We start from the raw sequence: 60,948 nt of genomic DNA on the forward strand, positions 1-60,948 counted from the left end.
AGAAGCAATAGAGTTTATTCAGTTCCCCAGGGCGCAGTAGTTGTAGTTGATTTTGTAGTTGTATTGCCAGGCAATAGGAGGTTCACAGAGTGCCTCCTGACCTATGAAGGTCACTGCACTCCAGGCTCAAAGGAAGTTGTTCATGACCACAATATATAGGCACTGAAGTCTTTGTGTCTGTGATACTCAGAAGGGGAAATTTGGGAATGAGAGGCTGACACAGAACGCTGGTTATAGTGATAATAAGAGATCATACTGTGGTTTTGTGGTCTGGGTGCAGGCAGAGTGCTTTCTATGAACTTCACAACCTCCCTCCTTCATTTTCCTTGTATGTAAAATGGGAATAATGTCTCTCTGGTTCAAAAGAGAATGGAAGAATTAGCAGGGTGTTTGTAAAGCACGGTAGAAGTGACAGTCAATAGAAACACAGATAGTCAATAGAAAGCCAAGTTAAAAATTGTACAGAAAACGAAACAGAAATCTTTAGGAGGAAGTCCAAGAAAAAACATCTGGCAAAAGAGAGAGGCATAGGAGGCCTGACAGAAGGAACAGAAAAGCAGCATTATTGGTTTGTTTTTCCCTTTGTAGATCAAACCGACATGTCAGATGCAATGCAATCTTTTGTTTGTACAGAAAAATTGGGAGAAGAAAGAATGGGAAAATCTGAACTAAAAAGTCTTTTAAAAACTAGCTGTGCTGTGCTAAGTAGATGGAGGGTGTGGATGGACACACAGAGGTACATGGGAGGATCTGGCTTTGAGCACCAGCAGTCTCCCAGGACAGGGATACTGTCAGCTCTGACATCCAGGCTGATCTGATATGAGCAATGCTCATAGGTGGGTGGAAATAGCTTTTTGAATCTCTACACGGAAGTGAAAAGACATGGCAAGAGGTCTAACTTATCCATCAGCTCAACTTCATAATATAGTGGTTGTCATTCAGGTACATCAGTGAAATGAGCTTTCAGGGATCATAGAGACTGGAGTTTTTCCTGCTGTCTTCTCCCCAGGGTCCCTGTTGTTACTTCATTTTCAGCTCCCCTGTTTCCCTCTTATGTCCTTTATATTTCTTCATTTCTCCTGTACTCTTCCTTAGTCATCTTCTGTCCTATTCCTCCTTTTTCTCCCTCTTTCCTCCACTCCCATGCTCCTTTCTCCTTTGCATTTTACAGTAGAATCATAGAATCAAAGAATTGTTAAAGTTGGAAAAGACCCTTAAGATCATCAAGTCTAACCGTTAACATAGCACTGCCAAGTCCACCAATAAACCATGTCCCTAAGCACGTCTACCCGTCTTTTAAATACCTGGGCAGCCTGTTCCAGTGCCTGACTACCCTTTCAGTGAAGAAGTTTTTCCTAATATCCAACCTAAACCTCCCTGGAGCAGCTTGAGGCCATAATACAGTGTATCTATGTACTGATTTTTCTGAAGTCTCACCATGTGTTGTTCCTGTTGTTCCTGAAGAACAACTGTTCTGCCTTGGTGATCTTCTCCAGTTCTCTTGCCTATAGGTAATGTTCCTGTGCCTAATGTTCCTGTTTAGGGAACCAAAACCGAACTGATGATCTAAAAGCTACAGCTATATGCTATACAGACAGTAGCACAGAGAGACTTCATTATCAAAAAATCAACACTCAGCGTAAGACAAAAGAAACAGATGAATATTATCAGACAGGGAACTACAAGAGAAAAGAACCAGCCTGATGAGCTAAAGTGTTAGGAACTTAGCTCTAAGATAGATGGAAGTTTTTGTAAGTACCACAGTCAAGAAGATGGGTGATGAGGCTGATCTGAGGCAGAGCAGGGGAGCCCTTAGGAGATGTAAGGAGCAACAAAGCATAAAGCGGTGTCCTAGTTTTGGCTGGGGTAGAGTGAATTTTCTTCATAGTAGCTGGTATGGGGCTATGTTTTGGATTTGTCCTGAAAACAGTGTTGATAATACAGGGATGTTTTCGTTATTGCTGAGCAGTGCTTACACAGAGTCAAGGCCTTTTCTGCTTCTCACCCCACCCCACCAGTGAGTAGGCTACAGGTGCACAAGAAGTTGGGAGGGGACACAGCTGGGACAGTTGACCCCAACTGACCAAAGGGAAATCCCAGATCATATGATCTTGTGCTCAGCAATAAAAGCTGGGGGAAGAAGGAAGAGGGGGACATTCAGAGTTATGGTGTTTGTCTTCCCAAGTCATCAGTATGCATGATGGAGCCCTGCTTTCCCAGAGATGGCTCAACACCTGCCTGCCAATGGGAAGGAGCGAATAAATTCCTTGTTTGCTTTGCTTGCGCGTGCATCTTTTGCTTTACCTATTAAACTGTCTTTATCTCAACCTACGAATTTTCTCACTTTTACCCTTCCAATTCTCTCCCCTAACCCAGTGTGGGGGGAGTGAGAGAGCAGCTTTGCGGGGCTCAGCTGCCTGCTGGGGTTAAACCATGACAAGCAGAAAAGGGCTTGTGTGAAGATCCAGTGTGGGAGCACTGTAAGATAGCATCATGAGTGATCAGATGTTGGAGCTGATCTTGTCATACTGAATGGGAGAGAGAAAGGCTATGGATGACCTGTGAAAAGGAATATGGACAATTTCTGTCCTGTGTATTAGAGAAAGAAGAGCCAGCAGAGTAACATGACTAAAATGCTTTAGCTAGGTGGGTAGCTGTTGTCCATGCACTTACAGTTCCCATTTCAAGATTTTTTCTGCTTCTTTTAGTAAAAGCAGCTTAAAAAAAAAGAACATTGAGATTCATATAACAACATTATTTCAAAAGCTATGGCTATGGATAGCACTGAGTCTCGTGCAACTCATAATAAAAGACCCAAAGTCTGAAACAGTAGATGAAATTGTAAAAGTTTCACTGTAGAGTTGCAGCTGGATATGAGATTCTTCCTAGATACAAAGAGGACAGAGAAGACATGCAAAACAAGCACCTTCACCTGAAGCTATCCTGTAGGAGAATGCAGATGGAAAACACATTTAGGCAACTTCTCTAGAAAAGGTCCTCACATGATAGTGTATCTCTTTCTGGGCCATTTGTCTCCAAGGCTTTCTCCAAGAAAGTGGCAAGTCCTTTTCCAGTGTTGTCGGGGGCAAAGAGTCTAAAGTATCTGATTCTAAATGCCATCTCAGCTCAAGGTCCCCGTTCAGACCTCAGTCTAAGCCTCCTTACCTATTCCATCCGGCTCAAGGTCATGCCCGCATCATATTGACCAGATTTTTTTTTTTCTGATTGAAATCACTAAACTTACAGTTTAAGAGGCATCAGGTCAGCCTGAGAACACATAGAGTAGGCATGAGAAATCCTTTCATCCTTTCCTCCAAAGTATAATAGCTTTAGTGAAATTTTTATTCTACTTCTGTCAAATCCAAATAACTTTTGAAAGCAAAGATATTATTTGATCTAAACAGGATAATTTCCTTTCTCAACATCTCCATCACATAATTTAATGTCAAGTGTGCATGACTTTAGCAGCAACTTCTCATCAAATTCTCCAAACAAGAATGGTTGGGAATTAGTGAAATACGTGAAAATCAATAAGATGTTCTTGTATAAACAGCCTGCTTAGATTAAACATATAACATACTGCACTTTAGGTGGAAATCATACTGAAATGAAACATCAGAAGCAAAGCTAAAAGCCTGTAGTAGCTTTGTGGTGTGAGCTCTTAAGTCTCATTAACTTTAATTGTATGTATCATTCAAAGAGATAATACACACCAGGATATTTAAATTAATGTAACTGATTGAAATACAAACCCTACTGTAGGCAATTACAAGTGAAAATATTAAGGGTCTGATTCTGCAACCCCTTTCTCATCTAGTTAACTACCCAGTCACAGTGAATTTACCTACATGCAGGAGGGCTGACTGAGTCAGGCCCTAATTTTCTAAACCAAATCTTTCCTTCATATTAAAGGAAGATAACTAACCTTGAAATTATGGTTTTGGAAAGACATTTCTTGGCTATTTTTAGCAATATAATTTAATCCTAACATTGTAGTGTTTGGGAAACTTATTTGGCTTTCCTTCCATCCACAGTTATGATGAATAATAAGTAAGAAGAATATCAATAATGTGTCGCACTTACACAATGCCCTCCATTTCATGATCTTTAAGGTCTTCATGGACATGAATAAACTAAGCATTATGACAACAGTCTGGAAGTAGTGTTGTGCTATAACGAAGAAAATGAACTGTGAGGAGTGACATGAATTACCCAAATTGAGTCAGTGGCCTATTGGGAAGTAGAACCTGGATGTCCTGGCTCTTGCTTTTCTCTTCTAACCACTAAGCACATTTTCTGCACGCCATCATGAGAAGGGGTTTGTATTAGCAAAATCAAACCAAAAACCTCATCAAAATGCTACAGAAAAAACATAACGAATCATGAATCAGAGAACATCTGGATTGTGAGAGTGCTTGAGGAGGCTGCCTCCTGAATGTCTTTCTAGATACCATTGCCAGACAAGAAAAGAGAAAACCAGGAGCAGCTATTCTCAAGAATATGTTGCAAGATTCCCCCTGTGGTTTCCTACCTGGCTGCTCTGAAGATATTTTTAAAGCAATTTCCATGCAAAAGTCAGAGACATGTCTGTAAGGGGAGGGGAAGAAGGAAAGCCGTGCACTCACCCACCCACTCACTGTGCTCCTCATAGGCGCCACCAGCTGTTCTCTTCACCTCACTCTCAAGACAAATGAAAAATAATCCACCAGGTCTTTTTTTTTAAGCTCAGGTTTGCCTTAAAACTGAACTTCAAAAAGAGTCCATCTGCTGATGGACTGACTTTAAGACTTGGCCCAGTGCAGCACTCATTGCAATAAATACAGTCCTTCTTCGTACCTGCAAAGCTTATGGCTATGCATAAGCACTGGAAGATGATGGTAATGTTTGATAATCAAGAAAAAAAAAAAAGTGTTTCCCTTATACGTTTCCTGAGTTTCTTTTAAAAAATAATACTGAAAACGAGAAAATGGGAGAATGAAATGACAAAATGAAAGCGTAGCTGTAGCATATAAAAATGCCTTTGAGAGTAAATCAGTGACCTCTATGACTTTAGCTTGTGATACAGTGCTTTCCTCAGAGCAATAAGAAACAATGAAACTGGTTAAATAATCAGCAGCAAAATGATCAGCTTCAAATCTGGTAATTCACCATTGATATAAAATGTGCACACACATACCCAGGTACAGGTGCATATTCCCTTACGTGGCTAATTTTATAATGTTCACACTTAGATTTTTTGGTGATGGCCTCAAGCCTGTCACATTTTGTGATTACAGGAGATCTGAGCTGAAAGATGATGGGATGCTTCACTCAGCAAGCACTGATGCTTACAGACTGGAAAAGAAATTGCAGTCTTTGTGCTTGGAGGACTCTGCTTTAATATGGACCTGAAGAGGCTCAAAGGATTCATGTAAGGCCAGGCAGCACTGAAGAGAAGAGCATATAAGGAAGTAAAGAAAAGAAGAAGAAAACATAAAAAGAACATGGAAAATTTCCCCTGTCCTAGTTACAGAGCAGTAAATACAGAAAAAGTGTTGACTTAAATGGACTTACGCTGAACATGTTCCAGTTAACAGAAAGATGTGTGATTCGAGGTGCTCTCAGCGAAATAACTTGTGTTTTCTTTTTTCTAATCACTGATACTGTTTCTTTGGCAAGGAAAAAGTTGACCTGCATCTCATTTTGGTCTGAGATGGAAAGCATTCATCTTCCTCTATGCCCATTTTAGCTTGTGTCTGTATTTCTGTGCAGAGATTCATTGATGAAAGTGTTCTGTAACACCCAGGTGAGAAAGGGGAGCCTTGTGGTGGCCTGCCTGATAATAATTATGGTTAGTATAACCACTGCTGGGACCTGGGACAGGGGCAGCAGTAGCCAGACACTGCAGTAGCTTCTTATTCCCTCAGGTGAAGAGGCTGGGTTTCTGCCACCACTGCTTATCTCATGTTGTGACCTGCTGGGAGGCATGGTTGCCTTGGAGTTTCACCAACTGCCTGAGCTCCTTTCCTTCATTTTCCCAATTCTTTTCGTTGCCTTTAGGAGTCCCTCCATGGAGTTATGTTACGTTAGTCTCCAGCACTTTTACCTACCCAGGTACACGCTGGGCTCAGAGCCCATGAGTTTGACACCATCTCAGAAGCTTTACCACAAAGTCCTTAGACTCCTAAGATCTGCATTTGGCCTGTTGCCAGGCTGTACATTATAAGGAGACACAGACTAATGCATGCCAATGAAGTCTGACATTGTTTGTGAAATGTACAGGCTGGGGACAATACAACCTCTGATCTTGTTTAATGGAAAACATTACACTGAACTTGACCTTCTGACTGAATGCAATGCTGCTCTAATAACATGTCTTTCTCATTTGTATCGCTCAAGGAAATCCTGCTCTCTGTGACATTAGTTTTATCTGCACCATCAATCTCTAGCAAAAAGACATACAGAAACTCTGCTTAGGGGACTGCACAAGTCTTTTTTATTATTATTATTGCTGAACATAACCACTTCGGCTTTGTAGTCATTATTTTCTGAATTCATCTGTTCATTTTTCTGGAACTTGAGAAAAATGTAGGTTTTATGTCTTATTTAACGAACTGTGGTTCACACTGTAATGGAATTGCAAGCTACTGTCAAATCACAGATAATATGCCATCTGTGATGTTATACTAAGTTGTTGGGCCAAATATTCTTCTGGTATAAGTCAGCACAGCTTAATTTACATCAGCAGAGCCTTTCACTCAAACTTGAAATAACAAATTCATCCAACCAAATGATCTTTTCCTTCTTCTAATTCCAGAGCCAAAGTGCAGATTTAAGAAGTTGTATTACAATGTCTAGGAGTGTGAAAGCACTACAGCAGGAAAGCAAACAAACAGCCAAACCAAACCAATCCTTTTTGAAAGAAGTTCACATACATCTTAAATACATATTATTGTGTTCTGTCTACCTCTAAACATTAAACTGGTCAGTCTATAGCAGAATTTTTATCTCCAGTCGTCAAATATTAAGGCATGAACTGACCCTTTCCATTTGTTGGTGTTTAAGGTCACTGTTTTTCTTCTTGTGAAAGTGGATATTATACTGCGTCCAAAGCACAGTCATATCTTGGCTCTTTCACCAGTAAAATAACAAATTGGCTTTCTGATTTTATTATATTATTCTTGCAGAAAGACCTGAGGTAGTTCAAGTACCTGCAGTGGCCTGTCTGGAGCAATCACCTTTGCTTATCAGTGAGGCAGAATGTCACAATGAAATGGCTACTCTGCCTCCATGCTATTTCTTATGGGCCTAGCATGAGTCTCTAAAAAAGGCACGTATGAGACATAGATCTCAGGAAGGGGGCACTGACTGGGGTCAGCTGACAAAACACCTTCTCTGCTCTGCAACCTGCCCCCCACTGCCCTCTGTGCTGGGGATCCCCAGGGACAGGCAGGGAGATTGCTATGGGCAGACAAATTGTTCAGACAGCCCACAGACAGCATCACATCCCCTCCAATGATGGAGATGTTATGTGACCAGATTTGCACCAGACACGATGGGGGAACCAACATTTTGATAAATGCTAGGGGCACTTCCAGTCATTGGACAAGAGAGAACATGGCTGTGCAGTGCCACCATAGGATGTTACATGATCTGTCTTTGCTGTAGTATTTTTCACCCTGCCTTAAAATCATGTGGAGTCACAACTATTGTCATCAGGAATTGGCAAGGGTAAGCACAATGCAAATACTGTGACTGTACTGCCCGTGACATGATGAGACAAGAACCTCAGAACAGCTCAGCACTTGGGCAAAGGCACAGACAAGTAAGAGATAAGCAGCATATAAGAAGAAAGCAACACAGGTGTGTTCAAAACTTTCCGAAACTCTATAGCAAATTGCAAAAGATTAAAAACCCCAGCAATTTTACAGGAAAAAAAACCTGATCTAGGACCTTTTGGAAAGACACAGCAATAGTTGCAGGTACACCCACAGTCTGTTTAACACTCATCGGCAATAAAAGTTCTGGACTGAGAGAAGGTGAAAGCTGAAACTGCCATTTTAATCCTCTGGCATTAAAATAGCTTTGCTGTCACCTTGCAGAGCAGCAGCACAAACGGGGCTGCCCACACCCAAGCAGTCAGAACTGCGTTGCCAACACTCAATCGCTGTTTGGAAAACAAGCAGCTTTGGGGAAAAAAAGGATGAGAAGATTTTTCCACAATGTTTGGGAATGTTTGGCATGCAGAAAACCCCTGCTGGCTGCCTGCCGGCCTGCCTGGGACCTGGTGCACAAAACTGCAGATTTTGCTGATATCATTCAAATGTGTTAATTTTGCTGCTGCTTTGACTGTTTTTCATCATCCTTTTCCAAATCAAGAGATAGACAGGAAGAGCCTTTTCCTGCTCCCTTTGAAGCCCACGGCAGGTTTCCCTTCAATAGCAAAGTGCCAGTGTCGGTACCTGACCAAATAATTTTGTGTTTCTGCAGCTGACTGCATTTCCCTAGAAGTGCTTGATCTGAGCCATGTTTCCCAGCCAGAATCCCATGGCTCCATAAGGACAGATTTTGGCCCTGGAGCTGGTTCCAGTGCAGATGATGCTCCTTCACTTCGTGTCGCTCTCCGTAGAGAACCTTGGGTGCCCTATTGGTGGTGATGCCCTCCCTGTTGTCTGTGGGGCTGTGCCTTCCCCTAAAGCCATACCTTGGTCCTTCTTGGTTTTCCCTTTCTGACTTGCACTCACACTGGGGCACCAGCACTGGCCATATTAGCACTTGGTCAAGTCAGGAGAGGTCACCAGGGTGGATTATCTTCCTTGTAGTCCCTTCAGTTCTGGTCCTGCAGCAGACTGTTGCCTTGCAGGGGAAGCCACCACAAATGGTGTCCTCGATGACAGGTCCCTGCTCTGGTTCTGGTGCCACAGGCAACTGTTCCAGCAGGTGCAGTCTGAGAGATGTCACCCTTGAGTTGCACGCCCTAAGGAGGCAAAGGATTCCCACACCATGTACACCCAGGGTAAGTTTTATCTTCAGACAGAGAGGACACAGGTTATGTTAACTGGAAAAATAAACTCTAGCCTTGGACACCATTTTCACTCTGGCTGTAAGCACAAACTTGTTCACACCGATATGCAAGGTGTGTGCACGCTCCTGTGGTTCCTTCCTGCTTGTGGCAGGAGGGATCAAGGAAAAAACTGTAACGGTGAGTAAAGAAGAAAGTCTTTACAACATCTACCATCTACTTTTCAAAGTAACAGTCTGGACTTGGTTCCTGTCTGACTGCCATGGGCAAATAAGATGGGAGCAATGGAAAGTGATAGTACTCCATTTTTAAGCTCAAAAGGGTTAAGAGGATTATGGCACTGAAATTAAAAATAATATCTCATTTCTGCCTCCAGAAGATGCATGCTTTCCTACCAGGGAGATCAAATTTGAACAGGCACAAAGAAACGTTTACATGACAAGACTGTGAGAAGCAGCATACTGTAGGAGAGATCTGTAGGCCAGAGCTGAAGTGGCAGTGATTTTTCTGGTGATAGCAATACTCAAGCGAATAAACCGCAGGGCTTTGAGAGCACATCAGAGATACACATTAATGCTTAAGGCATTCAGATGAGAGCAGAAATGAGTCTGTTGGAGCTATTCCATATCTGAACAAGACACAAAGTAGTAGAGTGTGCAAGATACTTGTGTGCACAGAGCTAACACACACAATCAGGAAGCGGAGGGCCCTGTATTATGTGTTCTCACAATACGTGTCGTACACATTGCTTTACATCATGATGTGATAAATCATTTGTTTGTATCAACAGCCTGACATACTTTAAAACAGTCAGCAAAGGACTGCATTGCAAACCAGATTATCACTGCCGATTCTCTAAGCTTTCAGTGACCGCTGTTTTGTCCATATTGTTACCGTTTGTCCTTTTAAAAAAAATGTGGCAATATAGCAAGTATCAAAGCAGGAAGAAAGGAACATGGCTAAAGCAGTAGTTTAACTGTGTCCATCCTTTCTCAAAGCAGAGCTGGTGTTAGACATCTGCAGCCTGGACACTAAAGCACTGCACCTTTCCCTGTCCTCCCTTAACAGCATGCAACTTGCAGTGTTACCTAATAGCCTTGCACACTTCTGCAGCCTATGGTCCCACATTGTGCCTCTGATTGTTTAAACCAAATTAAATATATTTAGATTTTATCTCTGCCTTGTCCCATAGTTAAAAAATAGCAGGTGGCGAGCCAATTTTGTTTTGCTTTTTATCCAAAATTTCATGCAGTTTTACAGACAATTGTTAAACATCACAAACCTCAAACAAAAAAATGTGCCTGTGCATTTTTTCAAGATGGAAATGCAAGAACAGAGAGGTTAAATGACCTATTGAAAGGCGAACTAGAAAATCAGTGGTAGCATCAAGAATGAAACAAAAGTAAAAAAGTCCTATCTCACCTCTTCTTGTACCAGCCATTGTACTATAGAGTCCTCAACACTGTCCTTGTAATGCAATGTATAGTAGTGTACGACTGCTTCCACTGATGCTCTATCATTAGCAGCTTCATTGCTTAACATTTTCTTTTTCTGCAGATGGGAAAATGCTGCAATAAAATTTTTCAGTGTAGATTATTCCCTGCCTGTAACAATTATCTCTAAAATCCTCATGTGATTCTTCAGTGTTTTATACTTTCAAAACAGCATGTCTTCAACAATTTTTACTGCACAAGCAGGAACAATTTAGTGTTAATTTTTGCGGGTAGGATATTGGGATAACCAGAAAAGATAACCCTCTTCTTAAGGGAAGTCTAGGAAGGGCTTTAATTTTCTTAAATTATTGCCACCCAAGTTGAACACTAGGGGTCACATTTAGATAACCACTGACGTACTGCAGAGCGCATCCAGGAGAAAAAATAACCACACACTCACCAATGACCCGTGAATGTTTAATGATTTGCGGAGGATTATACATTACGTATACAGTACAAATGCTGGTTTGCTCTGAAGTGCTGGGTTGACTCGTGTATTTCTGTGCTTTCAGTACGGGTGTAGAAACAAAGCGGGAAGGGCTCACAACATGCTCACAGCATCAGACAAGCTTTATCTTTTCCTCTAAAGGGGAATGCCCCTGCACAGGTGTCTCAGGGTCTGTGCTCTCTCCCTTTTATATTTTCAGTGCCCCAACAATTCCAGTTCAGGAAAAGTGGGGCACAATGTTTTTGTTTTTGAGCCAAAGTGTTCTTGGGAAACCCAGAGGGTTCATTTAGGAACCAGATTCAGAGGCAGCAACACCATTTTTTTCATCAGTTTTACTAAGCTTTTGTATACTTACACATTTCTTGAAGTTAACTTTCACCACTTACAATCCCCATACAGAAGAGAGCTGACTCCAAGCAAAGTACCTTGACGTTACATAGATTCCTGGAAGCCCAGATAATGCCCTTGTGAGGAACAGCCATAGCGCAACATTAATTTTTCACCATTCTCACTGTAGTGGGAAGAGACTACAAGGAGATACATAGTTTTGTGGAAGTGCAGCTCTACTGATGCTATGTGTTCCCTTACACCGAACAAGAAATGCTGGAAGTGACCTGTCAGATGTCTTTGCATTCCCACTATCCCCAGCTGTGCCGTGGTTCCCTGGCAGCTGCAGCGGGCTCATGGGCTCACACTGTTAGGGATTGTCGTAATTCTGGGTTGATGTCAACTTGCAGCATTGTACTGCTGCAGTTCCATACGATGAAACGCAGACATATAAAATAAGCATTAGCTCATGCCTAAAGCCTTTCTGCCTGCATGGCTTGCTTTTTTCCTATTTTATAGTTTCCACTGTGTTGTCCAGTCACCTCTAAAGGTCCTAAGTACTGGAGTTTCCACCATTTCCTTTAGGAGACTATTTCACAATTTGAAATGTCTTGCTGTCAAGGAGGTTTTCCTGACATTCATCCTAAAATTTCCTTCTCTTAATTTCATCTCATTATTCCTAATTAAACACCCATGTAAAGAATTCCTTCCCACAGCTAGAGCCAGATTGTGGCTATTCTTTCATGTACAAGCAAGCTGAAGGAGGAAAGGGGAACCCGAATTTACCCCTGCCCTGTGAGGTAAATGCAGAATCAGCACCAACCGACTTTCTAAAGAATATTCTTTCAAATTTGAAGTGATGAACATATTATAGATACAGTTAGTTTGAACTCAGATGCTGTAGAAAATGCAAATCAGAACTGAAAATAAATAAGCACTTCAAGACAAATGGAAGGTGTAGTGGATTTTCACTGACTTAAAGCTTTCTTAAGAACATTTACTGCTATTTCATATTAAAGATATGGTGTCACATATATATATTTCAATCTTTCTTTGAAAATGTGCTTCTACACTTAAGTATCCCCACTGTTTTGTGGAGCTTCAAGTGAAACACCCTGACCACTACAACAGCTTTTTCTTAAGTGGTTAATGAGTTACTCCAAAGCCTTATTGCTTGTAACTTAGTAGTAGCAGGTTACCTCTCAAAGCAGGGATTCATGTTCAGGCACGGTGATAAGAAACCCTGGGTTTGTAGATTTGTCTAAAACTCGTCAGCACTTTGGACAATAGTAAGAGATTAAGTCCATGTTGTCGTGGTTAAATTCTGATTTACCTCTCCTCTGCTGACATTTGTTCTCCTGTAGTTTCAAACTGAGTGTGCTGTTTTTAATTTCCTTTCTCAAAAATGGTTGCACAACATTGCTAGTACACAGTGGCTGCTTTGGTTACATCTATCATCTCAGACAGTGAGCCTCAACGCTTCAGTGGAATAGCTGGTGGGATACTTCAACTGCTAAATACTCTGCAGGAAAAGAAAAAGCTTTATCCATATAGAAATTTAGCAGCATAGACATTTTTTGTTAAAATATGTAGCTGTTCACAAAGTTTGCTCTTCAGGAACCCGTGTTTTTACTTGCATGTATCAAGCTTATCTGGTTTGATTTCAGAAGAGTCAGAACAGTATCAACTGAGACCCAACAGGATTAAACCAACTTTTAGCAGCCGAAAACCTACAGAAATAAAAAGGAACTTTAAAAAATGGTCCAATTCAAATGAAGTAACCTACATTTAAAATATTCTTGTTTTCTTTAAGATCTCTGGGAAGAGATCAGCTTGTTTTAAGAAATGGCTTGGCTTTAAAAAGCTCACCAAAGCACACCAAATACCAACTATTGAGACTTAGGACTGTTAACCAGGATACCAAAAACTTATGTTACTTTCATGCTTTTTCCTGCTCAGGACAGAGAAGCACCACAGAACTGGGAGCCCAAGAAAACATGGCTTTTCCTACTCTGTGCATGGGTGGATTTGTGAGTTCATTTCTAGCACTTGGGCATGCCAAGAAGCGTTGGGTAGCTACCTCCCCCAGCTTGTGTCAACAGGGTGGATTTGATCTGGGGAGGACAGTAACATGACACTGACTCTGATTTCAGGGTGGGCGAGGAGAGCACAGGTCCAGCTCGTGGTCCCTGGGGATGGGCTGGGGCACTTCTGTGGATTGCGGGTGGAAAGCCTGCTCCCTGCTCTGCCTGTGTGTTGGAAAGGGCCTTGGCTGGAGAAAAGCAAAGCAGGCAGGGAAATGGAAAGAAAAAAAATCTGGTTTCTGTGGGGCCCTACACGCAGTTTGGGTGCAAAACAGGTATAGTAATAGCAATATTTTTTTCTTCCTTGGATGCAATACTGAGGCTAGTAGCTGGAACAAAGCAGCCTCTCATGCGAATCTTCACAAAGAGGTAGTATTTTCTTTTACTGATTGATAGTATTTTCATGCTGGTAGGTTTTAAACAATTTGTTACAGCCTATCATTATGACCCATTTCAAATCATAAGGAATGCCCTATTAATTCTGTAAAATATCATCCTAAAAAGGGGAAAGTTTTACGGACTGTCAGAAGTTCTATGTTTTGTTACTTTCCAGCCTCAGAACCAGACTTTTAGCAGGAAGATTTATTTCCCTCTCTCTCATACTATGTAGAAAATTATTTTGAGTGAACAATTATGTTTATTTTAGCATAATCTATTCCTAAAATCAGAGGGACTATAAGAGAAGGATAAATATTAAGCTACAGACTTTTCATCCAATAGCCATAGAGGACTATTTTTATCAAATATGTAACTTTGGGACAAAAGAAACACCTGATGTATTAAAGTAAGGCAGATGGGGCAACTCATCAAAGGCAAGTTAGAGGCTGGAAGAATTTGCACAGGAGTCTTATACAGATCACCTCTACTTAATATATTTTTGTGTTCTAATAGGTTATCAATCACATCAATTTTTGTATTCCAATAGGTAATCACATAAACATCATCTGAATGCTTAAATGTTGGATTTAGCATTTCAAATCACAAGGTGGACACCTTTTAAAAGCTGATGAGAAAGACTTAGCTTGGGAACCACAACTTATGCCAGACACTCAAGCATGGGCATTTGCTGTGGAGATGAAGACAGTGGCTTGTCTTTGGGGTACTCATTTCAGTAGTTGACTCTTCAAGTCATGGTTTCCCTGCTTGGGAGTAGCAAAGGCCCCTACCAAGCATGTGGCTGAACATCCTCACTTCTTCTTTTCAATGAGGATTGGGGAATTCAGCACCTTGCAAGAATGGGTAATGTTTAGGGAACTACAGTGTCATGTTTTGCTGTAATTTGCTGTGAAGCTGAGAAAACATTCCTTTAGTAAATCACAGTTGGAGAATTATTTAAGCATACTACAAGTCAAATTTTTGATGTTGTAACCACGAAGACTATTTTCTGCAACCTACCTATCTGGGGTTTTATCCAAAACACATTAACAAAATTTACTGATTCATTAGGGAATGCATCACAATGCACAATGCCCCACAAGTACATCTTGACAAAATGCAATTGTTTTGCTTTAGCAAACAATGATATAAAAGGCAAAGACTGCAATATGTGAATATGACAGTGTTCACTTAAGGCCATGCTTTTCAAAATGCAGTCATCATAACTATTTGTTTAATGTTGGCAGTGTGCTTGCTGCTCTGCAATAGCAAATAAAATCATATTTTAATATCTTTGAGCCAACATAACGAAGAACAGACATGACAGAAAGGAATGAAGATACTAAAATAACTAATTTGAATTATTGCTGTTAACTTCCAATTTTATGGCTATTGTAAAAGAAATGAATTGTCAAAATGGATTGAGTGGAGAGCTGGGAGGAGTCAAAGCATGGTTTCCAGACCATGCTGTTCCTGTCATAAGGCTTAGGCAATGGTCATGCCATGTAGTGGGCACTGGTTTTAGAATACTTTATGTGAAATCTACCCTCTCAGAACACCATATAACTTTTTGAAATAATACTTAGCTCTCCTAAAACTGTGAGAGAGATTTTGCAAAGGCTGAACCCCACCATCCTCAGGTTGTTTTCTTTATCATTTCCAGGTATCATGTTTAGCCTTCATCTAGACAAAACTACAGACAAAAGGTGAATATCCAATGACTTTCCCCCCCTTTTCTTAAATACAGATCATACAAAACATGGTGCAGAATTTAAATCTGTTTTGACTTGCAAGAAAGCCCATAAAGGTAGCAGGAATCCAAAATAAGGGATATATAATAGATAATATATATAAATATATACAATAGATAAGGAAGCCTTTCTGTATGTTCAGGGTCTGAAAATAAAGACCCTGAAAAAATGAGGTCTGAAAATACAAGCAGGCAGGGAGGGGAAGTCCCTACATTTCTATGGGCTGTGCCAAGACACATAATGGCAAACTAGGAAGAAAGCTCAGGACAAGAATAAATAAAGACCAGTGCACTCTAGCCTTGCCTAAGGGAAAGGGACGGTGAGGGTCTCTGGCTGTCTGGGGAGCTCTCTTTGCTGAAGGCACAGAGGAGCTGTCGATCCGGGCGCTCTGCAGGACTGCAAGGTGGCCTGTGGGTGAGGGGCTAAAACATCACGTGTGTTCTTGCTTCCTCGCTCACCTTTCAGAAGGTGGATAATTCATGAGTCTGTGGTTTCCTGACATGACGTTCTGGTGACAGAACCTGCTCAAGGTGCTGAAGCCTCCATTCCCCCACCCTATGTGCACACTGCTTGGCAATGCTGCAGTTTCTAAGTGACCTGGCAAACAAAGACTATTCCTTTACTTTGGGATGCATGAATCATTGTGCTAGGTGGGATTGTTTACTCACAGGGTCTCTACACCTCAGCACCACCTCTGGGACCCTTCTTGCCTTAAGCACTGCAGCTCTGTCCTGGCTTTTCCTCCTGCTCCTCCGCAGCCCAGCTGGAAGAAGGACTGCCAGCACCAGGGAGTCTGCTAGGAAGGTCATGTATGTGTACAGCAGGTTCTGTCATGCTCTACCTCATATTCCAGGGCATCCCAGGGCATGGAGGCACTTTAGGGCCAGATGAAGAGAAAAGTGAGACAGCCATGAGAAAAGTGGGGATCTTTGTGGGCCCTGTGGGACCCCCTGGGTCTCCGTGATCAACGCCTGGGATGCTTTGTAAGACAATTAGAGCTTATCTGAGGCAGGATTAACACCCAAGAGAAGTATTCACACCGTCTAATTTTAGACATCTAATGTATGTGCTCTGACTAGTCTTCTGAACAGCTCTGTCTCTTTCTCCATTAACTCTCTCAGGAGCTCAGGCATCCAGGCTCCCCTATTCTGCATCGTCTCCCGCTGTCACAAGGCCAAGTGGCCTAAAATATTGAGACCACACAGTTGCACAAGCCACAGCTCCACTTTCCTGAGCTCAAGTGCCAGGAGCTGCTAGCTGGCACATGAAGAACACCCTCAGCATTTCTTCTCCTAATGGACCAGTCCCTGCTGTGCATGAGGAGGGACTGGGGGGTGAGAAGGTCCCTCCATCAGTGAGCACTGCTGAGTGTTTGCACCCACATGTTCTCCGTGGTGCTCATCTGGACAGACTCCTTGAACAGACACGCTTGAGCTTCTTCTGTCTTCCAAGGGAATGGCACAGGGACCCATGAGGCTAGGACTGTTATAATGAAGGCACACAGAACACAATAAAAAGCCTAGCAAACCAACATTTTCAGTGTTTTCCAAGAATGGGTGATGTTTTTATGAAGTGCTTATGTCCCACTTTATTCTCTAATAGGATGTGAACTGTCTTGCAAATGCAAAGTGCTTCAAATCTTATGCTTTAGTGACATTGTGTTTTATGAAGCTTGTGAAAATGGTGAGACACACCAGAGACTGAGGACTGTTTGCTTAGTGAATGACAGGAGCAAATTATCAGTGCTAATACACAGAAGATTTCTGTGTGGTTGATAGCTCCATGTATCTGGTTTAGTGACAGCTGTTGGCAAAGAAGATGAAAAGGGAATCTACAGGTGGCCATGGGGTAATGAAAAAAAAAGAAATATTTCTTCATAGTCTGTGAGTTGTTTTTTTATTAGTGCATTAAAGAAATTTTAGGAGTATGTTATTTGCTGGTCACAATAAAAATGTTAAAAGTAACCAACAGGTAGTTCAAGTCCAAATTTTACTGCTTCCAAAAGCAATAAAATAAAGGTTTACAAAACCTAAAGATTAATCAAATATCTTTCAGATGACTGTGTTACCAAAAAATAATTTTTACTTTGGATTTTGTAAAAACAAATAAATGATACCAAACCTGATTGATAAGAATGGTATATCTGATTAATCTTATTTTTCTTAACAGAATGAAGGCAAACACTGAGCAAACATGAGAAACAATGAAAATATATGGACTTGAAAAAATACTACTGAAATTCAAGAATTAAATTCTAGATCTGCCAATGCAAAAATGGTTAACTGAATTTGCTATGAAAATGTCTGACTGTCCCTTGCTAGGGAGTGGGGATGCTCATTTGCACAGACACACGGTGGCATTCCCTTGATCCCTGAGCACGTGCTATTTTCCACCCCTGTCCATACACGCTAAAGGAGTCATGCAGCCATTGTATGATGTGGATACAAGGAATCAGCGTGGTGTGGGCAGCTGTCCGTCAGAGACTACGACCTTTCTTCTCCCACCCACCCTGCTCAGTCTGGCACAGAGCTCATCAGTGACTCTAGCTGCTGGAAAAAAAAGTTAACTTCTTCAAGTGTTTTTTTCGTAATCCTGTGCTGAATCATGTTCAGCGTACATTCCTGAAAATGCCATCCTGTGGAAAGAGATCCAAATTATGTGCTCTTACAAGGGCAGTCCCTCTTTCCCAAAAACTTGCCTGATCTTAGCTCCCCCCCCGCCCTTGCAGAATGATTTGATTTGTGTCTAATTTAAAGATCAAATTCTGATAGTCTTCTTTAGCTATGTTGATCCTGCAGATATTCAGATGGTATCATGGAAATTGAATTTTGATCTTGTTCTCCTTCACTCCAACTTAGGGTATATTCCCTGCTGTTCTAAGTTGCTCCGTGACAATTTTCACCCATGGCAAATCTGTTTCCTAGGTTCTGAACCAGAATAAGATGCATCCTAAACAATCTTGCCCTTTATTTCTGTTCTTAGCAGAAACCTCTCCCTCCCCGCCTGGGATCTTCCTTCTCCCACATGTGGGACATTTAAGGCTCCAGGTTTTTTCCACTGTGACTCCAGAATTGTTCTATTTACTTAGAGCAAAGAAAATCAAGACATAATGAGAATCAGGCATTCAGATTCTGGTTTGGTTTCCTCCTGAAAGCAGACTTTGCATGAAAATCAGCCATTTCAGTAAATCCAGCTAGCTTTTTCAACATGTTCTCTGCCTAGGCTAGCAGTTGGAAAAGCCAGGTGTATTGCTCTGAGTAGTTCCTAGAGCACACACGAACTAGAAGATGCTCAGAAAAGCACAGAGCTTTACAGTGAGCTCAATCACTGTGAAAAGTAGACATCCAGATTGGCCAAGCAGATATGTGTCATAAGCCTGCATATACATTCCTCTTGCACACAAAATAAAAAGTCAGGCTCTTGGTTGGGAATATACATGATTTAGGAAATGAAGTCTATATAACAACTGAAATTTTAGCACTTTATGTTTAGCAGTTTATGTTTAAACTTCTGTTCATCTTAGACTTAAAGACAAAAATAATAAATAGGAGCAATTTCATAAGTGATCTAACAATTTTCCATTAGAAAGCAATTAATTCAGGAGCCAAAGAAAACCTGGATTTATTGTTATGTTGTTGCTGCCGTATAAAATATGTTTCTAATATCTGTAATTTTATTTTCTTGAAATGTGGAGAAAAACAATGATTACAGGAAAAACAATTGATGACAGTTTTTGCAATGCTCTAGCAGCACAGTGAATCCAAAAATACTCAGTGAATCCAAAATACTTTGGTGGACTTCACAGGATTCGTGCTGATGTAAGAGATTAAGATCATCCTTGCAGTTATACAAGGAAGGCTGGAACCAATCTTGCCATGCATTATTAAAATCTTAATCCGCATTGTAACTTTACATGTGGAAAATTAACAAAAACAACATTGCAGTTGAGCATGAGAAATATGTCACTACCAGTTGCATCCCTTTGACAACTATTTACAGTATTGTCTTGAGAGTGCTGATTCACTCCCACAGCCTGAACTGTAGTGTTAACGTTATTAAGAAAAGAACAGAGAAGAAACCTGCCCCTTGTGTTATTGCGACTTGTTAACCATCTGATTTGGAGCCACTTGGGCACGTACTGTGTGGATATAACCTCTGTGGATGGGACCGCTGCCAAGCAGAGAACATACAATCTCTCCTCCCCTTTTCATGCTCGCTGCCTGCTGAATGTAGGTTGCCACATTATGCAAGCTAACAACCTTTGCCGTGTAGGTGGTTTCAGACAAATAGAAGAAAGGCAAACAGCATGTCTGAGAAGGGAACAACAGGCTTGTCTGATGGCATCGCCACACTGAGGGATGATTCAGCAGCTCATTTGGGTTTCTTTTTGCTTTCCCCAGCTTATTAACCTACTCATTGTCAGACGCCTTATGACAAACCAAAATGGACAACAGCTTATGCAGACTGACTGTTCAGCTTCTAGGTAGCTTTCCCCAAGCTGGCACCTACTGAAGCTCGCTGCAGTTTCTGTCCAGGGCATGTGCCTAGGTTCATGTTACTGCTGTATTGTTGGGCCTCGCTCCTAAACAGAAAAGCAACACAGGCAGAGTGTGCCAGGGCCTGGGGAGCAGCCTGCGCAGCTGAGGGTGGAGGATAGAGAATTTCTGCAGCCAAAGAATGTGATTTTCTCTTGATCTGAGACTTCAGTCTTACAAAAAAAACCACCAACCACAAGAAAGGGAATTATGATCAGATGTTGTTGTCTAGGTCTGATAGTGTTTTAGACTGAGAAAGTCTCTCAAATGAACAGTCCAGTGAGGAGGAAATCATACAGCACCACTAATGATGCTTTAGTGGGCTAAGCTATGCCTGTGAAAGGGGACCAGTTGTGATATACATCACTGAGAAAGGAAGAACCAGTCCAGTGAAGTTAGGAGACTTGGAACAGCGTAAAGTAATTGGACCTAACAGCAACTTTCATGAAGGATTTCTTCTTGGAAGGAGACAGCAAAGGGCTGAAAATAGTATGCAGACTGTCACTGTGAACAGTGCTCCTAGCTGCAGTCCATTTCCAATGCTCTGCCTTAAGCAGCAAGAGAAAATGTCCAGCATTTCAAGTCTGTGGTTGACAGGAGACAAAAAAACTGCAGAAAATTCAACACACAAGCATGCAAGCCTAACAGCCCAGAGATAATACCTGTTCTGTAACTGCAGTCTTCAGTTCTGCCCCACGTTGTTCTTCCATCCTTCTTTTTAATGACTGTTGCCTAGGTCCAAGTGTTGCCAGTCAAAAATTTCAACGGACTTTAAGAAATAATTAAAACTGCCCCACAAAATAGTGCTGCTGTCAGTCACTACACACACACACAGATAGCTTCTCCAGAAATATTCAGGAACCATGCAACACTGTTTACTGAGTAATAACTTCTTAGAAGGGGTATTCAGGCATTATGCATATACAGAATGACCACCAGCAGTGTTGTATCAGGCTACACTTTTGGTGTATGAACTGAAGTGGGCAGCCCTGATGAGCAAAAGGGAAATGTACAGCTGAAGAAATCCCAGTAGCAAGACTTCTAGTGTAGTCTGAGGTTTTTCCTGTGAATGGGGTTTTTTCCTGTCCTTTAAGTTATAACCAAATGCTTTTCTACAAAACAATAGCAGTCTCAGCAAAAGTGTTTTGTTAAAATAAAAAAAACAAGGACCCAAAACAAAACCTGTTTAAACTTTTTGAAGAACAGAGGAAATCTAACAGACCTAAGAGCTCTGCTTTTCTTTTCCCCTAATTATTCTTGGCTAGATGTCTTAACACTCACTTTTTATTTATTGATAACTGCTTTGAACTCCTGTGAGCTCATGTGTCAATCCATATGCTCTGTCACATGCAGTCAATTAGTTTACATTGTCTGACTACTGGCTGTAGCCTTTAACACGTGTGGAACCTAACACAATTATCTCCAGTTATGGGGAAGTCTTACAGCAGTCAGTAGGAACATCAAATGAATGAGGTCTGCAGGAGTACAGTGTTTGCTCTGGCTAGTATTTCCCAAGTGTCAAGGTCCAAAACAAACCCAAAAATAGAAGAAAATCCAAACCCAAACCCAAAATAAAGAAACAAACACCCCTAAACCCCAACCTAAACACAAGTAGAAGGATTCTTTCTTTCTTTCTCTAAAGCACAGAGAGTTTAAAAAAGCCATAGAGACACCATTTATCATCCTTCACACAGGTGTGGAGTACTGATTTCCCAAGAGTTTTCTTGGCTCTGCAGCCTAGCATCTATAAATCAGAGGTGCACTACTTGGTAGCAGCGGTGGTGGGTTTTCACTACCTTTATTTTATTCACAGAAAGGACCTTTTTTAAGTGCCCACAGCACTTCAACTGTAGCACAATGACTGAATACTTTGGAAAACTATCACAAACTAAAGGACAAAAGCATATATCAAAAATCATAACAACTACTTACTTCTTATAAGACAGAGACTACATTAGCTAAGTTAAGTGACTAAACTAACTAAAATGAAAATGACTGTCATTGCAGACTGATTTAAAAAAATAGATAAAGTCATATTCATTTCAAATGCATCTTGAAATATACTGCCAGGCTTCCAGAAGAAATGCTATCATATTATCAGAGCTAACAAGGTAAGGAACATCACTGCATGGGGAAGAATCATGCCAAATATTTTCTGAAGAGTGACACATTTTACAACATTAGATGCCCAGCCTAAGCCTGTAAACATGTTAAGTAATTTCAGGTGTTACAGTACATTTAGCGGACATTAGAGTACGTGAACACTCTTAATCAAGCAAGATCACCAATAAAGACCAGAACAAATGCTGGATTAATTTCCCAGTCTAAGTAGAGGTAAAACCGCAGCCTTTGCTGCTGTCAGATGGCCAGCTTTCAGAAATCACCAAAAAACTTGGTGGATACTTTGGCAAGTTTCCACATGTTACAGATCTTCAAACGTGACACCAATTCAAACATAGTTACCAAAGCCAAGTTCTTGTCCACCTCTGACCTGAATAGGGCTCACAGTCCTGTTCACATAACTTTATGTATGTCAAAAGATGAAAACACATCCTTTTAATCATACCATCTTATTTTAAAATAGCTTTTGATGGTATTGTTTTAATAAAGGTAGTTGTGATGATTACATAGAGGGTACAGGAAAAGCCTGTCTTTAAATGACTGCAGCCAGTGTCATTTACCAGAAATGAGTTTGGCCCAGGATGAGTTATAAAGGCCACTTTAAATTATAATAAGGTGTTTATTGCCAGGAAATCTCCTTTCTTTAATACAAATTCCCACTTTTCTCTCCCCCAAACAATTGACAAATGTGGATGGTCCAAAGGTTATAGTTTGCAAATGCTAATAGTTCATTAAAGTCATGATTAGATATTACCTGACTCAAAAGTAAAAAATATGTAGGTGACGGGGTAGTAAATCTAGCTGTACAAGTACATGGTCGTGAGAATACTCTGTTCTTACTATGAACATGAAAGACAGGTAGTAATGTAAAAGCTTTGGAATATTTTCTAATATTCTAATATTTTTTAATCTGAGAAACTAAATGAAATACTTATAGTATGGCTGCAATAATTAAAAAACCCCCAACCCTGGAGATATATTGTGTAACAATGTATGAAGGCTTAATGCACAGCAATACAACAAATAGCAATATATAACCAAATATTTGTAACTAGAGCCATGTTCTCCACGTGCTGCAGCACAGAAGGGGATTCCTTTAGACTCAGGTCCGCTTGTCTCTGGTCCCATTAGCATTCTGCCAGCTCATTCCTGAACAGTCGACAATAAACACACAATGCAGAAAAGAAACCAAGAAAGCACAGCAGAGTGACTTATGGAAAACCATTAGGTGTCCTTCAGTTTTTTTGTCTCTAAGTGAGACATATATTATTTTTACTCAGTTAAAATGCCGCAGGTGTACTGTAGACTGGAAGGAAGATATTAATCTTATTTTTTCACAGATAGTTCAGATGTATATAGTTATTACCCTAAAGCAATCAAGCAAACCAGTAAATGTCTCTGTTTTATGCCCCTGGTCTCATTTTCTCAGGATGAAGTGGAATACTATTGCTGACTATTGCTGTTGCAGTTACCTATGTTCTTGCCTATCTATGCTGGATAGAGCCTCAAATTATTTTTAGCATGATGAACTACTTTACTTCATTCTTATTTTTAACATATAGGAAAGCATCCCTGCTGCCATTGGAAAGAGCCCATGAAACACAATTTATTCCCTGCTGGAGTTAATTTAAAAAAAAAAAAAAAAAAGAAAAAGGAATCAAGGCCTTAACATCATAGATGTCAGTCTGGTTGAAGATCTAGTCTGATCATACAGACTAGTACTAGAGGAATTTTGCTGGTCCTCAGTACTTACCCTGACCATGACCACGAGAATGTTTTTTCTCCTGGCCACTCCTTACAAGAGACTATGTACTGGACCCAGGAAGCACTTACACTTGAAGGTGATCACTTATCTGCATTGAGGCTGGCACTGAACCATTCTGAATTTGTATCAGTGGCTTCATTTTGGTAACAGCACAGTGAGAAAAGGTAAGGAAAAAGAAGGCTAACACTTCCTTCAGAAATATGTTCTGAAAAACAGATGAACTTGTCCCTTAAAACCTGGGTAAATATCATAAATAGTGTCATCTGTTGAGACTTGGTTTGCATGCCTCTAGATACCAATGGTTTTGGCCATGCTTTTATTTCTCCACAGTCAGTAATTGCACAGGCAATGACCTTGCAAGGTATTTTTCTGGCACGAAAATCACAGTTTCAGTGCTGCTTCCTCCTCGGGCTGTGATTTTCTGGCAGTGGTTGGGAGAAATTGACAAAAGTAAAAGCAAGTCAAGTACTACAGTGGCTGCACGTTGGGAAGCAAGATTACTCTACCTGGCCTTGGATGGGGCAACTAAGTCAGTCCTGAGCACTTGGGTGGAAAGGCTGCTGACAATAGGACCTGAGGTAGGATTAGCAAGGACCTTACATCTCCTGCTCTCCTTGCTGAAGTAGGGGGCTCTCACAGTCTCCTTCCATAAGAATAGCAAAGTCTTATACGCTGTTGAAGATGCCACATGGATGTTTGTGGCCAGCTTCTTAGCTTTACAATCCTCAAGAACAGGAATCCTGCTATTTGAAGTACGGGACATCTGTGACAATGAAGCCCTTCATAAAGGACTACACAGACTACCACATACCCTCAGTGACTTATATAACAATGATCCTAACTTGGTCAGTATAGGTTTTCAATTAAAATTCTGCAATGTGTTCCCAATGGAGAGAAACAAAATTATATGTAATGGCAGTCTTCAGGGTCTCATTAACCTGGCACGCCTGGCAGATAAATAAATAAAACAAACCATCTTTAAGATCTTGAAAAACAATTTCAAAATTAAATCAATTTTTTTGAGCTACTAGACTGACCCCACAGGACAATACATTAATTTGGTGGCTTCCCATGCCTCTTTACTTTCCTTGTGCTTGGTATGGACTAGAGATCTGTTTGATTAGGGTCTGCATTCCCAAGGGAGTATTGAGGACTTCATTTGCAGTATATACCCTAAGTGCAGTGCATTCTTCTGCTTTTAAAATTCGCCCTCCTGTTAAGCTTTCACCGATTCCAGGAAACACTGGTGGTGTTGCAAGGCCAGACATCACTAGTAATACCTGCAATGCTCTGTCAACTGCTGATGTTCATTATCAAACCTTTCAGTTTCTGAATATTAAAATAAAAGCCTCCCCAGCCAAATCATTGTTAGACATCTTCTGGAAATAGCACCAGGAACTGCCTGAAGGAACACAGGTGTCTAAGACCTACTTCCTATGTTGGTTTGCAGCTTATCAATTCACATAATTGTGCAATAGAAGAAATAATAATATTTATGGGATAGCGTACCAACTTGTCCTCCCATTAACACTGGATTTACAGCAATAACTCGATTTACTTCAGCAGCATTCATCCAGCTATTGCTCCCAGAGCAAAGTTTGGATACATGGTTTATAGGAGAGGGCCATTTGAAATGGCTTTTTGTTTTATGTCTTTCACAGAACTCAACCCTGAATTGCTTGTCAATGAGCAGCCCTATCTTCAGTACCACATTACAAGGCTAACTGAAAATGCAGCCCCAGCAACAGTGTGAAGGTATTTACTGGCAAGAACATTAGAATGAAAAAAATTAGGGGGGAAAAAAAGGGAGCATCTAATCACTATTAGTGGACTTCAGATGATAGATAAAGTTAGGGGAAAACAAAAGCAAACAAAAACACAGTGAAGCACAATGGACTAAACTTATCCCAGGTGTAACTCCAGCCAGCTGGCTCATATCTGGCTGTCAAAATACTTTTAATGGGGAAAGACAGAAAAAAAATAAAGTATAAAATCTGTCCGAGACCATAGCACATTGGTTTTGTTTGGACAAATCAGGATGCCTTCTATAATGCAAATCTTTGAGATAAATTACTTGTTACTGCAATTCCAATATCAAGCTATGATCCTTACCATTTTTGTGACCTCTTTCATCCCCCTTTTTATTTCACAGCATTCTATGAATACCCAACATGCTATTTTCTTGTGATCACAGTAAAGAGGGGGGTTAGGAATTTTTGTACCTGTGTCACCGTGGAAACAAGATATGTGTATACATCTATGATCGCTCCTTCACTGGAGTAAAAAAAGCCTGCATTATCTGTGCAAGCTTATGGCTACTTGCTCTGCATAAGATATGGGTGTCTTATTCCTAATCACTACTTCCGAAATTCATTTCATGTAGTTGCACATAGCAAGCTGTAAAGTAGGTTTTATGAAGCCAATAATGCAGATATAATACTTGAGGAATTCCTTTTGGTTTGGATGTATTTATTTTTCCAAACATTTTGTTTGAGAGAAAACGAGATTGCTATCTGCTGTTTCCTTATTTTTTTGCAGGAAAGCAAAGGGTTGTTGACTTCCTCTCCCCTCCCTTCCTTCCTTCTTTCTGAAGGTACTGTACTCATCTGAAAAAAAGAGAACGAAATGATTGTTCCTGTTCTCTTTCTTAAGTCATTTGAAACACTGTCCCTGCTAGTTTTCTAAGTTTACTGCAATCTCTGCACGGGGGGAGGGAGAGAGGGAGAGAGAGACAGAGATTACCAACATGAGAGCAGGTAGAGAGTTTAGGGCAAGACTCCTTCCAGCTTCAACAACTGGTAAGTTAAGTAAAAACGCTTTTATGGTTAACTCTTTAGAAGTGCAATATATATGCTTTTGTATTAAGAAAAGGAATTAATCAAATACACATTTAACTGATAAAAAGATAATAACCATACGTGTTGACACACAGTGTATTTATGCTGTAGATATCTATAGTCTGGTTTTTAGATACTGGTGATAATAGCATACGGTTTAACCAACGGAGACAAGAAAGTGTTTTCCAGTGAGGCTGATAGTATTCATAACATACTCTGCTGTGAATTTTGCATATATGGCTTCTGCTACCATGATCTTGTTACAGCCTGCACTAACTTTATCCTGAATGTTTCAGCAAGATTGACTGGGCCATTGCTGAAATAAAGAGAGAAGCTGTCATATGCAAATTGATGTATTTCATATATCATCTGTCACTGATGAAGTCTGCTCCAACCCACCAACCTGTGCTATAGTGGGAGAAGAATTACTAGTTGTTTTTTTTTTTCCTTCAAACTGTGTTGTGTTTATGATTACACATGTTTATCGCTACTCATCTGTGTATATGATTAGTCTAGGAACAGTGATCTTTAAGACATGGTAAGACAGTTCCAGGGTCTCACTTGAAAAAAAAAAGAAAAAGTTCATGTTGTGTAGTATATAACAATACCAAAGCTGATCACCAGCATCAGTAATAAGATGGACTCAAATGTTTATTTGTTGTTTACATTGTTGTAGATACCAGTAATATTTTTCATGTTGGGCATAAATGTATCAGAATGATCAGAAGTGGCACGTAAAATGAGTGACTGAATGCAAGAGTATATGTTTCAAATATTGGAAGAGAAAAATCCCCCCCCATGCTTTTATAAAAGCAGAATGCAGAGGTGGGGGGAAGAATTAGGACAGGTGTCCATTTCTCTGCAGAAGGAGAGCTTGGTCATCTTCTGATCCAGTATCTCTTCAAACTGCAGCTCTCTGAAGTTCGGGGTCCTCTGCAATATGCCTGGAGCCCAGACAGAGCGGCTCCAAATGGCGGGCAGGCAGCTCGAGCTGCCCTGCTCCCGCTCCCACTGGGGCACCTGGGCTGCGCTTCCGCCCCGGGACAGCCCTCTGCTCCCACCCCTTGCTGAACCAACTAGTGGAAAGGATTTTCTTCCCCCTCTATCTTGTGTCTTTCTGCAAGTTTTTCCGTTGGAAGGAGTGATCTACCCCAATTTCAGCCCGATTTCTGGGTAAGTAAGTTGTAGATTTCCTTCACTTTAGAAGCAGCAGATGGATTCTGCCAAAGGAGGTGGAAATAACTTGTTTCTCAAACTCTGTAGCCTAATATTGCAGCTCGGTCTAGTTTGGTACCAATTATTAGGTTTATTTGGTTATACTTAACCTACAAAGAATCCTCTGCTAATAGCAAGTAAATGCCAGATGTTGCCATGAAAACCACTTGCCACTTCTTTCCCTTGGAATACCTAGGTTTATATTTTACGTGACTAAATACTGATTCAAATTAAACAGATGATTTGGACAGCTATTTTGACAGTTACTTGTCAAACACCTGGAAAACCACTTCTTGCTTCAAGTGAGAAGCAGAGGAGTCTCCCAAACATTAAAAAAATACAGAAGCTCTGTATTTATAGTAGTATTTCGCTCAAACTGCAGAGTGTTAGTCTTGATTGCAATCACCTCTAAGTTTTGATCTGGTCAGTTCAGAAGTTCAGTTTACTACATAGGTAAGAGCCAGCTGCAGCCTTTACGTACAGATTTTGTTTTTAAAGATAGTAAACATTAATGTTTTCTTGATTTGGACCATATATAAAAGAAATCATTTCTCTGAGAGATTGTCTGAAATACATAAATAAGAATATGTGTGCTCATACTCATAGTAGGTGGCCAAAAGCAGCACATGCTATTTTAAAACCCATTCCCCAATAATGAGCATACAGAAAGAGCATTTTTAAAGGAATGTTTAATAATTTGACAGTAAAAATAGACCTTGAATTTTGAACTTCATTCTTAGATTTCACCTATCAGGTTTGCTTTTCCTTTAAATAACACATCTTTGCAATCATTTGGAGTTTATTAGTTTTCACATTGTGTAATTTATTGCTGGAATAACTGTAACATGATTTAGTAGAATGGTAATTTGTAACACAACTAACATCTTTCTTGAGGTGTCAGGAAGAAGAGATTTTTGGCTAATGTGTTATCCTTATCCCATATTGCTGAGATATTTACAAGCAGAGAGCGGTACAGTCTGGGGCTGGGTTGAGTACAGATCTACTACCAGCTTCTGGCACAAATTAAATGTTTGTGAAATGAATTTTCAGTTATTAATCTCAACATTATAAAAAAATATTGAAGAAATAAACCAGGAATAAAAAGAAAGAGGCTCTGTTTATTTTGCTTGAAGTCTTGTTTCTATTGCTAAGAGCCATATTTATGTATATAGCATACATAAGTAAACAGTCATTCAGTATATATTTTCCCAGAGAACTAAAGCCATTATTTCCATTTGATTTGTTCTCAACTGTAATGAAACAAAATATAGACAGTTTTGCTTTTGTTCTGAAAAATAAGAACAAAACTACACCAATGATGGCAAAGATGTTACAGAAACAAGTTGTAGCCAATGGAAATCCCAAGTTAACAGGGCTGATTCAAAAAGCATAGAAACTGATAGAAGTCTCTCTGTAAATGTCAATTGCCTTTTTATACTTAGGACCAGCTTCTTTAATGGTGAAAACTGTTGAGAATGTGAATTTTGGATGCAGAATAGCAGCACTGACTTACATTGCTAGTAACATTTTGACATCTCTAATACAGATGTTTGACCAGGAGATAATTTGAATCTTTGAATTTCAAGGAGTTTTCTGTAGTTTTCACATTCTTTCAAACAAGCACATCAATAAGAGCCTTGCCTTAGGACTATCTGGATGTAGAGCAGATACTGGTGGACTGAGAGGCACGATGTGCATCTCACAGATGAACATATTGGCATGTCTTTTAGGTGCCGTTTCTTGTAGTGCCAGATAGATACACTGGATTTAGAATGGAAGAAGCACAGGGGGATGAATCACGGTAGCAACCCAAGACAAGCCTTGTATACAGAGGCAGAAGAGTATGGATTACCCCAGATAGCACTTACATTGTTTCCAGTCTTTGATATTGCAAAACCTCGACGATGCAGAAAGACATCTCTCTGAACAGACCACTCCACTCAGCCAGACATGTCAGCAGAATACAACCCTGAAAACCAAAAGTAGTAAACGCTGCAGAAGGTAATAGGGTTTTTCTGTGGCCATGGTTTAAGGACACAAGTCAGGCAAAGGTGTGTAAGGAAAAGTAGCTTCTTATTAGTTGATAAGAAATAATCCATAGCTTCTGAGCACTAATGTATGTTCCCCAGTAGTAATTGATCCAATGAAACAAACTGCTCCTTCAAACAGACCTTACAAGTGCTGTGTAGCCTGCTACAGATAGTTGTAAAATTATTCACTTGTTTGATGGGCTAATTTTATACCCCAACTGATTTTTAAAAAGAGGCCACCTGTTAAAACCAAATGAGCATTTTCTTCTTAAATGCAGTAGTTTTCCCCATTCTAGTTTACCATCCCAGAAGTCCACCAAAAAGGAAGGAATGTCAGCTTGGAGAAGAAAGAATTATACAGAGACAAATAATGTGCAGCCTTCAAAAAGAAAGAAACAAGTCTGCAAAAAAGATGACTTGGGATTATCCTCTTTCTGCTGAAAAGCTGATATTCTGAAACTGAGACCGCAGCTCCCCATTGCTGTTAAAATGCAGTGGAATTTTATGGATAATATTCAGATTTATTTCCAATGAAGAGGCCTAGGTTAATACTTACTGGTTATTTAAAACATGCATTGAACTGCATGCTGGATGTCTGATTTTTCTTTATATCTACCTGGCAGGGACTAGTCCTTCTTGCCTGGCTTCTAAAATACTAATGATCCAATGAAAAATATACTTAATCTTTGTTTTAGTTCCTTCCAAACTTAATACCTTTGTGACTTGCTTTTGTAAAACAAATGTTTTTATACTAGTGTTCCCCTGATCTTGATAAGCAAAACGCAGCATTTTCCTTCTAAACCAACAACATTTAATGTATTGTAAAGACTTCTAATGTCACTGGAAGTAATTAAGCTAAGTAATCATATATTAAAAGAAAATATTTTCATGCTCTTGAAGGTTACAGGAAGAAATTATGTGAATATTTGCTTTTTTTTTTTTTTACTTTCACTCCTTATTTCCTGCTTTGTATGTTAGAAAGACACATTATTAATTATTTGAATGAAGGATGAAAACCAATATTATTCTTACTTTCTCTTCCCTCCCTCTTCTACTATGAAAGCTAAAATACTGACACATTTTCCTTCTACTTTGTGGTGTGCGTGAATTCATGTGATTTAAAAGAAAAAAATTAGGATAAAAAGTGTGTTTCCTGAAAACCTATTTTCCACTTGCCAATATTCATAAAAAGTAAAGCTGGAAACATCCAACTTTCCAGCTGCTTATGCTCATTAGCAGCACTAGAACTCAGAGAACACTGAAAAATACAAATATTCATTGAATCAAAAGGTTCATTTAATTACAAAAAGCTGTAAGGTAAACTGAGTCTCATATGTTGATAACATCACTTTTTGCTAACGTATTAGAGAAAAGTACAACCGATTTGAAATTGAAAGCAAGGCTATGAGAAGGGTCATAGGCTTTTAGTTGTTATTCTTAGATGATGCTGTACAAGGAATGCTAATGCACAGCAAGCAGGCATTACCCATGCAGTCTTCTGTCTGGAGGCCTGATGAAGAATAGAAACCACCTAATTTCTCCTTGTGGAAAGAATTTTGCAGTGTGATGTTCCCAGGGTAGAGGAGCAGGTGTGGTGGCCCTGGAATGGGAGCATGTGGCTTTGCCCCTTCTTGGGGAGCAGCTTGTTCTGACACCAGGCCCTCTGATAAGCCACAAGTGTGTTGGCTGGGAGGGACATGATGACTTCCAGTCTTCCTCTTCATTGGTTTGCTGCTATTCCTGACTGTGCAAAAGCCAGTTATGCTTTAGTCTTCTCTGCTGAGCATTGCAATGTAACTGTTAGACTCTTTTTGCAATGATGAAAGACCTTTTGTTTTGTAGAGGGCTCTATGGTGGAAGAAGTATGTGCTCTTACCAACACTCAATACACTAGATTTAAACCAAACTTAATTATACCTGCTCTAAAGATACCCAGGAAGAACACACTGGAATATAGTTACTATTTCAGGTTTAGTTCTCTCTCTGAGGTGTTTTCTAAAGCAAGTAGTGTTTCAGCTTGGTGTTTCAGCTCCAGGTAAAAACTATTTGAAAGCTTTTTTGAAGTGTCCTATATTTGTCCAAAACTATTGTCCTGTGATAGGAATTCCAGAAGACTGTAGAGGACCTCCTGGAAGAGAAAGTTGACAACAGTGTGCTCGTAGGTTTACCAGAAACTAAACCCATCCATTTATTAAGGTGCAGGAAAATAATAGTTTTTTCCACAGCACCACAGCAAGGGATCCCACCAGCACGAATGTTATGTCAAACAGTTTTCCTGCATAATGCTGCACTCACAATATGAAGTCACCAAGGTTTCCAAAATAATTTTGTATGTCTGTAGGTAGTATTTTTTCAGGATGCTATGGAAGCAGCCACGTGCATCAGAGAAATGGTGCTGACCGACTTCTCCTCTGTATCTCCTTTTCCCTCTGCCAGAAAAATAAAAATACTTATTAAAGCTTTTTGATCCCAAATACATTAGTTTCTTTTTTCATGTTCCACAAAAAGGGAACCTGCCCCTAAGCTTAAGCCACAGGTAAAGGAATGCAATTGAACAGATGTCATTGGATTCCATAGGCAAATGATCAGGACTTGGGATTCCCTCTAATGACTGCACTGAGGATCTTCACTAGCTTGTTCACTACTAGACACAGAAAAAAATGCATGAACAGGCACCCAGTGGAAGGCACTGAGAGTGGTTAGGACAGTAAGTCGGAACAGAATTCACGTAACTATTTATCCTCTGGGTGATGTCCCCCTGTCCATAAAACAGCCTTGCTATTCTTCCTCCCAAAACACAGCAATAATTTCAAATATTCCAGGTTTTTGTACATGTTACTTAGCACTTTTCTGGGGAAAAAGCCCTGAATAGAATGACTGGGGGGACGGAAGGGGAGGGAAGGAAGGGAAGGGCGGGCATTGAGAGAAAGAGTTATATTAATATATAAGGTGTTTTTTTACAAAACTTCATTCTCTATTGCTGGTTGACCATTCTTAGTCATGGGGTAGAGTCAGAGTGGTTTGATGTTTTTTTTGGTTTCCTTTTTCTTGTGATGAAAATCTGAACTGAGTTAGCATCCAGAACAAGCCTTTGGCATCACTAACGGTGAAGGATTAGTACTAGAGTGGTTTGGGAAGTGTTCAGAATTTCAGATTTCAAACTATGTTGAGTTTCTTCTCACTCTCTGTTTTTTTTTTTCTTCCTTTGGCAAAAAGTAATTTCTTGTTTGTTTGTAGCACTAGTCTCTGTTCCAGTATCTGCTGATGACATTTGGCTAAGTCTGAGCTGCCATTCCCACTCCATATGCTGGTTTATTGAATTTAGTAAAACTGGCATTTTAAATCTGTTTCAGTTTAAAATAATTAACCTCAAGAATTTTTCCCTGTTAGTTGATTTACATTGAGATTTGTTTTCCAATTGATCAAAATCACAAAAGCAATATAAACTGTTTAAAATGTCAGATTTTATTTAGTTGTGGCAACAAACTAATGCTTATTTTTAAAACTTTCTAGAAGTTAAGCAAATAATTAAGAGCAATACGCAGGATGCATTTTGAGGATCAGAGAGGGAAAACATTTGCTTTTTGCTGTTCAGTCCAGGAGAAGATTCAAGTTTGGCATCACAGGTGAAGGGCAAAGCCAGAGAGGAAGTTATCCTAAATTACTTCCTTGGAGGCACTTCATATGATCAGTCAAAAATACCGTTTTATGCTGGAACTGAAGAACTAAGCACATTTTTCTTTAAACAAAATAAACTGATTTTAAAAAATGAACCCTCACTGAACTCAGTTGCGAGATGTCCGCGAAGGTGATAGTTTTTCTGAACAATAAATACATATCCAGCATGGTTTCAATGCTTTAACACAGATATTATGCTCTGGCAGTCTGGAAAGCAGAGCTCCCTAATCACAGTGCAGATATATCACAAGGAGTTTCCTCCAATGCCCCAGTAATTTGCCTTAAGAGCCATTTTTAACGCTGTCTCGTTGCTCATGATTCTTAGCTTTTTCTGTTTGGGTATCAACGGAATAAACACAGTGGTGTCCTAGGAATGGCACTGACATCTCTAATTCCTTTGCTGTGTTTCCTATTGAACTTATGTTCAGAGAGAAATGTCTAGGTCACTACTGAGCCAGCTTAATTGCAAGTGAGTAATAGACCTCTGTTACTAAGAGGGATTAATCAGTCTTTTCAGCTTTTCCAGCAAGAAGTCTGCTCAAACTTCAGCTGAAATAAAATTTATTCATCTTTTCTAAATGATGAGGAAAGCATCATCTGGTAATTACTTTTAATGAACGGGACACCAAAAGAAGTGTTCAGTGGCAGATATATTTTTCCTAATTCTGTCAGTTTCTGGATGAAATCCTCTTCTTTCAGTTTTTGTAGGATATAGCATGTCTTACTGGAACACACGTTACCTACCACTTTAGTAACCTTCAGTTTCTCTATGAGTTTTGAATTGTGTGAAACAAAAAATTGAACACAAAATAAATACAAAAAGCAATGATCTTGCTAAAGACTAATAAAACTCCCCCATGTTTAAGTAACACTAGACTTTCATTGAAAAACTAATCTATTTTGGAGACTTTATATGAAAACTCTCCCATACAATCCTCTTCTCCCTTGGCCCTTCTCCAAGCATACACGTACACATACGCAATGTCCAAAAGGTGCAATTAACTGCTAATGGTGCAGGAGGGTGCCAGCAGGCTGGCTTGAGGAACTAAGGCTGAAAGTGGCCCTTAGCTACCCTTTAAGAAAACAAAGAGGTGGGACCAGACCAGACCATCTCTCTGGCCTCCATAGAGGTGATAATAACACTGACTACAGTAGAAAGGAAAGCTCAATCTATTTCCTTTTTAAAGGTCATGAATGCCAGTGAAAGGTTTACTTTCAAAACAACAGCCCAAGCAAGACAACAGGCACGTTGTGGAAGGGCATGCTTTTTTGATCATTCTAATTTTGAGTGTTCTGCATAGCTCCGTTATTTGTTTTAAAATAATTCCACTGTACAGCTCAAAACCCCTCTGTCTCCACTTCACTCTATAGTGTTTAATGATTGTGCTTTGTAGCTGGAAAGATTATGTCCAAAGTGTTCTTTCAAGACTCCACACTCTATTCAATACTACTATTTTACTACCAAATCCTTCCTTATATTTATATTACTTATTTGTTCTTCTGTTCACCCTGTCTCTTATAATATCTGTATGGTGAGAAAAAAAATCCTAAAACTGCATTAGTGTTATTTGATAATTTTCCAGAGGAAAAACTATTTAAGACATACGATTCCTACAGTGCCAAAAATTTACTATTTTAATTTGCCGTGGCAGATATGGAAGTAGACAGGAAACAGGGATGGAGTGATAGGACTTCTGTAAACAGTGATTAAAGTGACTCCACATATTTTATACAGGCAGGGGCAGATCCATGGTTCTAGCCTTTGACATGAGAACTCCTTATTCACTTAAGAGAAGGAAGAAATTTGTCTTATTGACATCACCTCATAACAGTCAAATCCCAAATCTTGTTCTCAGCTACACCCCATATTTTCCATGATTTCAATACAACGTGGATGATGCCAGGGAGATTATTAGGACAGTTTTTTAGGATTAATTACTGCCATTGTTAAACTGAGTAATTAACTGAGCTGGCCAACCCATCGTTAATTCCAAGAACTAGTGAGGTAAGGATCAAATTGCATTTCCACCCTGTCTGCTGGCACCAGTTAAGCTTTGCACATTTGAAGCTCTGCTACTGTATGTGCTCCTGATGCCACCATCATGGACAATCTGGTCTTGTCAGCCCTGAACTCTGGGCAGGGTCTGGAAACTCAGTCTACCTATGCCCAAATGCTCTTGGGGACCCAGCCCTGTGAGAATATTTATATGAAGCTGAATATACACCAACAACATCAAATTCAGTGCAAAATATAACAGGTGGGAGACTTTGATTCATTTCCCTCCTCCCTCCTGAGGAGTTTGGACCCATCTCTAGCTTCTTAAGGGAGTGCCCTAACTAGAGCCGGTGAGGGAAACCCTGCTCTCCTTTGGCTGGAGCTGGGCCATTACACAGACAAAAACGCAAGTGCCAAGGGGCAGCGAGCAGGGAGAAGTCAGGCAGGGTAGTCAGGGGCTGCAGACTAGTGACAGGTCTGGGCTCCCCTCCAGGTGTCACTTCTCCACATTTATCGAAAGTTAAAGACACTTCACCCTCCTGAGTGATTGCATGTATGGCTTGGCTAGGTGTCGGGCTCCTTTCAGTTCATTCTGCTTCATAACCCCTTCTCTGCAGTGCCAAAGTTCCAGAAGAAGGGATTTAGGGTCCAGTACAAGTAATTGCAATTTGTTAAGGTGCATCCTCAGCCTAAACTCAGACCTGTACTCATTTCCTGGACAGCAGCTCTCAGCACTCAGCCTTGCATTTCTGTTTTCTTTTCAAAACAGGTGAAACTAGTCTAGGGTACCTAAGACAAGTTCTTCTTAACACGAACACAGTAGCGCCTTCAAAAGCAGCCCAGTGCCACATGCTGGTTAGCCTGCTTGAGGCAATAGCTCACCCCCATGTATCTTCCAAAGTTTTATTGAGAATATGAATGTATTTTGCTTTCCTGTTCCGGTGAAAAAAAAAAGAAAAAAAGAGAGGCATTGTACATTTAAAAACCCCTAATCAATAAAGACTATGCAGTTAAAGTGTTATCAGCAAAAATGATCTAGCTTTACAGTAGCAAAATAATGGTTTCTAAAGATGGGAGAAATTGAAGCAGGACAGGGTCAGCTGTTCAGGGAGTTGGTGGGAAGATGGAAAGCGGGGCATGAGTGAAATAACCTACAGTACATATGGGTTTCAGGGGACTTCAAGGGGAAGAAACAGTAGTGTTTCAGGCAGAGGTAAACTGAGAAGAGCATAGGTGGGCATCTCTCCTCCTGCACAGTGCAGCTTTCACTGCCCTGGCTCCTCTCTGAATTTGGAGGTGCAAGACCTTCCATCAAAGCATTCAGAGATATCTCACTTCTCCACAATACCTATCACAGTACCTATCTCTGTGTGCCCCTCAGCCCACAAGAAATAGCTGTGTTTGGATTTTTATATTAAATAACTTTTATCCATATCCATCCTACATGCAATAAGAAAAAAATGAGAATGCAACAACTTTGGATCAGGAAAACTCTGAGTCACAGACAGCTGGAGGCCTGAAGACAATGCTGAAAAGTTGTCATGGTACTGTCTCCTGTTTCTTATATTCTTCACAAGACCAGTATCTTGGGTTAGCTACACTACTAGCCTGAGCTGATATGGCTGGGTTTACATCTTCCTGTACCTCACCAGCAGCTGTGTTTCAGGCTACACTTAGCAGGTTCCTTGGAGGGAAAGAGAAAGGCAAGACGGGTGCTGTGGGTGGAGATGGGCCAGGGCTGCGCTGTGGACCCAGAGGTAGAGATCTGCCAGCAAACAGCTGTTCCCTCTCCCCTTCCTCCCCACCCCAAAGAAGCCTTGAATTCCCTGTTGGTGCCAGAGAATCAGGCATGTGGAGGTGGTCAGCTGAGGACATATAATCTTTGTCCCCTTACACACTTTTAGACCGGATAATTTGCTGTGCTTTGCAGGCTCCCACCATGGGTAGCTGTGGTTTGGGGTGACTTTGTCTAACAGCTAACACTTCAGAGCCTGTGGACTTAACATTCACTTCATTATCCAGGTTATCTATGTGTTGCTGACTATTTTAGCAGATATAGAATAGAGAAGCAGAGAGGGAGTGAACCACAGATGGAATAGAGAAGTGAAGAGGGAAGGAAACATAAGAGAAGAACTAAGAAAACTCACAAAGAGGAAGAAAAAAGAAAAAAAAAGGAGAAAGGAGGATAAGAAAAAGAGAAATAAAGAGCCAAAGCAGCAGCAAGCCTAAACTGTCCTCAGAGGGCACTTTGTATGTACATTGACATGACTAGAGATGGTCCATGAGGCTTAACTACTGCTAGGGGCGTTACCATTAAGGCCCTATTGCAGATGTTCAGTAGTTAACCTGGCCACACTGCTCTGTGACCTCCACCAATTGTCTTGTTAGGCAACAGAAAAGTAGTGAGAATGATAGCAAAGGTTTTGCTAAACTAAGGACAGGGCACACATAAAAGCAATGAGAGGGAGAGCAAACCAGTTTGCTAAACTGAGAACACAGCACTTACTGGGGAGCAGAAAAATATCAACAGCTACCTCACTATAGCCCCAGGCATTTTTTTTTTTTAATCTAATCAATGCCATCCTTGAAAAGCAAAATTATGGCATAAACCACTCTAAAAGCACATCTGATGCCACAAACAGTGCCCCAGCTTTGGCAGGGTGGTTGGTGGGATTGCTCCAGACTTTCAGCAGAGGATATCTCAGAACCTAGTTTAACACTTTCAATAATTATCAAAACAAAAATGATCTGTAAGTTATGGATCATTTGGATACTATTTTAAGCATTTTCTCTATTACAAGAAGCACAAAGTAACTATACTCCTGTAAAAGTGCTCATAGTGTCTTGCTCCCTGAAAATTGAGTACAAAACCAAGTTACACATATATTCAAGATCATTCCAAAAGTCACTCTATAGGCAGTACAGGCAAATGGGTATGTTTCCTAAACTTCTATATTTTCCAGCTAAAATAAAACAAAATAATATATAAGTTAAAATGTTAAAATTTGGGAATAACAAAGACAATGCAGGGAGGGTATTTCTATTGCACAGATTTCTGAGAGAAGACCCATTTCTTTGTATTAGTGTCATCTCCCAGAAAATATTAATGCAGCTACACTGCATAGGAAGCACTTAGAGCAGAAGGAATATCTAAAATGATCAAACTTCAAACATGAAGAAAGGAAGACATGCGAAAACTGAGTCAATGAAGGAAAGAGATTATATAATATATGATATCTTTGAAAGTTCATTGGTTGTTGCATCTGTTTACTGTGTCATGTTAAACTGTTTAAACATGTGATATTTTTTAATCAATCAAGTTTCTGATGTGTGTGATTGTATGAGTTCCATTAAGTTTGTCTGCAAAGGTTAACTGTTAACATATTGTCTCAGGGTATAAAAGTTATTTTTTGCTGTATATATACAATACATTTGCCAAAAGTATCAAATTTTGGTCATGGCATAGATGGGTTCATATCTCATGGACAACAGAACCTGTAACAAATAACAAGGAAAACTGTGAAGCATTAATTTCAGAGTTCATTGGAGGTGTTTCCATAAGCCTTTGTGTGCTCTGATTATGCCCTAGGAAAAGTTACCAAGGTTATCAGTGTTCCTTTGATAAGCATTTGCTGAGAAAAAACCCACATTTGTTGATGGAAAGAAGAAGTTTTATCCTGAAGCCTGATACCAGCAGATGAAGGTAATTTCCCAGGGAGAAGTGAAAAGACACCGAGATCCTCAGTACTATCATACTAATGTAGGAAGAAAAAACCTGCTCTGGTCCACTTCTCATTTTCAGTCATTCCAGATCATTTTCATGAACAATTGTTGACTTGTTTCCAATTGTAATTCTATTAATGATGGTAATCCAAAAGGGGAAGAGAAATATTTATGGCAGTATCTTTATCTTGATAGTGTTCTCCATTTAAGCAGACATATCTGTCTTATAAAAGGCATGGGACAAGAAGCCATACCTCAGAAGACAGTTAAGCTGATGGTTAAATCATGGACTTCATTTGACACCGGGTCTACATGCATGTGAGAGAGAGAAAAAAAGCGTTTGTAGAAGTGGTATTAGAAAAGATTTGACTAAACTCCACAACGGCTATTATTCCCAGCTCAGGCCTGTTTTTTTTAAGGCTTCGCCAACATTTGTGTCTCCCTAAACAGTATCTGCACCCATTGATTTTGGATACTTTCCCTAAATCCATGTTTATTTTTACAAGGTAGTCCAAATTTCTGTCTTCTCCCGGCTCCACACTGTGGCAGAAAAAGTGCTCTCTTCATTTAAAATGTAAATCATCTTTTAAGTTAGCTTCAAATAATGTAGCATAAAGACGTCAAGGCTGATTTGGATCTATTAACATATACTCAGCTTATATATAACATGTACTCAGTTTATATACTCAGCTTGAGTATGTTAACACACGCTCAGTATATGTTAATGGAGTTCATTTTTCAAATTTGTGTGCTTGAAATGTGGATATTTATGCCTGGAAACCATGGGTGGAAAACACACCTTGAATGGACTTCTCTAAATAAAAGAGTAGGGTTGACACTGATTTTAGAGAAGGTCTGGTATGGGTTTGATCATGGTCTTTTACCTTTGTCCTCCTCTAATGACTATAGTCACTCAAGCCTAGAGTAAATAAAGTACCTTAATTTGAAAAAAACTATACAAATAATCCATTATTGAATAACAATGGCAGTTTGAGCCAATATCTAGTGAATCTAGTATTGAAATAACTCTAAATCTTTTGAGCATATTTAGAACTTTTGCATCATTCATCAAGGCAGCTCCTACTAACAAAAATCTCACTACAAATGACAAGCAGGTGCATCCATTTTACAGATATGGAACATTATTATCATCTAGTCCAACTTGTTACTCAAGACAGGCCATAAAACCAGCAAAACAGACAAAATACACTTGAAAATTACAAGTTTAAAACATCCACATGATTGTTTTCCAACTCTCTGAAATTATGAAATTCCCAATAGAAAAGGAAATTATGAAGGGTAACATTATCGCACGACTTCACTCACACACTGGAGGCAGCAGAAAACAAGTGGAAGAGAAAGAAAAAAGGGGCTTATGGAGGGTTCATGCTGCCATTGAAGGAAAATAGCAGGAAAAATTGTAAGGAGGAATCAGATGTGTACTAACTGAAAATACTTGGTTACCAGTAATGGATACATTCATGCTTGTACAGGTATTCCTGGCATTTGCAAAGTCTGACAAATAACTCAAAGCAGTGTAGATTCATTAGGGAACCCTGCTTAGCTGCTGAAATGAAATGAATTCATCATAGTAAAGCCCCTTTGATCAGATCCTGAGAGTGATGTGAGTTTTGCACAAGCAGCAAATCAATGAAAATTAAGTAAAGAATTTGGTGCTTAGTTCAACAGCTGTATTTAAAACCAAAACCTATTTGAAAGTATGAACTGAACAAAGGAGATCCCATTAAACCTATTAAGATAACCATAACCATCTCTATAATAACAGTTTACAAAAGTCAGTGATTGAAAAAAAACCCAGCTGGTTGTTCAATAAGGCTGAAGCTCTCCAATTGCTCAACTTTAGCTCAAGAAATGTAATCGTGTGTCATTTGTCACTGATCCTCCCCACATCTAGCACAGAAACAGCTGTTAGATTTCATTCTTTCCTTACAGATGCCAATATTTCAGGCCCCAAAAGGAGAGCAGAAATGCAGTCTTGCAGGGCACAGTTTCTACAGTCATATGTATTCAATTAAACATGGAATTTCTCTTCCAGCTAAGAGAGGCTATTCAGCCTATTTTGCCACCTTTAGACTTCCTACACTTTCCTCTCATCTTCTTCTGAAATAGCAAAACAAGCGCAAACCTCCTAATAAAGTAACCTGTTTCCCTTTGTTAGAGGGTACATACCACTCTCACTCATCTTGGTCTCATTTCTGGTTTTACCATTGTGTTGCCCAAGAGCAAAATCAGAACAGTAGTAGTCAGTGTTTAAGCTTGAGAAACTTCATAACCTCACATTTTTATGGCTGGGCTTATTATGAGTCTATAGACAGAAGGCACTTTCATACAGGAAGCAGAATCTTGGTTCTACTGAAGCCTAAAGAAAATTTGCTGTTGACTTCAGTGCAGAATATTAACTGGAGACTGTAAAAATGCATACGCTTGTAGAGTGAATAGCATGATTTACATACTTTTTTCATCCTTTGTCTGTAGAAATATGCTGAGTGGAAATGAGAAAGTAAATGGTGATTCATATTCTGTATTAAACTCTCTTCCTCTTTCATGGAAGTTAACATTATTAGCTGCTGCATAGATATTCTATTTTGGAAATACCTCAACAACTGTCTGAACTCCCTGTAGCCTTTCTTTTCTTTTTTTGAAAGGGCAAGGAGAGAGCTTGTTTGTGGTTCTATTTTTCAAAACAGTGTATTTCCAAATATACTTATTTACATAAAAAAAGAAACTGTGAGGATGCTTGTCTGTTCTAAAGAAATTAACTTTTTAGTAAGCTTGGGAGTGTTGGTTTAGGGGGGGTTTTTATGTTTAAGTGCCAATATAGCATGGAAACTTCTGTCTCTGTGAGCTTTCCAGACAAAGTTTTCAAAACTGAGGAGCTGAAATACTACTGATAAAAGCTAGAATTTTTAATGTCTACCCAGGTTTAAACTAACTTCAGTGTTTAGAATCACACACCTCTGTGCTACATAGCATTACATTTTAAATACTAAGTGCTGAAGAAAGAGCAGTTTTAAAATGCTTATATAGGAAACACAAAAGGTCCCTAGGAGATATTTAAAACAAAAATTTTTCAATTCACCCCCCCCCCCTATTTATTGTTGAGTATTAAAATGACTTCAGCTACTCCAGAGTCAGATAGAAAAAAGTTATTGAGGAATTGTGCTATTAAAAGCTTTAAAGTTCTCTGCTGAAGTTATTTAAAGAAGAAGGGACTGCTCCTTAACTATTTCTTGTGTGGTGGTCAAATTGGTAGTCACTTCTATGGTTTCCTCAGGACTCACATTTTTATGGAATTAAGTTCTGGTCAAGGTGAAGATCATGCTTCCATTCAAATTAGGAAGGTTTTGTTACCAACATGAAAAGAGATGAGAAGAGATGCTACAATTAATCTTTGCTCAACTACTTTCTACGTCATGGGGTTTGGCAGATGGAAGGGAAAAAAAAAGCAGGAAGGTGATCCATATTTAGACTGCAAATCTGTACGTTCCCTCCCCGTTTAGGTGCTCCTTTGTTGGATTATATAGCACCTTTTGATTGTGCTGGTCACTGACTGGTTAAACACTTTCCCTCGTAGGCTTGGTCCTGTGATGTGTATTGCTGTGGACAGTGGAATAAACCCAAACGCTCAGTGAAAGCAGCCAAAGGTTAGTAGTGCAAGGAAATTATTTCTTTCTAGTAATTTCAAGCAGTTCTACAGCCTCAGCCATAACTCCGTGTTTCAGAAAGATTGAGATTTTGCATAAAACAGGCTGTGGAAGAAGGGAGTAACTGGCAGCCAAGAGGCAAGAGAGCAATTAGATAAAATTCACTGTCACTTCTGTGTATTTTTGGCAGCATTTCAATAATATAACAAAAGCAGTAAATAACATAGCTGCGTTCTCAATTGCTAGGGGCTTTCTGAAGCATTTTATGCCCATATTGCTGGGAAAGAATCAGATACACAAGATGAAAGATATTTGAGGGACAGGCCCGTACTCTGAAGGGAACATTTTGGTCTACAGGCATATTTTTTATTCAAACTTATTATGTGAGTTTAACTTTGCTTAAAACAAATTTTGAAAAAAAAACTTTTCCCTTTTGGAAAGAAGGGGAGTCTTTTTTTTGGTATTCAGAGGATTCCCTTCCCATTCTCTTCAATATCTAACTGTTCCTCATTTTGCCCAGGGAGTTAGGGTAACAAGGAAACATAACAGAATTCATTCTCCCTAACAATCCTCTCTGATGGAACATACACATGTATATATGTTACATATATATGCATACACACACACAAATGTAGTGTATATATGTAACATGTATCTATATGTACACTATTTCCAGTCAGTGAGCTAGGACTGAAAGTCATATCCTAGTATAATTATTAGATACTTGCCTCAGTCGTAAGCAATTTTTTTAGCCTCTTCCACGATCACAATTGTTTTTTGAATCATCACTTTAGAGATCCTTCAATTTTTGCTTCAATTACTACTCCTTCTTTGTGCATTGATTGATCCCTTTGTCTAAATCTTCCATCTTAAAGTTTTGTCACTGAGCCTTTGGCTTCACACAGTATCTCCACAGTCTACCCTGTTAGAAGGAAGTAATCTGTTTGCAAACAGGTTTTTAAGAAGCCTTCTCTTGTCCACAACCTAACTAGGTCACAGAGATCTGCTTTTATCTATCTTTAGAAGTAGGTTTATCCAGCACGGAGCTTCCTGAAAAAGAAACAGGACTGTCTTTAGTACTCCAACCACCTTCATGCTCTTCACCCAGCATTTCCAAGAATGGTGTTATAAATAGCATCGATGTGTCACAGGTGACAGAGGGAAAATATGCCTACTTTTCCAACATAACCTCTGCCTGGTTGGATAGATGCATGTACACAAACACACACACACATTCAGATAAGTGCATCCCTCAGGAGGACTACAAGGATGTCGTGAGGTTAGGCAGGGAGAAAATTAGAAGGGCCAAAGTCCAACTAGATCTTAATCTGGCTACTGCCATAAAAGACAATAAAAAATGTTTCTATAAATACATTGGCAATAAAAGGAGGGCTAAGGAGAATCTCCATCCCTTATCGGATGCAGGGGGAAACAGTCACAAAGGATGAGGAAAAGGCTGAGGTACTTAATGCCTTCTTTGCCTCAATCTTTAATAGCAAGACCAGTTCTCAGGGTACCCATCGTCCTGAGCTGGAAGGCAGGGACACAGAGCAGACTGAAGCCCCCATAATCCAGGAGGAAATGGTTAGCAACCTGCTACACCACTTAGACACACGCAGGTCTATGGGGCCAGATGGGATCCACCCAAGGGTACTGAGGGAGTTGGTGGAGGTGCTCACCAAGCCACTTTCCATCATCTATCAGCAGTCCTGGCTAACTGGGGAGGTCCCAGTTGACTGGAGGTTAGCAAATGTGATGTCCATCTAAAAGAAGGGCTGGAAGGAGGATCTGGGAAACTACAGGCCTGTCAGCCTGACCTCGGTGCTGGGGAAGATTATGGAGCAGATCATCCTGAGTGCCATCACACGGCACGTACAGGACAACCAGGTGGGCCCAGTCAGCATGGGTTTATGAAAGGCAGGTCCTGCTCGACTAACTTGATCTCCTTCTATGACAAGGTGACCCACTTAGTGGATGAGGGAAAGGCTGTGGATGTTGTTTACCTACACTTTAGTAAAGCCTTTGACACTGTCTCCCACAGCATTCTCCTGGAGAAACTGGTTGCACGTGGCTTGGATGGGCATACTCTTCGCTGGGTAGAAAAATGGCTCAATGTCTGGGCCCAAAGAGTGGTGGTGAATAGAGTTAAATCCCGTTGAGAGCGGGTCACAAGTGGTGCTCCCCAGGGCTCAGTATTGGGGCCAGTTCTGTTTAATATCTTTACCAGTGATCTGGACAAGGGGATTGAGTGCACCCTCAGTAAGTTTTCAGACAACACCAAGCTGGGCAGGAGTGTTGATCCGCTGAAGGGTAGGAAGGCTCTACAGAGGGACCTGGACAGGCTGGATGGATGAGCTGAGGCCAGCTGTATGAGGTTCAACAAGGCTCAGTGCCACGTCCTGCACTTGGGTCACAACAACCCCAGGCAATGCTACAGGCTTGGGGAAGAGTGGCTGGAAAGCTGCCCAGTGGAAAAGGACCTGGGGGCGTTGGCTGGCAGCCAGCCAAATATGAGCCAGCAGTGTGCCCAGGTGGCCAAGAAGGCCAATAGCATCTTGGCTTGTACCAGGAATAGTGTGGCCAGCAGGAGCACAGAAGTGATTGTCCCCCTGTACTCGGCACTGATGAGGCTGCACCTCAAATACTGTGTTCAGTTTTGGGCCCCTTATTGCAAGAAGGACATTGAGGTGCTGGAGCATGTCCAAAGAAGGGCAATAAAGCTGGCGAAGGGTCTGGAGCACAAGTCTTACGAGGAGCAGCTGAAGGAACTGGGGTTGTTTAGCGTGGAGAAAAGGAAGCCGAGGGGAGACCTTATCACTCTCTACAGCTACCTGAAAGGAGGTTGTAGCGAGGTGGGGTTTGGTCTTTTTGCCCAAGTAAGAAGTGATAGGACAAGAGGAAACAGCCTCAAGTTGTGGCAGGGGAGGTTTAGATTGGATATTAGGAAAAATTTGTTCACCGAAAGGGTTGTGAAGCCTTGGAACAGGCTGCCCAGGGAAGTGGTTGAGTGCCCACCCCTGGAGGTATTTAGAAGAGGTGTAGATGTGGTGGTTAGGGACATGGTTTAGTGGTGGACTTGGCCATGCTAGGTTAACTGTTGCACTTGATGATCTTAAAGGTCTTTTCCAACCTAAATGATTCTATGATTCTGTGATTCTGGACAGCCAAGGCAAAAGGTAGCAGCCTTTTTTAAGATGAACCAAAATTCATAACCAATATTTTAGGTGACCCCCAAATTCAGGAGAAGCTCCCTGTGTGATTAATGGAACATCAAATTTTGCCAGAAGAAAATTATTAATCTGCCTTGTTACACTGTACCACCAGAAAGACTTGGAGCATTCTTAAGTGTCAGTTACTGTGGAGATCCAGGGGTTGTTGACATTAATTCTATATTTAGTTTTATAGTGGAGATTTTGCCCACCTATTTAGAAACAAAAACCCCTAGATTAAGTCTATTAAACTGAATGTAATTTGGAGAGTTGTCGAAGGTCTTTCCTCCCCTAAATCTGCCAGGTAAATATCTCTGGGATTAAAACAAAGTAAATAAATTAATCTCCACCTTCTTATTACAATACAAAGTGAGAGAAGCCAGGAAGCGCAGCGCAAAACCTGATGGTACACAGTGTCCTTAGATCACTTGGCCATTGTTTTCTCTCACAGCAGCACATGTTAATGATACAAAGAAGTTTAACATTTTTTGGCTTTGGCTTTTCATGTCACAACCATAATAATTGTGCACATTATTGTTTGTATTGCCATATCCTTTAGATGCACAGCCAATTTCTAGAGCCTGTGCATGCACAGCCAAGGACAGGGTTTTGCCCACAAATAGACTGGCTGAAATAAATTAAGCTGAAACATTGCCATACAGATTCAGCTGCAAAGTAGTGTTTTACAGTACAGCATGTTTATGTTGCAAAGATGTTGTATGGGTCAAACTTGATTTAAAGCACCAATTCTAGTGCAAGAAGACCAAAGCTTCTTTGTTCTTTGCTAACCAGTTTTATTCTGCTTTAAAAGGCTTTTGTCTTATATGGGCCTAAGACACCCTTAGTTGCATTTAGTTAAAAAAACCCAACAACCTCCAAAACAATAGAATAGACAATAAAATGTTAAACTCAGGAGAACAGGAGGAAATAAAGAGATTTGGGGTTTTGTTTGTTTTTAGGAATTTGGGCAACACAGAAAAAATCAAATATGATGAAGAATGAAGAAACGAGTTTTAATGTGGACAGTAGACGAGCCTCTCCCTTCTCCCGCTGCCTGCGGCCGATGAGCCCTGTTGCAAAGCCACACAGAACAACTCCATTTGGTGAAGAATTCAGACCACACCTCTCACATTTCCGCTATGGCCCTCCTCCTCTTGGAGACATGGAAACATTCCAGGGGTCCTTGGAAGGAGGGTCTCGGAAACGCAAGAGCATGCCAACAAAAATGCTTCCTTCTATCGCCCTTGAGGGTTCCTCATCACCACCAGACAGACCTGAAGATCACAATGACATAGGCTCTTCCAGTCTCCCCTTGGTGTTCCAACAGCCAGCACAGCCCAAGTATAGTTCCCAGATGATCGACCTCTGCAACTTTGGTTTTCAGTTCTACAGAACTCTGGAGCACTTTGGAGCCAAGCCCATTAAACAAGAACCAGTGAAGTCTAACATGGCATGGCCCAGTAGCCCAGCATTCGTGCAGGCTCCTTACCCGTATTATCCTAAAGTCCACCCTGGCGTAATGTTTCCTTTTATTGTGCCACCAAACTTTCATTTCAGGAACCCCTTTCAAATGAAAAGACCTCCAGAGCCACCCTTCAGGAGGGCTGAAGCAAGAGAAAGTGGTGAAAATAAACAGAAAGTGGAAAGAGTAGATGTCAACCTTCAGATAGATGACAGTTACTATGTTGATGTGGGGGGTGAACAGAAACGCTGGCAATGTCCCATGTGTGAGAAGTCTTATACATCCAAGTACAATTTGGTCACCCATATCTTGGGGCACAGCGGCATTAAGCCACATGCATGCACCCGATGTGGCAAGCTTTTTAAGCAGCTGAGCCACTTGCACACACATATGTTGACACACCAGGGCACTCGGCCACACAAGTGTCAGGTGTGCCACAAGGCTTTCACTCAAACCAGTCACCTTAAGAGACACATGATGCAACACAGTGACATCAAGCCTTACAACTGCAGGATCTGTGGCAGAGGTTTTGCCTACCCCAGCGAGCTGAAAGCACACGAGTCTAAGCACGAGAGTGGCCGAGAGAACATTTGTGTGGAGTGTGGCCTGGACTTCCCAACCCTGGCCCAGCTGAAGAGACACTTAACAACCCACCGTGGCCCTATACAGTACAATTGCACTGAATGTGATAAGACCTTCCAGTACCCGAGTCAGCTGCAAAACCACATGATGAAGCACAAAGACATCCGCCCGTACATCTGCACTGAATGCGGCATGGAGTTTGTACAGCCCCACCATCTCAAGCAACACTCCCTAACTCACAAGGTAAGCCAGCACGGGTTGTGCTCTCACCTTGCATCAGAAGGTAGCACAGGGATTACAGGCTACTAAAGATACACGTATGTACCTCCTCGGAAAGAAGGCCATCAGACTACAGAGCCTCATGCTGGCCCTGTGCCAGCTGGAGAGTTTTATGCAGAGCAAAACCCCAGCAGTGCTGGCAATAGTAGAAGCTAGATGTCTCTGTCAGTCTTAAGAAAGTACACACAAAACCTGCTTTGTTATAAACAGGAATTCAATTAAACCACCTGTATTACTTCCCAAAACTGTATTCACATCTCTCCATTTCTGGGTTTTATCTTCAGAATGACATACTGTAACATAACATTATTTTGTAAAGCTATATAACACCCCCGAAATTTTAACAGAAATTTTCTGCTGAAAACCAGTTCTATTGCTTTGCTCCCTTAATTGGGAAGTAGGTGGATTTGCAGTAGACCGTATGTATGCAACAAAAGTAAGTATATTATTACTCATTAGATTTTGAAGAATCATTAAAATGAGACATTTAGGGAAAAAACCCAACCTAAAAAAAATTCCCCTTTGTGCATAAGTTATCCAGAACGCCAGTTAATAAAAGTGGACAAGCAGGACTATAATCCCAGCCAATTCGTATCAAGTGGCAGTCTTGCCACTGCTGACAGCAATGACAGCAGAGTCAGTTTAGGCTAGGAGCGGGCTTTGGAACATATCCAGAAAGATTGCTTTCAAAAATGTAACTGTTCCATTCAAGAATGTCTGAAAATGTCATATCCACCTTTACAAAAATGTTAACACAAGACAAAACCTCACACATTTTATAAAAATTTGCTTCCAGCTTTGCATATTCTTCCTTTAACACTTGAATTTTGCCTTTTATAGGAAAAACATTAAAAATACAGAAAGCTACAACATTTCAGTCTTATAGACGCATTTTCTTTTAAAGACCCACAACCTCTACTTCCACATTTGCTTTTTCTTCCCTCCTACATGATTATAATTTCTGCTCTTTTTGGAGATTCCCTGGTCTTTGGATTTACCACGCAAAATTCTACTAATTTAAGACTTGGTAGTTTTTTGTCACAGGAAATGCAATGCCCCTGAGCCTTTAGAGAGCTTCTGCTTCTTTGTCCACAGCTGCAGGTGGATTCAGCTGTGAACATAATTAACAGTACTTAGCTGCCCAAATCCAGCCTCACATCAGATAGTCAGACACTTAAGGCTGCTGTTTGCGTTCACAGTTTTAGCTTTGCAATTAACTGTGAAAACTACTGACTGGCACAAAAGTACAGATCGTTTCAAGTCTTCTTTGTAATGGGAGCCTGCAGGAGGAGTAATTGCTCTCGGCATTTCACTAGTAAATCATTACCTTCAGCAAGTTATACTCAAATTCTTAAAGTGTTTAGTGGTAAATTCATTGATTCTCATAGCTTCTAAATGACCTTTTGAGGAGCTGACAGAACACATGGATGTGAGCAAGAATATTGAATAATGTATTAGTAAATTGACTGGATGGCATAAAAGGTGCTAGAAATGCTTTGTAAACACCAGATAAAATGGGATCACTCCATTAGGGTTAGTGCAAGTCCCACTAAGAGTGAGCAGTTTTTTCTCTTCATTGAATGTAACATGTGTATCCTTATTTGGTGATATTTCTTGACTACTTCTCAGTTACTTCAGATTATTTTCCATAGCTTTCTTCAAAACAGGGCTATGCCTTTTTTAGAAGCCAGTGATGTTCAGTCATGAAAGGCAAGCACTACTTTAGGCTCTTAACTGGTTAGCTTTTATTCTTGGTCAATAAGTGTACACTTTTGACCAATACTTTACATAAGCAGCAGAGTAAGACAGAAGCTCTGCTACAGACTATGTCTCATTGATTTGTAAACTTACTGATGCAAACAAAACTCATTATTTCATTAAGCTTACATTTTGTTTTCCCTCTCTGCTTCTTGTAAGAATTTGCCAGGAAAAAAATACATGAGTATCTATTACTTAAGCAAATGATGTTAAAAGTGAAATAATTTATTACCTGATTTGATAATACAGAATGAGTAATTCATACATTGCTATACTGAAGATGAAATTATCTAGAAAATATTCCACCTACAGAATTTTCTGATTTTTTTCTTTTCTTACAGGGTGTGAAAGAGCACAAATGTGGAATTTGTGGCCGGGAATTTACTCTACTGGCCAACATGAAGCGACATGTCCTGATCCACACCAATATCAGAGCCTATCAATGCCATTTGTGCTTCAAGAGCTTTGTGCAAAAGCAGACTCTCAAGGCCCACATGATAGTTCACTCTGATGTCAAACCCTTTAAATGCAAGGTAAGTGCATTTGGTAGCAGAAGCATTAATCTACTGAATATTTCTGTGATATTATTGTCTTGCAATATGGTAGAACAGAAGAACAAGACTTGCTAACACATACTGCAGTTGCATTTAAATTAGCATAAATCAGCCTGTTTTTCTTTCTTTATCCAGATTCTGCTTACGTAGCACAATATAATGGAGGTAAATATCTGGGGTTTACTCCCTTCCCCTTCAATATCAGTAACTTTCATCCTCAAATATTTTTTTCTGCTTTGTGAGCATTTACATGTCACAGTGGTTTGAGGACAATAAATATACCTGACATTTGCTTGGTACAGCCATCCAAACAAAAGTCTAAGTGCTTAATAGCTTGAAACACTGACTAGAAACATAGATCAAGTCGTGCACCCCACAGAGGACCATGGAAAAGCAGCAGCCATGACTTCACACAGTGATGCTATGCAACAGTTCAAGGAAGGACTCAAAGAAAGCTACAGCAAAATACAACTGCAGAAGGGATTTGAACAGGCTAAGTGTAATTACCAGACTGAAATTCAGGGCAGGACATCAGTATCCTAACAAAACAACCTCTGAGACCATCTGGCCTTCTTAGGATCCTGTGTGAATTCCAGTTTGCTGCTTCCCTCCAGCACATTGGAGGCTGACATTCCTTTTCCATCCTCTCTCCTTCTCCTTCCCCATAAACCTTTGAGGCTTTGCCTTTCTTGACTGTGCTCTTCTCTAATATCATCCTTATGAATTATTCATGTTTATATTCTTACTTAGTATTGGACACTACATCTGTTCCATTTGCTGCCTGTCTGGTTCGTTACTGTAGTCATACCTTGTGAAGTCAAAGGTTGTAGGTTTTATTCCCACTTTGATCTGCTCTAAGAGGGCTATAAACACAGAGTGGAGCATATTACTCCGTTTATGCCTAAGTAACTGAAGATTGATCTGGAAGCAATTTCTAGAACTCTTTCATCCAACATCTTCATGGAATTAAATATTTTCTTAAAAGGAACATTTCATAGAGAAGAAGAGCTGAATGAAAATTTTTAAATGGAATTATTTTCTCTTGAAAAATGTAGAACTTCAAAATGTCATAGGAAAATATGGCATTCAGTGATAATTTTAATAGGAAAATGTCAAAATTAATCTTTTTTACTTCCTCATTTTTCTTTGATAACTTTGAAGCATGTCACTTTGAAAAGAATAACAGCAAAGTCTTTCAACTTTAACATTTTGTTTCATTTTCATTTATGTCCTATTAAAATGTTATTTTGTGTACTAGGACTTATTCTATATTGATAAAATAATTTCTGTTACTGAAATGCTCAAGTACTTCCATGTCAAGTCTGCTGGAGACTTTCATTCTTTGAGAACACCTGCAAACCTGTCTTTTTGTTCCCATTTTGTCAAAGTCCTTCTCTGACCCCTCAAATTTCAGAAAAGAAACTAAATTGTTTGATCTGCTGTTCCGGATGCAGTATCTGGACCCACACTCTTTTTTAGGTATTTGCAAATAAGCTGAAAGTTTGTGTTCAGGCTAGGGTTTGATGATGACAGACTATTAAAACTTAGAGATGGCAATAGTTTGAACCAGGAACTGGAGTACCACCAGTATGTTTTCCAGCCAGCAACAAAAGCTCTACAGGAACACCTGTTTTTCTTAGTTTTTTACTTCTCTGTCCCCACCCAATGTTCCTAGGAGGAAAGAAACAAGTAAGCACAGTGAACCAGTTTCTCCTATGGCTGAAGGGGAATGAAGCAACATCACTGGCCCTGAACAAAGCAGAGATTGTAACAATAAGCAAAGGGAGAATCAGGAATTGCTCTTTGGTGTTAGGAGCATCCCTTGCCTCTCTGGCAGAGCCCTCGAAAGACTCGAGCAAGTATTTCTGGCTGGTATTCAGAGGGTTAAGGCAATGACCAGATAGCAGCCTTTTGGCACCAAGCTCCTCCTCAGCAGAAGGAAGGATATAGCTGTATGAACAGCCTGCTTAACAATGGCTCACATGTCCCCCGGGAACCGCCTGCAAATAGATTTCATCTTGCTTTCTCTTGTACTTTTCAAAGCTTCCTGTTTTCTCACGGTCCTTTTGGACAGTTTACAGTCTTTCTCCCTCTCCCTCTCTCTTTGAGGAAAGGAACACCCTTCTTATGAAGAAAAAAAAAAAAAAGAAGAAGAATGCAAGGGAAAGAGAGCACAGCAGTAGCCTTTCTACCTCACCACATGCAATGGTTTTCTTTACCTTTTTCTCACAGCAAAAGAAAACATGAGGCTTTCCTATGTGTCTAATCACAGCTGAGCACAGACTATCTGAAGTGAGGGAGTACCAAATAGTTGTCCCTTCTGTTTCCTTATCCAGCGGCAGCCTGGATCTGTGTTTGATTTTTCTCTGAAGAGTGAATTTCTCTGTAGCATTTAAAGGCCTGAGCCTGTGCTACCTTGTTTATTTCTGTTTAAAAAAAAAAAAAAACAAACCACTGAAGAGTTCTGAAGGAGTCGCACCAACTGGTGCAATAGTGCTAATTCTGATTTGTAGAGGAGGCTTTTATGAAATTAACCGTTGCTTTTAGTGATGAAGTCAGCAATGTTTCAGACCTCCAACAAAGAATGCAATGAAGTTTTCTCCAGCCCAGTCAAATATACTTTGCAGCAGATGTCTTGAACTCCACTTTTTTCCCATCTAAAATCGTGGGTTTAGGTCAGGATCAAAACCAAAGAAAGTGTGAGAGATTAAGCGCTTTGGAAAGAAACAAAACAGACTGACAAATCTAGAAGGGCGATGCTTCATGTGGTGGCTTAGGAAGACAAAATCTAGTGTTGACCTAATTCAGCTTTTCTAGCAAACTGTACTGAATTCTATTTCACCAGCCAGTGCAACAAAGTGTGTTCAGCAGACTTGCAGGTCTTTATCTTCAGGGCTTGAATTTTATTTTGTCTAAAGAAGAAAGTCTAACAAAAGGTCCACAAGTAAACCATGTTGTTCCTGCTATCCCAAGATCTCTTGTGTGCGCTTTGAACTTCCTTGAGTGCTAAGGTACTCGGTGGTGAGTTCTGCTGGAGCTCTCTCCCATGCAGCTGTCTCATGGTCATCTTTCACACTCTGCTCATCAGTGCTCACACACCTGCCCTGTCACAGAGAAACAAAAATCTTGTACACCTTCCTAGTTTGGTCTGCAGACTCAGGTTGTTCTTTAAGCACTAGCTGCAAACCCCAGCTAGTTCTGAGTTGATGTCTTCCAGCACATGAGCCCCAAACCTTCTCCCTTCACCCTCTGCATCATGGACGTTCCTCTGAAAGTCGCCTTGTGCCTTTTGAAAAGGATAGGTTACCCAGAGACCATGCCACACAGAGCCATCGTTCCGAAAAACAATTTTCGTATGTGCATTTCTTTCATTTTCCTGCCACACCTCTCCACTGTAGTACCATTTCCTCATGTTCCCAGAGGAGATTTCAGGACAAGAACACATTACACATCCCTAAGACTGTGCATGACTTTGGGAAATGGAAAATCTACCCCCTTTATTCAGAGACACAAAACTTCTATGCTGTAAGGAGCTATCCTTTACAAAGTCCCCTATCTTTTCACTATGAAGAAAGAGAAATAAATGTTGCCTTGACAGAAACAAAATAAATGCTCCTACTAGAACCATTTTAATACTCAATACTTTATAAAGATATAGATTTGCATGAAGTACTCTAGCCATTCACCTGTTCAACCTGATTTTCCTTGATTACCAGTTTAGATAGAGAAGTAAAGACGTAGCTATCAGAAAGCAAAAGCTGGTGAGAACACAGGCCACCCACAATACAAACAGATAACCAGAAGACTTCTGCTAAGAGGTATTAGAGAGGTATTATTATTGGCATTCTTGTAGCCAGAGAAATATCGACATGTCATTGGTCGTTCCAGCAGCTGTCAAGATATAATCAGCCGCTCTTCTTCTTTGTGAATTTTCTGTGCTTATTAGTGCTTCTTCTCGTCTTTTCCTTCCAGCACTTTCAGAGTGGTTTTTTTAGTGCATTCGTTTCCCTGAATATAAGTCATCTGGCATATCAACTTTCTCTGAATGCAAAGAAGAGACAATCCTGTGGATGGATGACCCTTGGAGTCAGATATCTTACTTTTACAAATGAATAACTCATTTTCAGTGGCTGTTCTTCTTGCCGGTCTTGGTGAACACTTTGCTGATAGATTTATTTGCTTGAATGTTCATTTTAGCAAAATCACAGAGAGCAAATCATGGAAGAGAACTTATGCAGCTGAAGCAAATATTTTTTTAAAAGCAAGTGAAAACTTCCAGACTCTTTCTTTTTGCAGCATTGAGTCAGCTCTAGTTTTTATTTAAAAGCAATACGCCTGCAATTTTTTATATTAATGAACTGCTTCCATTTTCCCTCAAGAGGTGGTTTAAAGTGCAAAGAATACAGTATTATTTTACCAAGGATCATTTGATCCAGATATTCCAGGTGATGGCTTTGTGAGTTTGAATCAAAAAGTACTGTAGCAGACCACCTTACTACCAAAATAAATTAAATCAGAAGTCGATGAGACCAAACATTTGGTGGAATCTCAGTAATTGTTTTTTAGTAATTTTCTCCTAGATGAGTACACTGCTTGGTGCAAGTTTCAGTTCCTCAGTAATGGTGATTCTGGCTCATATAATAATAACGATTGTAAAAAAAAAATAAAATCTGAACGTAAAAGTATTTGCTTAAAACCCTTCCAGAAAAAGGAGCTGAAGTAGAATGCAAACACACAACTTTGCAGAGGATGGAAATAGCCACTTGAAAGAGATTTAAACTATAAATCCTGATAAGAAAAGACCAGAAGACGGGTAAGACTAGGAGCTTGTAATAGTGATGTCAAACTCTCATGTCTTGAGAATACATTTGATTCGTAAGGACCAGACTACAAAAGGATCCATCTGGATAAACAACAACAATGAAAAAACCCAATCTCCTATTGTTTCATCAAAGGGAAACTTGCACGATCAATAGCTTGAGCTGACAGGAACATGCTTCAGGGAAAGCTGAGTCATTCTTGCAGCCCCATGACTCTTTAAATTCCAGCTTACTCACCAGAGACACCGAAACACAGAAGTTGGTAAACAGAAGATAAGAGGATCAGAGAAAGATGGGGGGGCAAGAAACAAAGAAAAAAAGGAATTGCTTTTTCTAGCTTTAAGCAAAATGTGCAGCCATTTCATTTCCACTAAAGGAGAAGTAATATTCTGCTTGACCGTTTCACAGAAACCCTTCATTGGTTTTATTTTGTATCTCCATCTCTGCCTGGTGCTGTTCTTGATTAAGGGATAGATTTATAAACTACAAACTAAATGGTTCACCAGGGCAGAAAGTTACACTTTGAATTTCATTCAAGTTAAGAGCCTTCCAGGTTATGCACTTAAGCCTCTCCCCTCCTTACAACAACGTTCCCTGCTTTTAGGGAATCCTTGACTGTGAACAGCAGTGCAGAAGGCCCTAGATGGATCAGACTCAACCACATATTCTTGTCTGTAGGACTTTTTCCTGTACCTTTGAAAAACAAATTCCAGCCAGAAGCTGCCAGGGCTCAAGTTGAGAAGAGTAGGTCCTATTTCCTTTTAAAATATCCTCCTTGGAAGTACCCCTTCGAACTAATCATTTTCATTTTTACTGTTTTTACAGCTGTGTGGAAAGGAATTTAACAGAATGCACAATTTAATGGGACACATGCACTTGCACTCGGACAGTAAGCCTTTCAAGTGCCTTTACTGTCCCAGCAAATTCACCTTGAAAGGGAACCTAACCAGGCACATGAAAGTCAAACATGGGGTCATGGAAAGAGGATTTCATTCTCAAGGTAATATTTTTCAGCAAGGTTATTCTCTGAGAGACTTGAAGATGCATATCAGTAAACCCAAATGGACTTTGTACCACAGATCCATGATCTTGTACCATAGATCCAATGCTATTGGAAGAGATTGAATCCCATAAGCCTGGGAGGTTGTTATTAACTATCTGTATTGCTCCAGTGGTACAGATCAGAGATCCCCAAGGTAGAGACCCTTGTTTCAGAGACCTTTAAGACTAGATATCTGGTGACACAGAGGTACAGACTGAGATGGAGGAGTAGATGGAGACAAAATGAGACAGTGTTTATGAACATGAATGAAATAATTTTAGTGCACTAAGTTGCTGTCATCAGGTGTTAGGGAGAATAGGGTCAGTAGTGTGAGAGCAGAGGATTTATCAAGCCATACCAAACGTTCTTGTACTTAAGCCCAGGGCTTCCCATCCATCACTGTGAAAAGGTGCAATATCCACAGCACCACAGAACTTCTCCCAGCATGTGGGTACCCCAAGACAGTAATGGGAGCAAGCTGGAGCCTTAGTAAGGCTGTGCATATGTAGTTGGCCAGGGGAAAGATTGGATGACATGACCTTCCTGACTGAAGGTGTAGTTCCATTATTTTTTAATAAATATTACAGTTTCAAGGGGCTTGATTCCCAGAGGCTGACAGACCACAGCCTAGCAGCCATGGACAAGAAGACATTTTTTCCCCACACACATCTGGTTAGGAGTTTATAGTTTTTCTCTCGTGTTCGAGGTACATCATAAATCATAAATTCACTCGAAGTTGACAGAAGCAAAAAATATAGAAGATTTCATGGGTCTTGCTCACTGCTTATTGGGTTCCAGTCTGGAATGGGAATGGAAGCCTGAATGCACCTACATCCAGGAGCCTTGTTTAGTCTGTACCATATTGACATAGCTGATGTTAGGCAAAGGCCATAGGCTCAAGACCCAGTTTACAAAGAAGCATGTGAACAGGAGGAGACAGTCCTCCCCCCTCTCAGAGTATATGGATCTTTGACTACCCAGGGTATCCTGCAAAGAATTTCCTATCTCCCACCTATCACATACACTTCCTGAAGTCAGCCTCATGTGTGCACACATGCCAATGCTATCTAAAGAGGTGGGGGAATTAGGAAGGATTGTTTTGAGACTTAGAGTACCCAAGATATTTTTTTTGTTAAGACTTTCTGGATAGATAATTCTTTCATGGGTTAGATTTGTTGGTGTTCCTCAAATTCAAGCTTTAGGGCAGCCTAGCACATATGTAAAACACATACTCTAATGACATTTGGCATAAAATTTACAAAGATCCTAACAGGTAATGAAATAAATGGCTCTTTTTTTCCTGTAAATCTCCTACAGCACCATGCTAGTTGCACAATTACTTGTAATTGAAGACAGCCTAAGAGCTCTTCAGTGTACACAGATTCTTCAGCCCTTGAGGCTTATCAGACACGAGACAATTTGAAAGGGTTGCCACCTGCTCATGAACCATTTTAACAAATACAACTCGTTGCAAAGTAGCAGCTGTATCTAGTGAGGCTGCATAAATTCTGCAGAAACTGCATTCAATTACTGAGGGAAAAAAACCAAACCAAACCAAATGAAGCCAAAACAAAACAAAACAAAGCTAGTAAAATAGTGGCTTTTGTAGATGTTTGTTATTGGGTGAAATCCTCACCCCAGTCCTGTCAATATTCTTTTAGTTAAGATGGACTATGCCTGCAGTGTCTGAATCTTCTTCAGTGCATCCCGATGCTCAGAGCGCATCTGAGTCCACAGATGCCTCCTGGGTAACATCTGGATTTCCAGCAAGAGAGGAGACACTCTGACAAATATTAAGACAAACCAGATCCAGCACTACACTCAGACTTATACCTCACTGCTCAAAATCATCGTTTGTTTATAATGATTTCCTCAAGCTGAAGCACTATCTAGTGCATAGAGCTTTTCAGTGGCATGAGTGGCTGAAAGAGGAAAAGTTAAGGAGAGTGGAGGTCACAGACTACTGAGGCTTGATTGTCTTTTCATTTTTAAACAGTAACTTTGAACGAGAGTGTCCATAAAACAAATACATTAACATGTTTTTAATCTCTTCCGCTCCTCTGGAAAAATATGTACAAAACCTGGGACTTTGATTATGGCCTGTGATGCTTTAGATCAAAGTTTTCATTTAAAAAAAATAGGAAGGGGCAAGTGGTAGGTTCACAGGCAAAAAATAGTTTACAAGAGGCCAGACCGCTTCGCTTTTATTCCTAGCTCCCTCATCAAGTGTCTGGCATGTACAGCACAATGTTTTGTGTGTCCTGACCTGGCTGTGAAGTGTATGCAATAGTACTTCTTTTAACAGCGTCTCAAAGTAGATGCCATGAGATGTAAACAGTGAAGTACTTGGACATAGCTGGGTGGAAGACAAAGGTAAAGTATGAAATAGAAGGCTGACTCATGTTTTGTTTTTTAACCATATATCACATAGAAAAATTTCAAATATATAAATTCTTCCTTTTCTCTTCCCCTCAAACCACTGCAAGGTTTTGGAAGAGGAAGAATTGCTCTGTCCCAGAAAAATGTCTTGAGAAGCTTGGAACAGGAAGAGCCCTTTGATCTTTCCCAGAAAAGCCAAGGGAAGGGAATGTCATTTCATTCGGATGGTGAAAGTGCCAAGGGAAGCTCATGCCAGGAAGAAGAAGAAGACAACTGCTATGAGGCAGAGCGGTACAGCCCTGCCATGTACCACCACAATGACAACAAGCTGTATGTGGCTCAAGATCGGTCTGGCAAACCTGAGTGCATGATGAAGGACTTCAGAGAGTCCTACTGCAATGAGAAGGAAGAAGTGCTAAGTGAGGGAGAACTGGAGAAGAGAATAGGAAATTCAGATAAACAGGAGAGCCAAGGAGAGAGAGGCCTTGCAAACAACAAAGAACACCTCAGCTTTAGATCCTTTGAAAAGGCTAGACTTGGCCACTCTCTCTCGGATTACTTGTATTTCAAGCACAGGAACAAGAGTTTGAAAGAATTGCTGGAAAGAAAAATGGAAAAACAAACAATGCTTATAGGCATTTAAAATGGACATTTTAAAACAGCTGGAAAATGGGGACCAGATAGGTTTTAACATGAACTGTAATTTACCAAAATCTGGAAGATTGTAGTAGTCTTTAGAAATAAAGAAGTGAAATTAATAAAAATAATTTAAGGTAAAACACGTACATTAAAAGAATAAAGCAGTCCAAGGTCACCAAGAAATGCAATAGATATTGAACAATAACATTTTTATACTTAAAGCAGTCTATACTTAAGCAGACAGTCGGGTGGGTACAGAAGTTTATTTTCCTTTATCTGGGGTGGTAGAGACTTATATGCAATTGTCTAGTTATCAAAAAGCAACATACTTTAGCGCTTGAGTTATTATCTGACTAAATATATATGAATGCTTCTAACCATACACCTCAAAAAAAAATTTGAAAATACTAAGTATTTCACAGTATAAGCAAAAGTACTATTAAACATGGTATGCATGAAAGTGCTGTCACTGTCAGAGCTAACACAGTCCAAATACTTTCATTTACTGAAGTGACTCTTAGTTCAACCACTTACAATGAGAAATGGGAAACAAATTAAGAAGAAATAGTAATGTCTTGTGAGATGGTGAAGGGCAGCTTTGTAAGGCTTTGAAAGAACTGGAATTACGGTCACAGAAGCTTTTCCTCTGGCTCAAGGGATGTTCGTGCTTTGCTATGTTTCAGTCAGTATGGGAGTATTCAGCAATTCAAGTGAAATAGCATGGACTGTGTTGACATTTTGTTCTACTGTCTGTGCAGACCAGTATATCTAATGAGCAGCAGCAGTGTGTAGCATTTGCAAGTCTTGCTATAATTACATGTAAAGCAATACGAGTAATTTCATTGAGAAAATAATGCAATTTTGCTGTTTATCTCTTCAGTTTATCTTGGCTAGCAAGGATGATTTTGAAATACAGAGGTCTGATCAGATTTTATTTTAGAAGGTATGCCAAAAAAGAGCCCTTACAGGGAAAGCAGTACCTTACAGAGGAAAACTGGTTTTGGATTTCCTCTTACCAGTGTCAGAAATTTTCCCTTATCAACATGGCTTGACCAGTAAACTCCAGGCCTTTCAGAAGAATTCTGCTGTTTTTAATGAGTCGTTCCCAACTTTTCATGCTCTGATTCCTGTACATGTTATATGTTCGTAACAAAGATGCTAAAAGCACATTCCATTAAGC

General features: G+C 40.1%; 1 protein-coding gene across 3 annotated transcripts; it reads left to right on the plus strand.

The window, feature by feature from the left end:
* The first annotated feature begins 26,602 nt into the window (after positions 1 to 26,602).
* Positions 26,603 to 60,191, plus strand: ZNF366 (zinc finger protein 366). Of its 3 annotated transcripts, none has more exons than XM_082336080.1 (6): positions 26,603 to 26,698; positions 42,975 to 43,044; positions 47,213 to 48,540; positions 50,676 to 50,867; positions 56,534 to 56,708; positions 59,237 to 60,191. In XM_082336080.1, the coding sequence occupies exons 3-6, from the start codon at positions 47,242 to 47,244 to the stop codon at positions 59,770 to 59,772; spliced, it is 2,202 nt and encodes a 733-aa protein (XP_082192206.1). In that variant the 5' UTR covers positions 26,603 to 26,698; positions 42,975 to 43,044; positions 47,213 to 47,241; the 3' UTR covers positions 59,773 to 60,191. The 3 variants fall into 3 exon arrangements, with proteins under 3 accessions (XP_082192206.1, XP_082192205.1, XP_082192204.1); XM_082336078.1 differs by lacking the exon at positions 26,603 to 26,698 and adding an exon at positions 39,288 to 39,359; XM_082336079.1 differs by lacking the exon at positions 42,975 to 43,044 and having other exon boundaries at positions 26,614 to 26,698.
* The last annotated feature ends 757 nt before the right edge of the window (positions 60,192 to 60,948 follow it).

The sequence above is a fragment of the Platalea leucorodia genome, assembly GCF_965183815.1.
Source record: "Platalea leucorodia genome assembly, chromosome: Z".
Lineage (NCBI taxonomy): Eukaryota > Metazoa > Chordata > Aves > Pelecaniformes > Threskiornithidae > Platalea > Platalea leucorodia.

Coding starts and splice junctions, on each gene's coding strand:
- ZNF366 (XM_082336078.1), top strand. Junction 43,045..47,212: donor CTCAGTGAAAGCAGCCAAAG/GTTAGTAGTGCA, acceptor GTTTGTTTTTAG/GAATTTGGGCAACACAGAAA. Junction 50,868..56,533: donor TCAAACCCTTTAAATGCAAG/GTAAGTGCATTT, acceptor CTGTTTTTACAG/CTGTGTGGAAAGGAATTTAA.